This window comes from Megalopta genalis, chromosome 12, assembly GCF_051020955.1.
Source record: "Megalopta genalis isolate 19385.01 chromosome 12, iyMegGena1_principal, whole genome shotgun sequence".
NCBI classification, from domain to species: Eukaryota; Metazoa; Arthropoda; class Insecta; order Hymenoptera; family Halictidae; genus Megalopta; species Megalopta genalis.
This window is the reverse complement of record NC_135024.1, coordinates 6,602,770-6,674,858: the sequence shown is the minus strand read 5'-3', so window position 1 is coordinate 6,674,858 and position 72,089 is coordinate 6,602,770. Positions and strand designations below refer to the sequence as shown.

Sequence of the window (72,089 nt, the reverse complement as noted above, 5' to 3'; positions counted from 1 at the left end):
CTACGTGATCGCCGATCGCAATCGCATGGTTACGGCGTACGGGACATGATTATTGCCCGATCGGAATAATAATTGTAATCATCGCCGGGGGATAATGACGAGGTGACGACGACCAGCGAAGCTTCGACGCCGTAGGTGACACACGGTCATCCACACCTTCCCGTTTGAAATCGATCGTCGTCCGCGGCACTGCGAAGGAGAACGAGATAATTTGGTTCAGGGATGATCTTTAATCTTCGCGGCTGAGCAATCGAACCACGCAGACTAATCATTCGGCTCGGATGTCTATGCAATTTCAAAATTTTATAAGGACTTACAGAAACCTTAATTAATACGTTGAAATGCCTCGTCGGTCGCACATTGCTGGCACTAATTTTTTACTACTATTCAAGATTCATTTTTATTTTAACATATTCGAACAAACTGAATTTTCCTAGGATGTTTAGAATGCGAGATAAAATTCCATCCACTATTACTGTGATTTTGTCGGTATCTTAGGGACTGATTTTCGGCACTGATTTCCCTCGCCAATTGTCGCGTCGCAAATAGAAGGAGTAGTAGATCGAACGTAGCTAATATTTTCGTTTCGAGCTTCTCATTTGTGTGTCAGCCCTCTGCAACCAATTTTCACCACGCAGACTAATCATTCGGCTCGGATGTCTGCAATTTCAAAATTTTATAAGAACTTACAGAAACCTTAATTAATACGTTGAAATGCCTCGTCGGTCGCACATTGCTGGTACTAATTTTTTACTACTATTCAAGATTCATTTTTATTTTAACATATTCGAACAAACTGAATTTTCCTAGGATATTTAGAATGCGAGATAAAATTCCATCCACTATTACTTTGATTCTGTCGGTATCTTAGGGACTGATTTTCGGCACTGATTTCCCTCGCCAATTGTCGCGTCGCAAATAGAAGAAAGAGTACAGCAATGTCTCTCTAATTGACGCTCGGATTGTCCACAAAAATAGACAATTTTCGAAGAGGAGATACGATTGTTCGAGCCTTGTGGCTCGTTTCTTATGATTATCGATTGCCAACAACTATAAAAACGAGCTGCAAGGCTCGAATAATCGTATCTCCTCTTCCCAAATTGTCCATCTTTGCTCACAATCTGAGCGTCAATTAGGGAGACATTACTGTAGATCGAACGTAGTCAATATTTTCGTTTCCATGCGAACATCCAGCAACTGCTCGTTACAGCACTTATCGAATAACACTGGTGAATAGAACGGGCGAGTGCAAAAGTCGTTATTTGATTCACAGCGAGCATACGTTAACTATTATTTCATATGTATAACCGTTGCGCAATTGGTCGCCGGTAAAAAAAATCGGCTTGACAAACGAAAGCACACGGTAATCCAAGTTCAAGGCTCGATCGTTTAACACGCGGACGATTAATCATGCCTGAACGAGTGGCCGGAGAGAGAGAAAAAAAGAAGTAGCAATATGCAACAGGAACGAGGTGACTTAATAAACCGATTTTACAAGAGACACGGGATCTTCTACACGGAGGAGGGTCGTATTGTAGGAATTGAATTGTCAGTGACAAACAGCCATCCGAGAGCCATCGATTAAACTTGCAAATGCGCGGACATTTATTGCTCACGTCGATCAAAACACTGATCATTATTCATTAACACGACGGCGTCGATTTCGCGCGCGGACCGTCGATTTTCTCGAAATTCCGGCATCGATTCCGTACAAACAGGATGACGGAGATGACGTCCGCGCGGTCTCGCGCCTTTATGGATCAGTTTAAAGGTTACACTCGTTAGAGCCTCGCCTTGATCCTTCGATCATTTTTTCCCCCCCGGCAGCGGTCCGGTATCCTTGAATTTTTGCTCGCGACTTTTTAGAATCATCCGCCAGTTACTTTGCATTTTAAAGGATGCCCAAGGACGACGCCGATCCGGACGCCGCGCTCGGATCGACCGCTTTTCCCGATCTTTATCTCGCCGCCTTTTTCATCCAGCTCCGTGGATCGCGATGATCTTTCCCGCGGTCGTCGCCGATGATTTTCCACTCCCTTCGACCGCTTCGGATCCGATCGCTCGAGCGTCGTTATTACAAAGTAGAAACGCTGATAAAAAGTGTGGGAGCGTTCGAGAAGTTTATGTCGCCTCGAATACTGTTAGCATAATTTTGGCCCGTGAATATACGGTCGGCAAAAAGTGGGGAACTACGGTGATAATTACGTGTACGTTCCTATAACTCGTAATACATATAAAGTTCGCGCGAAAACGTGAACGGGTTAAATGTCGGTGATTGCGAGGGTTCGAGCCAAATATGATTTCCTACCTGGAAATTCATCGTTCGCCGTATTAAATGCTCTCGAGTACCCACGCGCGTCTTTATTAAGCGATCAAGGAGTAATGGAAAAATGATCGAGAAAATGATCGGGTACGAGAACCAGCAGCGAAGTTCGATAGATTCCCAGAAGGAGAGGGGAAACGAAAAAATCGAAACGGAAATGGAACAAAGCGTCTTTGTTCCGGCAAGTTCGTGGAAGGAGTTGCAAAATGGATGGAATTAGCAGCGCTGACCCGAAATTATGCAAATAGCAACCGGTAGCCGATCGCAACAGGGACCTTGATTCCCTGGATCAGTTTTTTTTATGCCGAGCCGAATCGGACCGAGTCAAGGTTCCCTAATTGCGAGGTAGTAACGATTCGAGAGATCGAAACGGCGGCCCTCGACAATTAAAGAAGGAAAAGAGAGGAGCGCGAGCGATTCAGGAACGATCCTTGGACGATCGTGGTCGTCGTCGTCGTTGTCGATCGACGAAGGGGAAAAAGCTCGGACGCGTCATAGAGCGAGCGGCGCGCGATTCCCGCTGTGCCGATTCTTAATCGATTAGTTCATAGGGAAAAGTGTTTATTACTCATTAACGGCGTTCAATATAACGCGGCGATCGCGATCGGTCGTCTGGGAAAACGATTAACGCCGGGATGACGGATCGGGACGACCAATGTACGATAGTTTCAATGCCGTTGCCGTTATCAGCGATCAATTCTACTTCGACTACGAAAGAAACATTGACGTCTCTGTTATTCCTAGATTCCGATTTTTATTCGTCGGACTGCAAGGATATAAATACCGTCGCCGTAGTTGCGTACCATGCTAATTCTAGATCCTGAAGTTGCATTTCGATAACGTGGATTCCCTTTTATCGGTTGAAATTGCGAACCAGCGATATTTCTTAAATTCTCGCGTTGAGAGGAAGAATGATTACTAAAATGATACAAGATATTGTGAACAGAGTTCCGGAAATCTAATATTGTATAAAGGGAACTTGAAAAATAAGCAACGGAACATCGACCGTCGAAATTGTTTAGAACCAATGACGAGCGTCGTAACAGACAAAATCAGACGTATGAAGAAGATTCGATGTCTTCGTCTTATGATAGGCTATTTTGTAATTGGACTCTGAGAGATTTCAAAATCAGTCGGCTGATAGAAATATTCAGAGAACAGCGCTGCGCAGTTACGTTCCCGCGGCTCAGAAAAATAGATCACAGACGGAACGATAATTAATCTTCGGAAGTTCATAAATCAACGGACCGGCTACGCGCCGGTTCGAGCCAATTAGAAAAGGGACTGTTACGTGGCGACAATTGGCAATACTTTTCACCGTTAGCCCGGACCGAACAATATCTCGGTTGACATGCAACGCCGCGATTTATTAGCATAACGGGAAAGTCAAAGTGACCCGCCGGAAAGCGCGATAAATCGTGCGGGCTCATCCCGTTTCAGTCCTCGTAGCGATTAACGATCAATTAGGACGGCCGGTTTGCATATTCACTCGGAGCGACGGTTACAAACAAAAACAAAAAAACCGTCCGCATACGTCGTTTAAATCCATTAGCTACCGATAAATCACCTACATTGTACGAAGCGTGCAATTTCGCTCGCCGCCAGGCAAACGTTACGTTTCACGTTTAGAAAAACGGCCGCGCCTTTTTTTCCCGATGTTTATAGATTACTCTCGTTTGATGTCATGGTTTCTTTTTTTTTCTTTGCTGGTTCTCTCCGTGTTCCGAGCAGCCGTCGTCGTCGTCGTCGCCGCCGTCGGAGCACACACCGACGGCGACGCTCGAAACCGGTGATTTAAAAGTCACAACCGGGCTGGCAACCTTTCCAGCGCGGAGAGCACAGAAAGACGTCCGAGTTAATGACAGCTACGCGTCTCTCGATCGAATCGTTTAATCATGGGAAGTGGTTCGGTTCTAATTCGAGGGACTTTCACACGTCACCGAGGGCCGGCCCCGTAGCCGGCGCGCCGCGGAACGCCTCGGTGTAACGCGGAGCATTAATAAACGTTACGGACAGTTTGACCCATTAAACGTAAAGGTTACCCGCGGATAAAAACTCGCATCGAAACTCCTTTGACCGAGCAATCTTCTTAACGCGCTTTTTCAGACCACGCGGATACGTACCGCCGCTAAAGCCGCTCATAAATCCTCTTGTCACCTCGCGACGCGACCGTGTAAAACACTCGATCTAGAATGTTTGAATAATTAGCGGGTTACCGGCAGATGTCGCTCCGACCAGCCGCAGACTCGTTTATAATTCTTTGCTGCGATGCCGCAACAGCGAAAACACCCCAGTCCCGATCAAACTTGATACGATCCTCAGCTATGTGTAAAATTGCATGCGTTCCATGCAGCGTTACGGCTAATTTTATCTTACGCTCTCATTTAATCGATTGTGCGTTTCAGTCAATTGATCGAGCAATTGTAACATTATTAGATCGTGGATTTTATGCATTTATGACGGAAATGAGTAGGTGCAATATTATTATAATGGTTTATTATTCATCAGACGATCGATGAATATCGACCTAGAGTTTTCGACTTGTTAAACTTATTGAAGAGATAATTAAATGTCTAACATTTAAAGTGACAGTATCAGCAAGCAGATCTTTATGCAATATAAAAATCGTCTCTATTAATTTTAAGGAGCAAACGCCACTTACAAATTTCGCTCTTTCTAGTGATTTTAATCAAATGAATGTACACAGTAAACTCTCATGAGTGCGCGGTAGTCTAATAAAATTTATCGTAATAGAAAAACATTAATCCCAGTATGAGTCAGAAAATATAGAGTTTTTATAGAATTTTACACCCTTTGGTAAAAGGAGTGTACGTAATATCGCCTAGGCGATTTTCAGGGCATATCTAGTAGGCGGTATTAAGTGCATAGTGTTCAAAATACTAAATAATTAGTTTTGTTAATTACAAAATTGTTAATCAAGTATCTCTGATAAGTATTCATGCTTCAATACAATTGTTAACTTAACTTATATCTACAAATACATAACTACAATTATTAACGAACGATGCGTTTTCATACTTGTTTAACTACAACTTCACTGCCTTATCGACGTTCGTTGATGTTTAATTTGTAATATATGGCATGAAGGCGATATTAGGCACTGTACAATATTTTATTGGACGCGCCAATATTTTCGTATTTCGGTTTCGATAAGGGTAATAGAAAAAAGCCGGTATTTTCGGTGTAGGTCCCTGGTTTAAATTACACCCATCCAATTTGTCATAAATTCATAAAATCCGCAGTTCGGTCAGCACACCTACAAATCGATTTATTTCGAAACGTGCTCGCTTTAGTTTCGGATGGTATTCGAGCGTCGACAGAAGCGCCCGCTGTCCGAGGGTTAAGGCTAAGGTAAATTTGCGCACTGCGTCCGATAATGAAGAAGAAGAAGAAGAAGAAGAAAAAGAAGAAGAAGAAGAGAAGGGGAACGGATTCCGAAACGGGAGGAACGGGCTGGATGTCGAAACGAGGGAAGAGGAAGCGCCGGGGAGCGCGGAGCGAAGCGGGGGAGCGGTTCGGAGGCGACTCGCGAGCGTCGCGTAATTACTTAAACGCGGCCGTAATCACATTGTTTGCCGGTAATTGCGCATTAATAGATGAGAACTGGGTCTGCGGCGGCTGCAGGGCTACGTCGCGTCGGTCCGCTGACCCGGCGTCACCTTGCGCAATACCATCGCCGGTCGTGCCGGGTCGAAATAAACGTCGGACGTATACCGTGGCGGCTCGTAATTCGCGAATTCCACGCTGGGTAACCGCTCCGGGCCGCCACGCCGGATTTCTCGGGTTTATCCTCTAAGAGCCGTGTATTACACATTTTTCAGGCGATGTTCACGCGAGGCCCGAGACGGCCCGAGCCGCCTGTGTACCGTTCGCCCTTAATCCAATGTCGGCGCGGCAAGGAGCAGAGCGGAGCGGAGCGGAGCAACGCGGCCCGGCGCGCGATCCGGACCGCAGGAAACATTTATTATTCCAGGGAACGCGCGCCGGGGCACTGTGTCTTCGGCGAAACTGTTATTTCGGAACCAGATCGTTGCAATTAGGTTTTATCGTGTCCGGCCGGTTCGCTCGCCTGGTTTCAATTTGGTAGCACCGTTTCCCGCGCGGATCCCCTGGACCCGGCACCTTCGTTAAAGCGCCGAACACGGTGCCCGTTATAACCGCTTCATTCAATTTTATACACAATTAAAACCGAGTGACATACGGACCCCATCCTTACCTGCCTGCGATCATCTCTTATACGTACGTATCGTTAAGCGGGTGGTGAAACGGAATTCGTGGAACTTGACTCGATTCTTGTGCGCCGATAGCTCGAATATACGAGTCTCTTGCGCGTATTATAGTATTTCAAAGTGTACGATTACTGCGTCAAGATGGAGAAAGACATCTGAAAAAATGTTGTTGCAATCGAACGTTCGTGTCATTTTTATATTCGTTTTATGCGTTCGCGTTGCTGGAAAATAAAAATACTAATTCATTCTCTCGCATTTTTAAAGAATAGGTACGTTCGTTAAAAATTTCTCAGGTGTTGGTTCATCTATTTTTTCGCTTTATGCTAGATTTACGGAACACTAAAAACAACTGTCTTATATTAGTTTATGAAAGTAACAGCAAGACGTTTATTCTGATTTTTAACGTAAATATATCTGCCACGAGTGACACGTATATTGAATAAATAACTCGTAAATGTATCTCTTTAAATTTTATCATTAATCTTAATTCAGCAAACAATGTTTTACTCATAATTGTACATATTAAATACATACATTAACCTGTAATACAGTCAAAGAGGTCTCAAACATTTCATTAACGTATTAAACTTAATAAAAAATCAATGAATTCTCAGCGGAGGAACATATAACGTTGCATAACTGAAAAAAGAACGAAAATAGTGGCTAATTAATCTTCCGAGATTTTGATTAATCTTGAAGTCATCCATTCCTCAAATCTTCTTTCGTCCTATCACTAAAAAATCAGCGTAACATTTTATTATCCTACTATTTCTTTATAATCTAAGATTTCTTGCACTAGAATATTGCAATGTCACATTACATATTTCTCAAATTATTTCGTCAAGAAAACATTTCCAACCCCTGACTGACGGAGGAGGCAAAGGCATACCACTGATTTATTTACATTTTGAGCGCGTTGCGTGGCAGCGATTGCGACACGAAAATTAGAGTTTACGGTTAAGAGAGCTATTAAAATAGAGTAACGATTCTAACAGCAGTTGCCAATAACGCCGGGTACATGACGAAACGTTCGACTTGTTGCCACTCTCCGGCAGGCAACCTATCCAAAGATCACCCACATAATTCAGTGAGCGCTGACTGACTGACTCATCGATACCGGAACTTCGCGAAACCAGCGCCGGCGGAACGCATTCAGTCACGTCCTTGAACCTTGCCTTCGCTCGCGTAGAATGCACGCCGGAGTAATTGAACGAGCGCACCGATCGATCGTCGTCACCCAGAAGACGGATCGCTGGATCGGCGGATCGGCGGATCGTTGCGCAAGAAACGACGCTCGGCCCTCGTTCATCCTATCGACGCACTTGTCGCCGCTGTTTTGCGTCCGTCAGAAAATTTCATCTCCGAGCTTCGCCCCATTTGTCTGAATCTTTCGTCGCTGTCTCTCGTATAACGGAGTCAAACTGCAGTAATGTCTCCCTTACTGACGCTCAGATTGTCCACAAAAATGGACAATTTGGGAAGAGGAGATACGATTATCCGAGCCTTGCGGCTCGATTTTATGATTGTTGACAATTTATAACTATAAAAACGAGCCAGAAAGGCTCGAGCAATCGTATCTCCTCTTCCCAAATTGTCCAGTTTCGTTGACAATCTGGGCGTCAATTAGAGAGACATTACTGTATAAGACTTTTCATCCGGGGAAGAATAAATCTCGAGAAGCAACTTATATGTCCGCGTGTACGCATCGCCGCTTGAATTTTTATTCATTCCAGAATTAGTCTCCGGTAATAAGCTAATAAAAGCAAATTTATTCGTCCGTGGGACCGAACGGTCAGAATCTAATGTCTACGAGCACGTATATTGCTATCGAGATTCGAAAGATGAATTACGTCGGAACGATTACTGAAAGTGATTCGCGTAAAACTGATCGGCAGCGATAAATCGATGTACCGCGGTTCGAACGTAATGGTCTTTTCTTTGACCCACGACCGACGGTAGCGGGAAACCATTTAGACGTTCGTTACAACGGAGTCACCCAGTGTGCAACTATTCGTGACTCATACAGGGATGTTAATCCAATACCCACGATCTCCGAAGGAATTCGCCGGGGAACATTTTATGCCTGTAAGAATTTCATTCTTGGAAAACGTTTAGTACCGAAGAATCTCTTGTAAAAGTAAAAGCAACGTTTACGGGACACGAAACACACGGTGCCGGGAGCACCTCCGAGTTTCTATGGACTCGATAATAGGCTGTTAAGCGTTTTCAGAAATGGCGCCGAGCGCATGTTCGGACAAGGAACAGGACCAGGAAGCAGCATTTCATTGGGAACAACATTTCCCAGGAAATCGGGGTTTCGATTATACGCGAGGGGTCTCGTAATCGGCTGATCGATCTTTTGTCGCGGACGCGGACGCGTTCGATCGTCGTCCGATGCTTCCAGGGAATCTCTGGGATCATTAGATCGCTGGAATCGGAACGACGGCGACGGCGGCGGTGGCGCGCGGTTTATTTGCGCCGTTCCCCCGTGGGCCGCTCGACAATCGGAGGGGAAAAAAAACGTCTTACGAATGGCTCACAAATTACTGCGCTCGCTCAACATCATTAATTAGAGAGCATGACTCACGCGTTATCGAACGGACGACGGCGCCTCTCATTGCTGATACGTCGCTCGGCTGAGAATAACTCGAAACGCCCGAGTTCCCGCTATGATTACGTAATCGCCACCCTTTTCCCGACTGTCCGGAGGAAGGACACGCGTTGGATGATCTTTATGGCCGGCGTAGTTCGTATCTCTTTGCGAGGGAGAGGCTCGGCGGTTTCTGGGTAGTGGGAAGTGGCGAAACGAGCGGCGATCTACGGGACCGATCGAGAGAACTCGCTTCTATGGGGAACAGAATCGACCGGCAAGTATTTTGTAATTAATACGCGAGTCAACGCTTTAAGATCGACGCATGCAACGCTATTAGAACAGTACGGTAGCGAAAGTTAATTATCATTTTGTAACGCAGACCTTTGCCCCCGAATGTCTTCTGCAAGTAGTCATCGCTGGACTGTTGAAAATGATGGCACCTTGAAGATTGAAAATCTATTCCGCTTCGATTCTATCTCGTGCGAAATGCTATTTAAATAAAATGGTTATTGGATCGCGGATTTTATGCGTTTATGGGAAAAATGAACAGCTGAAACTTGAAATACAATAAAGATTAATCGAATTAGAATACGTTGATACGTTACTTACAAGTCGCTAAAATTATTCAACGGAGAAAGAATTTTCAGAGTGGCTCCGATTGCTTGCAACAAATGTATTACTTATTATTTCGCGGAGAAAAGGGAAGAAAGGGGAAAATTGTTGGGGCAGATAATGGAAACTGGCTTCAAATATTTTACAATTTATATGTATGCATTTCGTGTAAATTTGTCTCGGCTTTTCTCTTCGCGAACATACAGCCAATCGGAATAAATGCATGCTAAACGGGCCGAAGAAAGCGTACTTGAATAATAAATTAATCAAACGCACGTGAATTTAATTAAAAACCAGGTCCCCCAACACCTTTCGCAGCGCATAAAAAATCGCAAAATAACCGCGTCCTCTAAATAAGGAGCGACTTTCTCGGAACGTAGATTCTGGTTCAATCAGATTTCGGGGTTAAAAAAGCCGTCAATCTTTTCACAATCTCCCACATTATACGAGGTATAATTTCACCAAAACGAAGAAAGGGACTTGGTGCCGATACCGAATCTGGTCTGGTCGAAATCTCCGTTGAACCGCTTTCACCGTCCAAGTGTTCTCGTCGTTCGAATAATTATTATTCCTTATTGAATGGTTCAACTTGCCTCAATTTAATGGAGTCATTAGTCGCTACACTGCGTTACGATAAAATTATGATTGCACGAAGTTGATAGGCGAATAATAATAGTAGCGATTAAACAGGAAGACACGAAATAATATTAACATCAAATTTTATTTAACGATATTCAATTTTTCTTCGTTTAAAGCCTTCTGTATCAATTTCATTTTACATAATTTTTAATGCAATTCGCCGCAATCGATTATAATCCTCTTATTAAATTAAACGAGACGTTTAAGAGCCTGAATAGCGTGATTAGGTTTGTCTCAATGTACCTTGTACATATTTTCGAGATTATCGCGTGTTCTCACTTATCTATTATTAGCTTCCATTTGTCATTTAATTTACGAACGTACTTTATATATACACACGTCTAATTAACTAAGTTGTACATTTCTAATAATTTCTAAGAAAAAAAAGACAACTTATATTTATTGTGTGTCAACGTTTACTTAAATGTTTAAAATACTGATGACAAGAAGTCAGAATTTTATTCATACTATAAAGAACAGAATAGCGTTCATACTTAACAGGTTATTACTCGTCAAAATATGGCAAGGGGTTAAGAACTTATAAAAATAGATCCACCAGTTCTACTTGCAACGTTAGAAAAAAAGAACTCGTACTTGATTTATTGTACTTGCCAATTCTGTTTCTTTTTTTTCAATCTATATTTCGCATCCAATTTTGAATAGCAAAGACATGATTGGAGAAAAAAGACCTGGCTCCCGTTGTCGCTCCAGCGAAAATCGGTCCCACAGCTTAATTGGGGAGGGGCATGATAGGTCCCGGACCGGGACGCTGGATGCGGCGCGACATGCCGCGTAATGAGAAAATCTTAATCACGCGCGTGACACGCGTGCCTACGTGCCTGCACGTTTTTCGCACGTGTGATAATCCCCTCGCGATTCCACGCGTTCGAACGCATCACACGGGGACGCCTCTCGGCATCGACGCGTAGAACGAATCGCCGTCGACGACGACTTTCCCGTTCGGGCCTGTGAGAAAGGCCGCGCCGGAATACGAGATTAGGCTTCTCCGGGACGAGAACGACCGGCTCTGGGAATCTGGGAAAATTCGAGGCCGCCGGCCGAGAGCTGTACCAACTGATGCTTGTTGTCTTTCGGCTGCTATTTAGCAGATCGAACCGTGAAATCGCTGGGAGAATCGTGTAACAAGCATCCTCAGGGTGAGAATTGCATCTGCGAACACCTTGACCGAGAGTTGCATGAAAGAGTGCAAAATTATGCAACTGCTTCTGAGCCGTATAACAATTTTTCCAACACGTTTTCCAATTCGTTATCACGAGGATGTGAAAATGGCCGTTTTCTGATTAGCATTTGAAGTGATTTTATTTTCGGGAACTTCAGATTTTATTAGATGCTTAATTTTCTTTATGATTTATGCATTGCAAGCTTGTTAACCCCTGGTTAATAAATCCGTCAAGTTAATTTAACCAATCTAACTTTCTTGGAAAAAAGCGTTCGATTCGGCAGAACGTTAATCAAACTTGCCAGCGAATCTAGCTAACAAAATTTGCACGTGTTCGATGCATTTTTCCTGCAATCTGTTGACAACCAGGTTTAACACCAATCTTATCATGTCGATCAAAGTGACCAATTTCACATTTTCGATTTTGAAATTGTCGAAACTTCAAAGACTCTTTCTCAAGAAACGATTGAGCAAATCGCTTTGTTCAAGCTTACGTTTGCAATAAAAATGACGATGAATCTAAATTAATTCTTCCGACTTTTGCAAAGCAACGAACGTTAACGACTACCAAGATTAAAAGAAGCAATTAAGAATTTTCGGAAATAATACCCGACGTAAGCTGCAACTTTCCAGTTTCAATTGCAGCGATAAAGTCGCCGTGATCCTACGAGATAGTTAAACCAAATTACTCGTCGTGAAACTGAAGTAAATAGCCTCGGAGTGATTATAGGTCGTTGAGAAAAAAAAAGAAGAGGATTCAGGATCAGGAGGCGTTGATAAGAGCAGTTTATCTAGCGGGGTAATATACGACGGCGGTGCTCTGGTTAAACCAGCGGCGTTGCTCGCGCTTAAACACGCACCGGGAGCCTCTAATTACGCAGCGACACCACCGTGCAGAAAAACCGATCGCATTACGCACGATAATCTCGGGCTGGACGCGTAAACGAGCCGGCTCTCCGGCGCACACGGGCGTGACGTGGTGAAAAATAACCGGCGCAAATTGACCGCGTCGATCGTGCTAATCGCGGCAAAACGCGCGCGGTCGCTTCCCCGCTTCCGGCGGATAAATTAATTAGCGTAATTAGTATATAAATCGACAAGGATAGCCGGCCGTCACGGTTAATCGCGGCTAACGAGTAAAATCGGTCTGCCGGTATCGGCGCGCGTGTCATTTTCTTGCCGGAGCGAGCGGGAGACGCGTGGGATCGCGACACGCTTGATTTCTCCTTACTCGCGCACGCTTTTTCTCCTTTTTTTTTTCCTTACCGGCGATCGTGACCGCCGATAAACCTAACAGCTCCGATAGCAAACGAATCAATATCCACCGGGGTCCCCTCCCCCCGATCTTGATTAATACTTCAAAAGCAGCCGGCGACGAAACCGTTCAGGTGTAATATTAGATCGAACGAGCCCGGGTACTTTTTTGTAGACTGGCCTGTGAAAGAATCGATTTCATGTAAGTCGCGGGAAATTAAGTTCGTCCCGTATCACTTACAGTGGACGTTATATCGAACTGTCGAAGAAATTAATGAAATCGTAGAAGAAGTTTGCGCGCGCTCGCTGAATTCATTCTGATATCGACAGTTACCGGTGATTCGATCTCTTAATCGTCGTTGGCTCCGCCTAATACGGCACGTGAAATTTATGCAAGGCTCCGAGCAGTTCCCAGGGAATATTATCATTAATTAATACCGACGATTTTTCGACCGGATAATTAATTACCGCGGTGTCGGACGATAAATCTGCCACGATCCTATAGGTTACAGCCGGTGCACCAGATTTTTACAGCATCGTAGAATAATTATGATCCGCGCCGTTTTTTTCGCCTGTCACGGCGTCCGTCAACGCTCGTCGAATTAATCAATATTTGTGGTTTCGAAACCGAGCGATCCGGCCGACGTTGTGTTTTACCGTGAAAGATTGTTTAGTACGTATTAAACTTTTTTTACCACGGTTCCCTGACGCGGTTTCCTGACGCGATCTCGAAGACGTTAAAATTTCGATGTAAAAATTTCATTTAAGTGGCAGTTTCGACGACAGAGACAACGTAACGGAACATCTTGCCGAAAGTATTATAAAAAGGCTGCCGCGAGCCGAGAGAGGCGAGAGAACAATGTTGTTCAACACGATTCCGAGCAGGCGTTAATTTTTTGTCCGTGTACAAAGCTGAGGGCATGTAATGTAGAACACGATCCGACCCTTTAACCGGTGCATGACGTGACCCCAGGGCAAGGAATTTATTGGAGCCTTGCACCTGAAAGTCGCTCACCTGCCAGCTGGCCCGGTCCGATGGAATTTTGTGTGGAACGGACCGGTGCGCCCATGAAGCCCATACATTCCGGGAACGTACATCGCGCTAAATGGGGTGGAACGCCATCTTGATTGTCAGAAATATTCGAGGGCAATTGCTCCGACGGTTCCCGGTTATCCGATCGACGATCGACATTCGATACTCTGAGCGATATTAAAATTTCCTTCCCCGATAATCTCGTTCGGGATGCTCTCTTGGCCCACGAAGATGCTTCTCAGAATTCTTTCCTTATTGGTTATTGCACATGATTCCCAATTAAAGATCTCGCAATAACGAAAGTGAATTCTTAACCAAACTTCTACTCTGATATTCTAAAAGATAGATTTCACAGGAATAAAAGGTAGCACATGCGAATAATTTCTTTCGTCTACTGGAACATGTCTTCGGATCGAAATTAGAAAAAAAATTAAATCAAATTAAATTGCACGTGATTCCCAATTAAAGATCGCGCAATAACGAAACTGAATTCTTAACCAAACTTCTACTCTGATATTCTAAACGATAGATTTCACAAGGAATAAAAGGTAGCGCATGCGAATAATTTCTTTCGTCTACTGGAACATGTCTTCGGATCGAAATTAGAAAAAAAATTAAATTAAATTAAATTGCACGTGATTCCCAATTAAAGATCGCGCAATAACGAAACTGAATTTTTTACCAAACTTCTACTTTGATATTCTAAAAGATAGATTTCGCAGGAATAAAAGATAGCATGTGAATAATTTTTTTCGTCTACTGGAACATGTCTTCGGATCGAAATTAGATAAAAATATGATTAATTTTGGTCAGTGAACAAAATGAAAATTTGTTAGAAATGGATAAAAGATATTAAGATGAAAAATGACAAGAAATTGTCGAGTGGAAAAAATACTCAAATTAATGCCCTTATCAAATATAATAAAGCATTCTGTGTTACAACTTCGTGAAAATTCTTAATTTCGTGAAATCTAAAAATAGTTAAAACTTTGTTTTCAATGACTATAATATTCCTTATAATGAAACGAAGATAAAAGTACTCGACGACTTTCTACATTTCATAAATTCGCGTTCACCGTGAAGCCACGCAGGTCCACAATCGAGTTACGAGAGCTATTACTAAAATAGAAACGAGGATCGTAAGCAGTCTGACAGACGGGCTCAAGGGTCCCCAAATTATGTACGAAGTTATTAACGAAATCAAACGGACACCGTCCGAGCCGTAGCTGCGGATCATCCATAAAAGTCAGGTTTCGAATTCTTCGGCGTCGTCGCGATCGACTGAAACTCGGCAAGACAAGTCGTCGACGCGATCGCGCGACGAAGATCGTCTGCCCGGGTACTTCTCAATGCCCGGTCGAGTCAGCTGGCGTCGCGGTCGCTTCGATTTCTGACCCGATTTCGAGCGAGGCGCTCCGCTCGGCTTGGCATTTATCACTGTCAAGAATATGTAGCTGATAAATCGCCGTTTAATCGCGACAGGGGCCGACCGTCCGGTGACATGCCGCGCGAGAGAGCAAGACCCCGAGAAAACGATAGAAAAAGAGAGAGAAAAATATCACTCTCGCCGTCGGTCGGTCGCGGCGGGTACGTAAAAGGCGTCCGCGGGACTTTCCTCCGGCCTGGCAAAAAGCTGCTCCAGTTTACCATCCGCGATCGCGGCCGCGGGGCGGACAAACGATCGCGCGGAGAAGCCGACGCGGCGAGGACGCAGCCGGGTACGAATCACCGGCGGAAAAAAGAGGCGCGGCGGTTTAGCAGGACGCGCGGAAATAAATCAGCGCGGCGCTTCAGCGAGTACTTTCCCGTTGTGAGGTCGACAGTCCAGGGCTGCGCCGCGCGGCCGAGGGGAGCAACAAAACGAGCCGGCGCGGCGTCCACCGCCAAACAAGGTTTAATTGCCGGAGCATTGACATGCGTGCGGCAAAGCCCTCGGCTGTACGCAACCGCGCCTTTTGTCTTCGGCTTCGTGGAAGCTCCGCTTCGCGCCGCGCCGCGCGGCCGCCTGAAAAATCCACGGCCGTGTTTCGCAAGCCCCGCGAAAACGGGCGCTCTTAGAAACCGCTCGTTGGAAAATGCCGCTCGAACGACGCCCGTAACTTCGCCGACGTCATGGCTGAAGTCGATGAAGGTTCTTTATCCTTGCGCAAGCCGAACGTATTTCAGAGGCGCGCACCTGACCGGTATTACGCGAATAACTGGAAAATTCATCGAGCCGATTGTACTCTACTGCTCGAACGAATGCTGTGTAACAAACGTGTAGATTGGGAGTTACAGTGACGTAAGTGATGTTTTCGAGAATTTTGACCACCTTGAAACGTAATCTGCACGCGCCATAATGTTAAAAAGACGAGTGAAATAATTTATAAATTATAACTATAAGTGAACGTAACTCTGAATTGCCTTGGTAATAAATTTGGTCAGTGAATATTTATTTATAATATAAGTATTTTTGTAAACAATAACACTTCTTGTGTCTCACTCTGCGGAAAATGTGATTTACGTCATTATGATTCTAATTTACTCGATTGCGTCGTTCTATGGAACTTTAACAAGTTAGTTATGGCGCCTCCATTTCAGAACGCACACCTATACGGGGTGTCCCGAAAATGTCTCGTAATCCAGAAATGGGAAGTTCCTGAGGTCATTTGAAGCAACTTTTTCCTTTGCGAAAATTTTCTCCGAGGCTTCGTTTACGAGTTATTAACGAAAAACACTGACCAATAAGAGACGAGCTCGGCCGTCTCGCGCCAAATGATCTCGCCTCTTATTGGTCAGTGTTTTTCGTTAATAACTCGTAAACGAAGCCGCGGATTGCATTTTCGCTAAGGAAAAAGTTGCTTCAAATGACCTCAGGAATCCCCTACTTTCGGATTGCGAGACATTTTTGGGACAGCCTGTATGTGTCGCGAGAATCAGGCGATGACAGGTATACTTGTCAAACACAATGTAAGTGTCGCTGTTAAAATATTGGATCAAAAAGACGGTTTTATTTGATAAAATTAACAATTTTATTATTAATATTTACTCATTCACTTGACGTTAACATATACCATATACATAATGAACGAAAATTCCAGGGATAATCAAATACTTATAAAAGCTAAAAATTCAAATTGCTGCTGTAGAGAGAGAGAGAGAGAGAGAGAGAGAGAGAGAGAGAGAGAGAGAGAGAGAGAGAGTGATATTTAACAAAGCAAGGAACAATATATAATGGCACTTTGCACGTCGAACACCAATACCGTGATTCTTTTCTAATTTTATTTTTATAACAATGTGAACAACTTGGTGCAGGATTGGCCTCAAAATATTCTGAACATCTTAAAATTTGAGAATATGTTTTTGTTTCCCTTAAAATTACAATTTAAATAGTCAATGGTCACTACTTCTTCCGCACGACGAGTATACTCGTCGTGTCACAAAATATTGCCATTTCTCCATGACGAGTATACTCGTCAAACACAGCTAACTGGTTAAAATTCTATTTTAAAGTCTCAAGATTACCGTACAATGACTTAGGAAAGCCTTGGGAAAGCCACAGATAAAATTTGTTGAATTTTCCATTGCTCTTTAAATTCTTGAAAATTACATAAAATTAAATACATACTCGTTTGCATTGTCGTACGGCGTTATACAGTAATGTCTCCCTAACTGACGCTCAAACTATGTACAAAAATGGACAATCTGGGAAATGGAGATACGATTGTTCGAGCCCTGCAGCTCGTTCTTATAGTTGTTACAAGAATTCGTAATTATAAAAACGAACCGCAAGGCTCGAATAATCGTATCTCCTCTTCCCAAATTATCCATTTTTGTAGCCAATCAGAGCGTCAATTAGAGAGACATTACTGTAGCTTGTAAACACACGGTGGAGTGTAACATCGAGGATGGCAAAGCGGTTCCGAAGCGCGATATCCTTTCCGACACGACGGTTCGCATGGTTTCGCGATGTATAAACGCATTTGTTTCGGCTGGTCGGGGTTTCCTTGGCTGGCCTGAGAGCGAAGAGCAACACCACCCCCGGCCTTTCGCCGGCAAAGATGCCGCGGATTACGGGATTCCTAACTTCTTTCGGTCGCCGCGTAGCGTTATTCTTGCCTTCGAGCAAGGTCTATCGCGGGATCGTGAGAAAAACTAGCGAGCGCCGATTCAGCCGCTCTTCTAATTCATAAGGAGGCTGTTGCGAAGCCTGCCCGTAACGTTTACGATAAAATGACATAATTGTGATGAATTTACCTCTATCTTGGCTCGTTTGAGGTCTATATCGTGCAGCAGACACAAATTACACCATCCGATGCTCGTCAAGGATAAAGTGTGAATGTTAGAAAAATCGGAGTCGACTGTTTCAGGTAATTCTAGAGAGATCTATATTGTACTCGTACCCGTGATTATAGCCCCACAACACGTACACCATGGAAACGCTCATTCTTTTTTCACGGCAGCCGGTCATTACTCGCGAACGCGGAGCATAATGCGATTTTTCACGGGGTCTCGTCGCTTTTATTAAAGACCACCTTCCCCGGTGTCCGAAAACAACTTCTTCGAATGCTGTTCGAACGAAAATTATGATTGCTAGGTACTAATCTATTTGAGACTCGATAAACAGACCGTTGATTTTGTATGCTCACATTTAGGCTGCGGAGCTTACCGTAAAATACAAACATTCTACTTCAATTGCAGAATGAAAATAAGTACATCGATACCACCACTTTCGGTCGCTTCAATTTGTTCGATATTCTAAATTGCAACCGTTCGTTTATGCCACGAATGCGTATAAAAACCAGAATCTATCCGACAACAATATCCGAAACACGAAACAGAAGGAACATCGGAAGAATTCAATACTGCCGGTACATTATTTGCAATCTTTAAACATCATTTAAATAGGAAGTCAGTTTCTGCCTAACTCCCGTTTCACGAAATGAATGCAAACAATTCTCTGCTCGTAAGTATTTCGCGTGTTCGCAAATCGTAAGCTGACCCTGTACGATCTGTTAGCTCACCGCAATCGCATTGTAAGTGGATATTATTTATAATTGGATACATTCATTTGAGATACGAGAAGCGCGACGGTGGAACGAAATAGTTGAAACAACGATGAATGAACATTACGCGAATATCGTTTGGTCGAGGAAAAGATTAGCATAATCGCGCAGAAGATTCGAGATGAAATAACGAACGGCGAAGGAGATTCTTCCGTTCCGATGAAATTTGAATCGAGGCGACCGGGCTCTCGGCGAACGGGCAGGATCGCGGAATTGATTGCCGATCGTGGCGGATCGACACGATCGAACATACGAGTACAAAGTTGGTACACACGTTATCGAACCGCGCGGATCTCTATTACCGGTAAAACATTGCCAACTTCCTCGGAATGAAGCGATACGGTGCGCGCAACAGAGGAGCCGGTGGAATCGTATCGTGGACGACAATCGATTCCCCGATCCCGAAAGGACTCCGGTTAGTTTCTCATGATGCACACCATTCTCGGGCCTAGGCTGTCAAGGAACTTTCACGGCCCTGAGAGAACGTTCGTTCGGTCCTTGACCGTTTCCCGTGATCCCTTTAATAAGCGCGATATGGAAAGCAATCGGAACGCGGCTAGTCTTCGCGCGCGTGTTAATCGCCACCGCGATCGAACCGACGTCGGGATGAAAAATCGCGTAATTGTTCGCTGCCCATTAGGACTTAATTGTGAGACCGGGTAATCGCTTGCGAAACCGTTCGTTCGTGGATCGGATGAAAAAGTGCCGGGTTTTAAAATCCCAGCGCGGTTCGCGGAGCTTCTTGTAATCTTGAACACGCGGTGAAATTGTTCCTCGGTGGCCGGTATTGTTGATACGATAAATATAACGCACGTGTAGGTTGTTACGTAAGCCGAATGTCACATTTTCTACGGACTCGGCGGGAGTCTTAATACTACCCGGAAGCCTATTAACAGAATGTTCGTGCCGCATAGAAAAAAAAGAAAGATGATTCTTCGCGAAAGAATAATCCCCGGAGAAATTGTGAGATTATATCGCTCGGGATGACTTGCTGATTCACGATCATAATTGCCGCCGACATTGACAAATTTATTAAGAAATCTTTAGCTGTTAATCATCGCGTCTTAAAGGACTATTAAGAAACACCTCGGGTAGGTGTCAAAATTCGTGAATCGTCGTGTACTTATTTCTATCCTATCGCTTATTTAATATCCTCCGCTTTCTTTGTCGTTTCGCCAGTTCATCCACTGACGCGCTTCGCAAATTACGATACACTCGCAAGGAAAGTTTGATCTTCGCCGATTTCAGTGAAATTTAATAATAGACCTGCATCCGCATTAAGTGTAACTGTAACATTATCCGCAGACGATCAGCCAATTTAGAGAAACATTAGCTTGAAAATATAGCTTGCAAAACCGTTGTCCCGCGTTCAAAGTCGCAGAAATTACTCCGCTACTTTTACCTTCCTTTTTCAAAGAAGTTTTACAATCATCGCTTATAATATCACAGTTACGCTCATTTTATATATAAATCCAACGGTTCATAAAAAATTTCTCAGCTACTTCCCAGGCTTCCACGTCGAGCCAAGAAAACAAAATTCCCAATGAACTGTAAATCAGCTAAACGCCGCATTAACGCCGGCATAACGATCTTCCCTCGCTGTTTCGCAATCTTTCGACGCCTCAGAAATCACGTTCAACTCGCGCCACGGTAGAAAGAAAAAGGCGAAGAAAGGATCACGGCGTCCGCGTCCATGTTCGATCTAACGAGACCGAGAGGCGTTAAAGAACGACCGCCGGATCCCGGGGCTGCCGACCGACTTATTATCTGCGAAACAATAAAATTGCGCGATAAGGATCGGGCCCGGAGCCCGGGCTCTGAAATATTTCCTCGGTCGGAGGCGCGGACGTAGCCGCGATGTCCGATTGAAATCGATTTATGGTCCAGCGACAGACGAGAGATATCGCCCGGGGCGGGGTCGAATCGAGACGGGGCGAGACGAGACGCGACGAGACGCGACGGGACGAGACGCGAGTTTCGGGACGTGGGAAGCACTCGATTTTTTCGCTTCCTCGGGCTCCGTGCACCTCCGCTCGCCCCCGGAGCCTCGTCAACGGGAGGAGATACCGTCGCTGATTGCCAGGTGAGTGGTGAGTGAGTCAGTGAGTCACCTTGTAGGAGTGGTGACTCGAGGAGCGCGAGTACGCGATCGGCGTGATCGGCGCGGCGCGGCGCGGCGGCTCGCCGATCGTGTTTCGTGTTTCGTGTTCCGTGGCAGCGGGCCGGCGCGGGCCGGCGCGGGCCAGCTCGGCCCGAACCCGCGCAGCCTTGTACAGCGTCAAAACGAATGACGGCCCGACGTTTTACACGACGTGCACGAGTTCGTCTCTTCCGCGGACGGGCCCGTGTGCGAGCCGATCGGCAGAAGGAACCGCGCCGTGATCGCACGACCTTAGGCTAGGTGTCCATTCGAGAGGAAAACTCTTCGCGGCTTCAGAAACCGCTTCTTTCCGCCTGGACACTGTCCTAGGGATGACCGGACTCAACGAATCTTTCGGCGGAACGTCGATTTTGCGCGTCGGTTGCAAAATAGCGTCGTGGAGACGGTTACCGCGGTGCAGAGTTGTGCCGAATTAAAATTGATTGCGATTTGTAATTCAGAATAATTGTTTCATTTTATCGTATTATGGTGCCAAGGACAGTTCTCGAAACTGTTCTCAGATAGACACGGAATTGGAGTACTTCTTCGAATGTAATTTTTTAGGGAGGCTGTCAAATCGATGCACAATTGTGGAATACGTTTCAGGCAACTTCCAAATGGATGCACAATTTGGAAATGCTTTTGGGAGCACACATCGAGGAAATCGCACAAACGGATACACAGTTTCGAAATATTTCGAAAGCAGAAACTGAGAGAAAGACTCGAATGGATAAAAAATTTGAAATTGGTCTTGAAATCATCCGTCAAGAAAATCGTTCGGATGGATGCACAATTCGGAATGCTCTGAAACGCAGCCATGGAACGGTTGCCTTCAAATAAGTGCACAATTTTTGGGGAACTTTTGAGAGCAATTCTGAAATGGATGCGCAATTTGAAAGTAATCTTGGGAACAGCTATGGAGAAAATCGCGGAAAATCGCGACAAAAGCGAAAATTAAGAGAAGCTCTCGATTGGACGAACTTTGGAATCCTCTGTGGAGCAGCCGTCGGGAGAAATTCTCAAATGGACACTCGGCTTTAGTAATTGTAACGGAAGACGCGGGGGAGGCGGAATTCGTCAGAGGCACGACGGTGCAATTAAAATCGCCGGCCGCGGCAAAGCAAATACTTTGTAGCAGAGGCTGGCAGCGCCGTTAAATGGCGTTTCTCATTAAACGTTGATTGCGATTTGACGGCCTTCGCGGAGGAGTTTCCGTGGCGGTTTAACGGAGGCTTGGCCGGTACGGTGTTTCAGTGCACTTTTCTATAGAACTTGTTTGTCGGTATAGCTCCCTGGCACCTGGTCCCGAGCATCAAACTCGGCCGCGAGACGATCGCGTGACGATAATCACGACGTAGACCAGTTAACCGGCCATGAAAACGAAATGGAAACGAAACCTGGATGAGTCGTGTGAACCGACTGGCGCGATTAAGTAAACGTCATAGTGGCATTTAGCCGTGATCTGTCTCTGGACACCGGGTCGCTTACACGAAGAGTACGCCAGCGATACGTCGTTTCTATCTTGAACTCAAACAGGGAATCGTTCGAATGTCACGAGAGCTGCCCTTGCGCCTGTCGATTTCAAATAACGAGCGGGTAATGACAGACTTGAGTGACGCGGCTGCGAGAAGTTGCTGTGGGAATTAGTATCGTCGATCGGACGCTGTCTACGATAACTTTGATCTGCGCGGAGTAGAAATAAAACTAGCATTAAGAGAAGTGTCGGAGACACTTTTTCGACGATATTCCGAGGAACCATTTGTGCGAACAATGAAATTAGAAGTCGTTAGAATAACTTCGTCGGTACTGTTTAAGCAACTGCCATGTACAATTTGTGCTTCTGTTTTCTCAAAATTAATTAACTAGCTTCGATAGCGTGAAAACGTAGATCAGTTGGAAAATATTACACTGTAATATTGAAAGCGTTACTGAAGTGACAGACAGTAATGTCTCTCTAATTGACGCTCAGATTGTCCACAAAACTGGACGATTTGGGAAGAGGAGATGCGATTATTCGAGCCTTGCTGTTCGTTTTCATAGTTACGAATTGTCAAGAAATATAAGAACGAGCTGCAAGGCTCGAATAATCGTATCTCCTCTTCCCAAACTGTTCATTTTTGTGCGCAATCTGAGCGTCAGTTAGGGAGACATTACTGTACCGTGTAAATCCATTATAATTGCCTCGAGGAGAACAGTTCTGATTCTTTGATGATTTTCCGAGGGCATGGCGCTTCAACGATAAAACAATACTCTGCCGAAATCCAACAGATATGTCAGCTTGCACAGTCTCCGAATTCGTTTTGAAGATCGCCGCTGGAAAGAATCGACAGGGGGCAGTTTCACAGGGGCCCGCGCCGATTTCTCACGATTCCGTGGACCGATGACGGTCCAGGCTGGAGAGACGAGCAATTTCCCGACGAGACGATGGTAAATCGCGGCGATGCTCGCGGCCGATCTCGAGCCGATACCTTTGAGCGTGAACCGGTAGTGGGTGCAGATGGGTGGACACGGCACGGCGCGATTAGCCGGCCCCGATACGGCTATCTCCGTACAAGGGGCTCGCACGGCTGCACGGGGTTTCGCGGCAGGAACGCGCGCCTCGAATTCTTCCTCCTCCAGAGAGAGAGGGAGAGAGAGAGAGAAAGCGAGAAAAGGAGAGAGAGAGAAAGAGAAAGAAAGCGAGAGAGAGAGAGGGAGAGAGATCGAGGCCCGTTGTCCGAGCGAGCGAGAGGCGCTTCCGATTCCGAGCGGCAGATAGGGGCCCGGGTGTCGGTGTCGGCCGGTCTCGGGTCTGTCCCGAAAAAAATCGCGAGGGCCTGGCGAGCGGGTAAAAATCGGTTGCAGCATCGCCTCGCCGAATGCAACGAGCGCCGCTTAGCCGGCTAGGTGCCGCCGCGCGAGCTCTAGCGGTGGCGTCGCTTAATTAACGCCGCTCCGCGCCGGTAGCGTCCGAGCTTGCGCTCCTAGCACCTCTCTCCTCTGTGTAACACCGGCCGAACTGAGATCGCGAGATCCCGATAGCGGCTGCCGACCGGCCGCGAGATCCTCTACCCCTCTCAGCTTTTTCTCCCCCTTTTATGCACCTTCTCGTACGGCGTCCTCGTTTTTTCTTCCCCGAGCAGCCCGATCTCGCCGATCGATGCACCCAGATGCACCGAGATGCGCCGCACCGGCAGCCTCAGCATCCACCGTGTGCGCCGATAAATTTCGGAATTGGCGCCTCCGCCGACCCGGGCCCACCTAATTAAGCGGTTCGCCCCGTAATTACAGCCAATTAACGTCAAACTCGGCCGGCACCGGCCGCAGACCGCTATCGCGCTCGGTGATTGCGCGCCCTTACCTCTGCGTGCGTCGAGCTGCATCCTCGGGATGCACCACGACCGGCCTCTCGCGAAAGCACGCGACGCTTTATCATTTTTGCCACGGGAACCGACCAGGGACCCTCGATAAACTCGTGGAAAGACCAGATTGGGGTTTGGGATTCTCTCCGAATCACGATTTTAAACTTCGGTCGAGGCGGCAGAATGCTACTACGATCGTTATTGCACCGTAGATTTTTCTGCAACATAAAAATTGTCCAAGTCGATTGGAAGAGATGTAGGTTAGACGAACACGTCTTTCCTCTCTTAATAATTTAAATAAGTTGTGTATACAATATTAAAATATTCTCAAGTTCTTCTCGTGTCTTCACAATTTTCTTTCTGACCTGGTAATTCATGTCAGGGATGCATGAAGTCTGCAGTGTCTAGACATTATTGACATGTCGACTGTAACGCCAATTGTGTAAGTTTCGTATAAGGTTTGTCTATTCACGTTCGTAGAATCGATCAGCCTTATTTAGTTACTTGCTAATGCGGTTCTTTCTTTACACTATTACACGTCACCGTGTCATTCGATGTCGATTTCGGCATCAATTACGTGACGCTTGAGGACGATTGTAGTACTCATCAATTAGATGAGACTAAATGTAGTCTTGGTAAGCGAGATATTTTAGAGCGTGAGAATATTTTATGCCAATAGTTTTTATAACAATTTTATAATAAGGTACACAGCATGAGGTGAAAGCCCTGGAACGGGGAAAAAAATGATATAAAGAATTCCTAGCTAGCAACATAATTGAGTGCTTGGAACCTCGTATCTGAAATCTCGTTATTAAATATCTTGTCAACGTATTGCACGATCATAATTTTAGACGCGCCCTAAGGAGGTGTAATTAAATACATCCCTCATAACAAATTGCATAAACGAGATTTGATCACGAGATCTGCGAGACAGTCCACCGTTATTCTCAAGCCACTAATTAGCGGACTGCAGGTGTTTATGCAAATGAATGTTCCTTTTTCGTCGATTTAATTTGTACAACCTGTTATCAGACATAAATTTACTTACCCCGTAATCAACGTTCCATCAGATTATAAACGGAGTAAAAACTTCATCAAACGTGATTAAATCATGCTGATTGCGAGTTTCAGAGTTGCCGTGCGTGCGCGCGTGCGCGCGTGCGCGCGTGTGCGTTAAACTCTTCATTTGCTCGGCGTTGTCTGAGCATTGATGTATGGTGACGTGAATGAAACGTGCAATGTTCAGGAAGACGTTACCTTAAATGCCGATCGAATCGTATTAAACGAGATCAAGCCTGGACTGTACAATTTTACATACATTTTGCAGGTTTATGCAAGGATAATTGAAACTAGGAGAGACTTTCTCTCCTTCGTAAATACTGCTATTTAATTGAGATATAAAAAAAAATGCTTCGAGCAAAAGACTGCAAGTCAGAATGATTAGTTGCTCTGGAAAGAGTACATTTCGTACGGCAAGTAATTGCATATGTTTCCTCTCGCTAGACATGTAAAATATACACCAGGCGTTGGCAAACGTCGGCTTTTTTTCGACGTTTCAGGTCAGTGGTATTTTCATGATAAGATAACTTTTATCGAGAAAATAATTACGATATACTTTTAAACTTTAGACATCGAAATTCAAAATTCTGCTTCCAATTATTACAATCCTTCCACGCGTGACAATACACGAAAAGCATGACGCGATACCGATCTGTTTCTAACGGATTTGAAAGAATAAAAACTAGTAGGCTCGCATTGTTCGAATGCCGCGTGATTTCACGTGACGTTACATTCCTACGTTTCTACCTCTGTCATCGCTGAAATCTATTTTCCACCGATCTGCCAGCAGAAAATGATACATCGTTTCTTCGTACAATCGCAACAAATCACCCGCAATCTTGCCGATTAATCTCGAAACACCCGCATTAAGCTGGGTCGCGTGAAAAATCACGCCGAACGGACGGTTCACGTTCGAGCCCCGTTGTTCGGTGCATCGTCGGACTTCTGGAGGTAGGTTAGAAATCCGTTCGATGGGAAAAGGTTAAAATCCATCAGTGGGACTGTGGGTCACCCGAAGGCCTCAATTAAACGACTCGGAATCGCCTGGCCGCAAACGCGACGCAAGAAATTCATCCACCGTGACGAGCGTCCAGGCGAGAGAGCGCACCGGTACCGAGCGCACGGCTCGCTCATTTATTCAGACACCCTAATGAACCGGGGGACGATTTCGACGGGCGTTCTCAGCCGTGGCCTTAATATCAGCCGGACGACCAGCGTTACATAAGCCGCGTGCACACAGAGGTAACCGGGGCCCGTGTATGCGCGGAGACGTGACCACGATGCACGGAACGGAGACCGTGCTCGTGAGCCGTGGGCCGGACCGGCCCGACAAAAATCCCATTAATTGCTTCTATGGTGATAAATTTCCCCCTGGCTCTGCACGATTCCACCTCTCTCGCTCTCTCTCTCGCTCTTTTTCTTTCTCGGTTTCGCATCTTCTCTCTCTCTCTCTCTCTTTCTCTCTCTGTCTGTCTCTCTGTCTCTCTGTCTATTCCTCTCTTTTTCTCCCCTTTATCCGCGATCCCCTCCTGCCGCGCCGCATCCAGACCGAACCTCTCTCGCCGAGAGAGCTTCTTTAGCGACCATATCAGCCGCCTATGTTAATTTTCAGTTTAATAAGGTGCACCAGGAAGTGACACGGAGAGGCCGTGGCTGCTCGAGCGCGGCACTCAGCGCGCGGCTACGGGGCCGAATGCCAGGTGAAAATGTCGCGGCGGGAGTGACATTTCAATTAATGTTTACCGTGTTTGCGTGGGAAGGGACACGCTGGCAAGCCTCGGCCGAGACCGGTGCAGCAGGTGCAAAAAAGAGGACGACCGATCGGCGGATCCTCGCAACGCGCCGCAGCCGCGAGCTGATCCGATCGGCCGTAACGGGATTCGGATCGAACCCGAAGATTCTGTAACATTGTTTCAGTCCCGAGAGCAGCTCTACCTACCTGGTAGAAGCGGAATTTATATAATCGATCGGTGAAAGACCTGCTGAACGCGGAGATCCGCTACACTTTATAGCCGTTACACGAATTATTTTTTACCACCCGCGAACCGGGTGGGACTGCTATATCAATTTAGATTCTTTCAGCTTTGCTAGAATTTATTTAATGACGGTGCACTTGAATGGCGCACTTAGTTAGGACTTCCTCGGGCATCCTTTTCACGTTCAAACAGCATTCAGTGGAAAAATTTTGGATCACGAGATTGCGAGTGTTGGTCTTTTGTGTGTGAGTATGAATTTAGCGAGTATGCGACCTATATTTAAAGCATCGTTACGTAATTTATGGCGTTAGTTGAATATTATGTGTTCTATCTATTATACTAAATGATGTGCATATCATGTATACAGGTGTCGAAAAATTATGGTACTTCCGGGAAATGAGAGGTTCCTGAGATCATTTGAAGTAACTTTTTCCTTAGCGAAAATGCAATTCGTAGCTTCGTTCACGAGTTATTAACGAAAAACAGTGACCAATGAGAGGCGAGATCAACTGGTGCGAGGCGGCCGAGCCAATGAACGGAACTGGGCTTCGTCCGCATTGCGCCAGCAGAGCTCGTCTCTCATTGGTCCGTTTTTCGTTAATAACTCGTAAACGAAGCGGCGGATTGCATTTTCGCTAAGGAAAAAGTTACTTCAAATAACTCCAGGAACCCCTCATTTCCCGGAAATACCATAATTTCGGGACACGCTGTATTATGAAGTGTGTTCCGAGTTGTCAGTTGTTGAGAGCAATCGTATAAGAATCAGTCAGCCTTGCGAAATATCAAAATAACTTATTTCTATTATTTATTATTAGTCTGCGGTTCTTTATGCAAAGTAAATATTATCTGCAAGAATTACATAAAACAAGAGTTAGATAAAGATGTATTCTTTCCTTTAATAGCTCGAATAAATTGAAAATAATGTAGCAATGTTATTAAATTCTTAAAATGTCTTTACTGTTCTAAATTTCTGTCGTCAATTTTTTGCCATAAATACATAAAATCCGCAATTTATTTATCTTCATATTTATACTAAAATGAACTTATTCCATGTTTTAATACATTTTGTATGTATTAGCGTGTATTGTTTATTGTTTATTGTCCTATTCCATCCGCAAAGATAAATTCGAAATATCAATGATTTCATACGACATTTCTTTTTCACGAAATTATTTTCAGACAGTTTTCGTACAGGTAGAAAACCGATCCGACCTTCCGCCGGCCCTGTCATCCAAATAAAAGGCTTGAAGAATTACTGGCAACCAGAATGATTGCGATCAAAGCAGCAATTCCCGCGGACCCGTGTTCCCCCTCGATTCAATTATTCGACACGAGCGGCTTAACGCCGGCTTTAGAGCGTGTTAATGAGCCGGGCTTAAAGAAAAGAAGACGCTTTTACTACAGAAACGAGAATTCCGCTCACGAAACGGTGCCTGACTCAACGTAATAATATCTGTGTCGCGTGTAATAAATGGCGCCGTCGCGGCACGCTCAGGCCGGTATAGTGAAATGATTATCACGCCGCCGTTGGAAGGAGGCAGGAACGACTGAAAAAGAAGGAAGGAAAATCCGGGGCTGAATCATCATCGCGCGGATGGAATGCTCTCCTCTTCGCGGTCGCGCGATCCTTTTCGCGCTTCGCGCCGCGCGATGCAAACGCGCGAACACGGCAGCGCGCTGTAATGAGCAGCGACGGCAATAACGCAGGCGATAACTATTAACCAGATTGTTCGGTTAACGACGAAGGTGATGAGAAGCGTACGCGAATCACGTCGCTGGAAGCGAGGCGCTTTCGTTTATCAAGGACGATGGAAAACCGACGCGCCACGCAACCTGCAATTCTAATTGGCGAGCGGGGATCGCGGCCGAATAAAAGACCGGCCGGGATGGAATTACGTGGAATCGAGACTTTCGGCGATCCACGGTCTTCGGCGTGATCGCGCGTTCCGTGCCGAAGGCAACACCGATTTCGCAAAACCAGCAGATTCGAGTTGTTCGTCCGCTACATTTATCGGGACCCACGATCTTGTAACACTTCGTTTACCGGAAACCTGCTGATACTAAGCCTACCGAGCACTAAAACTGACTGACGCGTGTTGATCTATAAGAATAACAAGAGTTAAATTCATTTAGACTTTTCGCCATAGTGTTGTGTTTCGCATGAATTTGAAGCTAAATCGTGAGTTTCGTATGGATTTGAAGCTAAAGCGTGTATTTCGCATGGATTTGAAGCTATATCGTGTATTTCGCATGGATTTGATGTTAAATGCTTTATTTCGCATGAATTAGAAACTAAATCGTGTGATTCACATGGATTTGAAGCTAAATCTTGTGTTTCACATGAATTTGAAGCTAAATCGTGAGATTCGCATGGATTCGAAAATAAATCTAGTATTTCGCATGGATTTTAAGATAAACCTTGTATTTCGCATGGATTTGAAGCTAAAGCATGTATTTAGCATGAATTTGAAGCTATAACGAGTATTTCGCATGGACTTGATGCTAAATGCTTTATTTCGCATAGATTTGAAGCTACATCTTGTGTTTCGCATGGATTTGAAGATAAATCTTGTATTTTGCATGGATTTCAAGCTTTATCTTGTATTGCACATGATAATAGGTTTATCCATGTCTAAACTGTGTCCAAAAGAAGCTCGATAATTTTCTTTCACGTAATAACTCCGAAAGAACTTGTTACATTGTGCTAAACTAAATATTTTGATGGATTATGGATGAAGTTATTGCAGATTATAGAAAATTCTTTGAAGCATTCTCAACTGTTGATTGTCGATATTAGAAGAACACACACACTATAAGAACACTGAATATAGATCAACTAATAATACTAACCTAATTAAAGACTGAAAAGAGAGTCTCGTGTGTGTGTGTGTGTGGGAAATGATTGAATAAATTCATTCATTCGAGTGAAGATCACAACGGAAACAACGAAAAGTCTAAATAAATTCAGTCTTGTCGTTCTTATAAAGCAACGCGAATTTTAGACCTCTTAGGAGATCGGGAGACACTTTAAGGAAAGAACAATGTGTGTGTGTTGCCAGGTGACGATTTTAAAATAAATTCAGTCGAGAATCTAACGTGAAATTTGTTCGATGCAAAACTACATATAAGAAACGATACACTACAAGTATTTGTTTAAATAGCCACACGTTTCAAAGAAGTCCACTGAGCTGTCTGTCCATGATTGGCCACTTCTACTTACTCTCGATATTTTCCAAAAAAATCGGCTTCGGATCTTCGCGCAGAATAGAAATTGTCTAAGCGAGTCTGCAATCGGGCTAGAAATTGTATAAATAATGAGGCGGTCGCGTTCAACACAGTTACAATGTTACGCGCGAAAGTGAAAAAGAATTTCAGTGCTCGCACTTAATTGCGGAGACAGTCGGGCCGCTGATATTGCGGGAGCGATTTTACGAATCAATTTTCCGGAGGCAATTTAACGAACCGAAGGACGATTGCGCCACGCTAAGAATTTGAGTAATTTGCTGCTCCCGCTGGAACACTAATTACGATCCCCGGCATTCCTAAAACGTTCGCCGAACTTTCTCCCCGGCCGGGCAAGAAACCGGGTATCGCCGGCAGAAAAATTTCAGGGAACGATCGACGAGGACGAGGACGAGGACGAGGACGAATCCGCGCGGGATCGTGATACGCGCGGCACGGAATTTAAACGATATCTTAATTACCGAGCCGCGCCGGGAAATGAGCGTACGGCGATTCTTTACGGGCGAACCTGTCCTCGTAGACGCGGCAAAGGTGGGCCCAATTTCGGTGAACAGCAATTACAGGCGTCGAGAGAGCGTCACGGTGTACGCGTTCCTCGCCCCGCTTTCGGTTTTTTCGTTTCTTCTGGCATCTTATCGCGATTATCCTGATTGTCGACACACGACCGGTACCGGGCCCGATACTTTTGGCCCCAAGTGACGTAAGGCGGGCCCTGGTCAGCTTTCCTCGGAATGAAGCCGAGGCTTCTTCCACCCGGGGCGATCTAGCGTTCGTCACGGTTCTCACGATCCCGATCCGCGCCAGTTTCGTCCGAAAATGGCGAACCGAGGCGAGAGCGTGGCCCCCCTCGCGCCGGTGAGAGCACCGAGCGGGCCCGTTGAAAAAATCAATTAATCTCAATCGAGGCGACCGCGCCGCGGAAGGGTAATTTCCAATTTGTCGCGGCCCCGAAACAGCCGTGCACCTCGGCCCGCCGGCGGGAGGGGAGGGGGGCGTTGGAACCCCGAAATGCCCCTCCGGGGCCCACGAGCGAAAGCGTTCTCGGTTAAGGGCATCGCGGACTGCTGCCGTCGCGTCGCCGCAGGTGACGATCGTTGATACCTTTCTGGGCAGGCCACTTTGATGAACAATTTCAGTCGCCGAACATCCTTCGCTGCAGTTCATTTTGAAACTGCGTACAGTCAAAAAAGAGTGCAAGTCGGAATGGCTGGTTAGCCACGAAAACACATTTCGAGCGTTCATTCGTTCACGTAGTAGTCGGTGAAAAATATAAAATGATACGACTAGGAAAATAATGACTATATTTGAATAGAATTTGACATCTTTTAATAATACAGATTTTATGAAACTTACCTTTAAGATCTTGTAACTAGTCTAACGATCATCTTTTCATGATCCCTCAAGCGGGACATTCAAGGTACAGCTTTGCGGATTTTTATGCAAATTCTCATTTTCATACGTCATTTCACAAAACATGGACTTAAGGAAAAGTTCCCTTCGTCAATTAAAAAAGATTACTCATCATAAAAGGGAAATGAAAATGCTTTTACGCTTTATTAATTTAAGCGTTATCTTGCATTTTAAAAATCTGCGCAAGTCATAGATGCATAAAGGTCCGCAGTCTATTTATAATATCCTCCGAAGAGGATAATCAAGTGCAACGATATAAAGTGCAATATAAGATCAGATGTCAAGCATGAATCTTGATAGCATCTGTTTCATCCCACTAAACTTTCACGATATACACCATACTCCGTTTATTATTTTCTCTCTAGAGACGATGATTAACACTATCTTAAGCGAAATCTGCTTTCGACTGTTTACACAAATTTTTTTACTTCTGCAGAAGATTCCTTGTGGACAAATCAAAATCAAAGTCTTATTAAATCTTTGGTTAATATTTTATAAGCGAACTAAAAGGTGCCAAAGACCGAAAACATTGCAAATGAAATCTTCGCCCGTCTCGCTGAATGTTTATTGCATCGAACTGCGGACTTTTATGCAAAATACAAATTGTGTGTATAAGTTGTAAGAAACATGCGCTATGTCGACATTTGTTTCGTGCCTTAATAATTTCAATTAGCCGAAAATAATTGCGACAGTGCTCGCAAATTCTTCAAATGATTATGCTATCGTGCATTTGGTTTACTCGTTTCCGTCATAAACGCATAAAATCCGCAGCCTACACACGATACAGAAAACTGTGTAAAGTGTCCACCGCTTGACTGAAGTGTCCTCAAGTGGTAAATATGAGATCGCAATGAAAAGGTAAAGCGGATATTAGCGTCTCGCATTGTAAAAGACCGGTGGCACTCCTGGCCCGAAATGAATGAAATCAAATTCCGTCGGAGATGGTTGCGCGCATATCTCGGACACCTTCGGCTGGTTCGACAACGAATTCTTTATGCAAATCCGTATCGACGACATCGAGCGATTATGCAAATTTTTTTTACTGCTGCATTGACAGCAACGATTCCGTATCGTTCGTTTGTTCGCGCGTTCTTTTGTTCACCTTCTTCGGTACCTCGATCCTCCGACGTGCCTGGTATACTAGTAGAATGTGTCTGACAGCCCGACGTACGAATATTTTCCCGATACGGATCTACGATATCCGAGACACCTAAGAATTATCGGAGAGCTGGTTTTTCGGGCAGAAACAGAGGACGTCGTGCTGTTGCTTCTTTCAATTATGTACAGGTATTTATTTGCCGAATATGTTATTTACCGCGCGTTCGCAAGAAAAGGTCGCTCGGGAATGAATTTAATGTATAGAGCAAGTTCTTTTTTTAACGTAGAATCGCTTAACCGTTATTTCGAATTATATACTTCGAATTTGTTTATCTGGCGATAAAATCTGCAGAAAATAAAACAGTCCATTTTATGAATCGATCGGTTATCTGGAACGTTAAAAGATTAAAAGTCTTCGACGTTCGCAAAAACCAGGCTCGAAATCGAAGTATGTATAATCGATAACCATGCATCTTCCTCGCGAAAAAGGTCAGCGAAATGTAGAATTTTAAGAAGCCGGTGTCAAACGACCGCGTGATCGATGCCGCTGTCACGGCAAAGTATCCAACATAATATCCGATATAACCAGATTTTACGCAAATAAATTACGATCGAACTGTAGAATCCATGATCTGTAAAATATACGTATACGATTGAGCCTGCGTTTCCACGCTCCGGGGCAGTCAGAAGTAGAAACTTGACAAAATTCTACCGCTTTAATCATGCAATCGTGATGATCGTTTCCGCGTTAGCAAGGCCGCGCCATGGATAATAAATTTCTATAAAACATAATATCTGGCCGCGGCTTAATAAAATGGCCTCCTCGGATGCGTGTTTTCTCGCTTAAAATGAACGACGGTAGAATGTAAAACAGATTGCCGACAGAGAAATGCGACAGCATCGCGAGAATGTTAACAATTTTTAAGTGGAACGAGAAATTCAACTTTTAAATCTCCGGATTACTTCGGAACAAACCAGACCGACTGGAATAAATTGCGTTCTTTTCTTTTTCAACTTTCCCCAGAGATTTTGAACGTGATAACTCGCTCGAAAGAATAACCAGATCAATTTTGACGAGAGAGAATATATTCGATTATATCGTACTTTAGTACTTTTGGAAAATTCTGCTTACTAATCCTTAATACTCGATTGATGTCTCGCAGGGCACTACTAAGAATTGTATCACGTTCTTAAACAATTCTTAATTGAAATAATTTCTTAACTGTCGCGTGAGTTGCAAGACTCAATTGCATATGCATAAATTACATTAAATTATGTAAAATGGAAATATTCTACATCGGAAGAACCATTTTGAATTTAGAGTTAAAACGACTTCGAGTGCAAAGGGTTAAGTTTCACGATTTATTTATTTATTTATTCAGTCTATACTGATCCTTTTAATAGCATTCTCACTTTGGCCAACTTCTACATTGATAAATAACTGTATAATATTATCAGAAGCCAGGATGTTTAGTTTGTATATACTTTGTTTTTTTTAAATTGTAACGATATTACATTCATTTTCATTTTTATTATTATTTTATTATTAAGTAGAATTAAAAGGGCATTTGACGCGTTCATGCTAGATAAATAAATAAATCGTGACACTTCGTGATACGGCACAAAGAAACTCCGCGAGTTCCCAGAAAATTTCTCAGAGTTCGCCTAAATCGCTCGCGAGAATCGGCAAAATTCCGCCGGCAGCGTTCGCAGGAAGTAAAAGGCGCGTTTTAAATCGCCATAATCCATAAAAGCGACCGCTGAGATATAGGAAACGATTAATAAGCTGTCAGTGGGAAAGACCGGTGCACGGAGACTTCAATGCCGCGCGATAGACTTCAATGCCTCGGCGGAGACTTCAATGCCGCGCGGCGGATTCTTCGACGATCGATCGGCGCTCGCGATCGCGATCGAATCTGGATCTCTCGCGCTCCCGCGGCCCATCAAAGGAGAGCATCGGGGCGACACGATCGCGATAGGGACGATTACCAGGTACCAGTTCCCGGGCCGGGAATAAGCCTCGATCGCACGCGTCCCCGCGCGATCGACGCGATCGGCGCGATCTGCTCGCGGAGTCGGAACATGATCTACTTACCGCGGTAGCCGTGCGCGCGCGCGCGCGCGCGAGATCGGCAAACCGGCAAATGTATCGATCTACCCACGGTCGTCTCGAACGTATCCACTGTCCAATCACCGCCGGTACGTACAAAAGGTGCGGAGAGAACCGAGCTGCGAACATGTTCGTGTTGCGAACGACCCTAGGCTGTGTGCGCCGTAGAAGTGCACCGCGAGTGCAGTATGCCGCAATATGCGATGCACAACCTTCGTTAATGAGTCATCAGCCGAACTCACCGGCAGATGCACCGGTCACCTTTAAATGCTCGTTTCGCGCGATATTTGCACCCTGGTGACACCGAATGCCAACCAAAGCGAGGGTGAGCGGAACGTCGATTTTTTAAATTAGCGACCTCTGTTCTGCTTTAGCGAATAGCGCAACAAGACGTGGTGAAATATGAATTGGTTACGTTTTCGTCTTTTTGTAATGGCGCTTCGTTTTATTTTGGAACTTCACGCTGTCGAAACTGTTCCAGTTTCATGAAAACTGCAGCGACTTCAAGAGCCGACGATTTTTATTTAATTCTTGTCCCTGTTGAATTATGAAAGTTAACAGCTGTTCCTCTTGGGATCGCTGGAAATAGTAAAATGTCTATTAGGAGTGTATTTAAAAAGTGTATTTGAGAAGATTGCCGATCAAAGGTGCGAATGTCAGCATCGCCAACTGCGAAGAAAATCGTAGAGCGTTAATATTATCGAAACATTATTTTGCTAATACTAAAACGGTACTTGTACCGCTTACTTATAACCAGGTACGTATAAATTCTCCTGTACGAGCATTAATAACGAAGTTGCATAAATCCCGTGCGAACGAAGACGCGCGCATAGTCGGTTCGTCCTGAATGTTTCAGAACGCGGCGGAACGAGACTACGTTCCAGTAACCGGCTCAAAGGAGAGAATCTGGAAGGAGACGAACGAAAGAACCGGGAAGTGCGCCTCCTATGGAGATGTTCTCAAAGTAATCTTCTTCTCGAATAACTTTCCCCGGTAATTATTATGCATACGTGTCCGCACTTTATAAGATCCTCGCTCCATAAGCATCCGCCGCTTTCCTCCCAAGTTTCGTCTTTCCTGTTCCCTCCCCGTGCTGGCAGCGGCGCTGCGATCTTAAGAAATAGTCGTACGCCAGCGTATTATTATATAGCGCTTTAAATGGTAGCGATAAATTACGGTGGCCGGCGATCCCCGCGTAAACCGCAATTCGCCTTTTAAAACCGAAAGGCAGATTGTGTCCCTACCGGAGGGCACCTTCGACGCCGCTCTGTTGCCTTTCATTTCGCAGCGAACCTATTTACTACATTCCTGTTGAGTTCGCCGATGCACGGGTCGCTAAACTGTTTCGACCGCCGGTTGCCGGCTGCGCGCCGATTCGTTTCTGGATCTCGTAACACGATCCTCTTTCTTGCGGAGAAAACGCGATTTACTCTGTGCCCGCGATCGTGTTTCTTCCGCGTGATGTCATCGAAAAAAGAAGGAAAAGACGAATCGGGGCGGAGAGTCGCCCAGAGAGAAGTCGTAAAAACTCCACTTGCTGGCATTCTTATCTTTACGATCTATCGGGTACACCCGACGGAAAAAAAAATATTGGTCAACAATGTTCACTCTCACGAGGGCACCGGAGAAATATGTCAGCGGCATTGTCAGCATCTTTATTAGCCCGATATTACGCTTCCTTATGGGGTGAGGGACAATTTATGGTGTACGCCCGAGAAGAAATTTCTTCCAGGTCGGAGCCGTTAAACCGCGCGCCAACGTGTATTACCGAACGCGACGTTAAATACTCTAAATGCGTGTAAATATTAGGTTGGCGGCGAAGTGCTGTTGCAATTTTTTAGATTGGCTCGGATGCGAACGGATCGGAATGCGGGGAAGTTGATTTCTGTTATTGACAAGGATAAGCAATCTCTATCGTGAAACATTTTCCAAACATTCCGCGGCCACGCTTTTTGTCGCATCGTCGCTAGATCGATGCATTTACGACGAAAATTAAATAGGCGCGACACAAAACTATAAACTGTGCCACTAACGAGTAAGACTGTTATTACACGAAGGAATACATTTTCAATTAATTAACATCGAAAGTTTCGCAGCTCGATCACCGTCACAGAAATACTTCGCGATGTTTCGAATCAAAGTAGACGCTAAAAAGATCAACGAAACGCGACAAACATTTTCTAAACTACATGCTCGCACCTTTCGTTTTGAAAACATCTTAACCACAGAAAATCCAGCCAACCCGATACTTACATTCATTATCATTCATTACATGGGTCCATTATCGGGGGACCGATTTGACTATTTTAACCGCAAAAAAAGGGAGAATAGACGAAAGCGTGTCCACACGGTGTTCCTAAAAGACCGTAATTACGAAGCGTGTCCGATCGCCGTCGAATCCGCGGCGTTTTAAAAACCGACAGTAACCTATATTTATTCCGTGCACGAATTAGCCGGGCTCCGTTTATTATTTTCTCTCTAGAGACGACGATTAACACTATTTTAAGCAAAATCTGCTTTCGACCGTTTACACGAATTTTGTTTACTTCTGTAGAAGATTCCTTGTGGACAAATCAAAATCAAAGTCTTATTAAATCTTTGGTTAATATTTTATAAGCGAACTAAAAGGTGCCAAAGACCGAAAACATTGCAAATGAAATCTTCGCCCGTCTCGCTGAATGTTTATTGCATCGAACTGCGGACTTTTATGCAAAATACAAATTGTGTGTATAAGTTGTAAGAAACATGCGCTATGTCGACATTTGTTTCGTGCCTTAATAATTTCAACTAGCCGAAAATAATTGCGACAGTGCTCGCAAATTCTTCAAATGATTATGCTATCTTGCATTTGGTCTACTCGTTTCCGTCATAAACGCATAAAATCCGCAACCTACACACGATACAGAAAACTGTCCATTACCGGGGGATCGATTTGCCTATTTTACCCGCAAAAAGAGGGAAAAAAGACGAGAGGGTGTCCACACGGTGTTCCTAAAAGACCGTAATTACGAAGCGTGTCCGATCGCCGTCGATTCCGCGGCGTTTTAAAAACCGGCAGTAACCTATATTTATTCCGTGCACGACTTAGCCGGGCTCCGTTTATTATTTTCTCTCTAGAGACGACGATTAACACTATCTTAAGCAAAATCTGCTTTCGACCGTTTACACGAATTTTGTTTACTTCTGTAGAAGATTCCTTGTGGACAAATCAAAATCAAAGTCTTATTAAATCTTTGGTTAATATTTTATAAGCGAACTAAAAGGTGCCAATGACCGAAAACATTGCAAATGAAATCTTCGCCCGTCTCGCTGAATGTTTATTGCATCGAACTGCGGACTTTTATGCAAAATACAAATTGTGTGCATAAGTTGTAAGAAACATGCGCTATGTCGACATTTGTTTCGTGCCTTAATAATTTCAATTAGCCGAAAATAATTGCGACAGTGCTCGCAAATTCTTCAAATGATTATGCTATCTTGCATTTGGTCTACTCGTTTCCGTCATAAACGCATAAAATCCGCAACCTACACACGATACAGAAAACTGTCCATTATCGGGGGATCGATTTGCCTATTTTACCCGCAAGAAGAGGGAAAAAAGACGAGAGGGTGTCCACACGGTGTTCCTAAAAGACCGTAATTACGAAGCGTGTCCGATCGCCGTCGATTCCGCGGCGTTTTAAAAACCGGCAGTAACCTATATTTATTCCGTGCACGAATTAGCCGGGCTCCGGGCAAATAAATCTTAATACGATCCCCGGCGCTATACGATCTCTGCTGCCCTAAATACCCGAGCGGCCCGTGCACACGTGTCCCGATCGAGAGACGAGCAACTATAAAGAGCGATTCGACGGTTTATCAAAAGGCCCCATCGCGGTGTGCCCGGGGTCCGGACGAAAAGCTTTGTCCTTACCCGGCAGCGAAAGAGAAAGCAGATGAGCCTCGGGTCCGCCCGTGGCGGATCGTTACACGAAATCGGTCCCCGGCGATATTATGTGGTCGCGGGGGTGGGGAACGTTATAAAGTATATTTCGATGTATGGTGACCGGCGTGCAGGGATCGGCGGAACGGTAGCCGCGAACGGTAGCGGCTCGCGTCGGCCATATACGGCGGACGGGGGCACGGTCGTGCCGAGTCGCCGGTGAAAAATGCGTATGCAAATTAATAAGCCACGACCGAAACGGTCCGCGACACCTCCGAGAGGATTTTCTCGTCGGCGAACCGATCCAGAGCCGCAGGTAGATGTACCCCGATTCATCTGCGGCGATGTTGCCGCGACTTCCTGCTAGTCCGGCAGACGTTCGCCACCCACGATCGCTCGTGAATATACAATTTTGAAGTTGGAAGTCATGTACGCGGAGAAGATCGTTAATCGACCCGGCCGGCGCACTTAGATGAATCGCGAGATCTCCGAGCACGGCGTGCCTAACGCCTCGATGCATTATTACCGAGGCCGATAAACGTTCCTTTTGAGAACGCTCGCGGAAACCTAACTGCTTTTATGCGCGAATTTCCGTGCCCGCATCTTTTAATTCCGCGATATTAGTTATATATTATATTATTTATTATTATTTATTGTATATCTATTAATATTAAATATTATAATATATTATATTATTTAATGACGCGACGATTGTGCTGGAGTACGACGCGCCTATTTGTGATTTACTTCGGCGCGAATAAAACTTAATTGCGCAAATTATGGTGTAGAATGAAAACGAAAATTACGAACAGATATACTGCATTCTTGTCTTCTATTCTGTTTCCCAGCTACAACGATTAGAATTTCTCTGTCATTAAAAATATCTTGCAGTTAAAACACAACAAATTTGCACACTTCATGTGGTTACATATATTCCAATGATTAAGGTTTCATAACGAAAGATTAAAATGTTACTTGCGCTCAAATGAAATTAATAACATCGATATGTAATAGCAGCTCTTGCATTCGATATTTTAATCACGATTAAAAAACACGATATGAAATAATCGAAAGACACGATCGGATAATTTACTGCGATAACTTCGAAATCAAAGTAAAACGTTGCATAATTTGTGTCGATTAAAAAATAATTCTGCACTCCGGAAAGCATTTGCCTCCGCATTGAAACTATTAAACATTAATAATAAAGTCACAATTCGATCTACGAACAACAGACTAAAACGATCGACCGAATCTCGAGAATCAGCATAAAAACTCTATTATTCTTTAGGATCGCGGTTAAATTACAGTGAGTAAATGCACGGCCGAGATGTAGTTAGCAACAACATTTTCCGGGAACGACGGAGCGGAAAAGATTTCCGCCGGTACAATTCCGCCGGTATCTGATTTGAATAAATTTGAATAGTACAATGCGGAGGAATGCTACGAAATCAATTGTAATTGTTAATAATCGTAATACGGGCGCCGTGTCGCGGATGCGTTCCAGCTTCCCCCTTGTGTCTCTTTATAACCCCCGGTTCCCTTCTTGTTCACCCGGCGCAGTACTCGCCGGTCGTGATCTGGTTACATTGCTACCCGTTATGTTGAGAGTTCGGAGTACATTCTTACCCACTCCCCTCGTTCTGTGCATGCTCTCACCCACCGCGGTTCTACGTGCTCCTTTCCTCTCCTTTGTCACGGAATTTCTCTCTTTCTCCGGCTACCTTGCTGTTACAGCCGGTACAGGTACTCGGAATACGTACATCACCCCGGTCAGGCTCCCCCCTCTCTCTCTCTTTCTCTCTCTTGATTCGTCCATCTGAAACAATCCTTTGTATTAGCATCGAAGTCCTCACAGTTTATTCCAGTAGACAATTACAGGTTTTCAAGAAATACCTTGTCTTATGCGCAGGGGTGAACTTGGAAACAATATTATTTTCAAGCTAGAAGTGCATCATTCTTCATTCGTTAGCTTCTTTCTGAAAGTTACGGGAATATATCGCGATAATTTTTTATACGATTTTTCGTGCAGAAACAGCTTGAACGTAAAAATTCATTATTATTACCATGTGCATAACTCTTTGTAAAGTTGCATGTATTTCTAATTTTACGTTTCTTTTAATTTATCTTATCCAATCGTCACGATCGAATTGCAAAGATTTCAATTTGACAGTACAACGAATTAATGCACTTATTAATCTGCATCGATGCTTTTAAAGTTTCGTGAAACTTTAAATCTCGTAAATGAACATTGTTGCACTATTTCCGATCAATTAAAATTATTGAAAAAGGAAATACATTTTTATCTCATTTGTGTTTCTTAAAATTGACTTACGACATTTTTATTTTGCGGAAAGATCCGCGGTCTAGTCGTGAAATTTATAAACCGTAAATTAAGACGCCTGCCACACTCTCAGCAGCAAAAAATATTTGCGAACATCGAACAATATTATCGCGAGATTTCGAACAATCGAAAAGGGATCTTGTTTAAGCAATTCGTGCTTCCAATGCGCGGGGAATAAGCACGATGCTGCGGCTCTCGATTCCGAGTAAACCTCGGAGCCCGCCATTAGTGACAGGCGGAAGTTTCTTGCCGATTTTTTGCGGGCCGCGCGCGTCACAGAACGAGAAGGCCGGCGAACCGGGATCAAAGCGTGCACACCGATCAAGGGCACCGATCTTCTGCGTGCCCTTTTCCAGACAATTCGTTCCGCGGGATTATCCGGTCGGTATACGTCTGCCTCGAATCGTAATCAGAGAGATCGTTGTGCTCGTTTAGCGCGTGCTGCTGGCGAAACAACGTTTCTTTATTTGATAACCGACGCGAAACCTTCGCGCGAAGAAACAAATCAGTGGGCTGAGAACGATCTGCAATCTTCACGTCGTAAATATCTCGTCTTGCCGCCGAACCATTTAGAAGTTGCTCGACATCAAATGTGCATCTTCCGAATATTTGCTTCGCATTTCTCAATTTTTATTGGACATCAAATGTGCAACTTTTCTATTTTTTTACGTTTCGCTTCTCCAGTTTTACCGTTCACTGTTTACCGGACATCTAACGTGCAATTTTTCAATTTTTATCAGATATCAAATGTACAAGGTTTCGGTTTTTGTAAAACATCAAGTGTGCAATTTTGTAAATTTTACTAGACATTAAATGTTTCGCTTTTGAATCTTTCACTTCGATGAAACTTATTTATACAATAATGCAAATATCATCTATAGCATAACAGAGTTTCTCTATGGAGTTTCTTAAAGCATTGAAGCTTATAGCTGATAGCTTACATCATTTACAAGACATCAAATGTTTGCACACTCGAAAACTGTATGCAATTGTGCAAAGTCCAAATAATCACATAATCCTGTACGCTATCTAGTAAAATCGATTTTGTCGATTCAGAGGATATTGACTGGTTTAAAAGGCGACGTTTTACCGCATCGTGGAATTATGTTCTGTTTTTTGAAAGAGGAGTAAACAATAGCTGTCCACCTCACATCCTGTCACTGAGCTGTCATAAACCTGGTTGTGAACAGCTACTATGATCATACATACATATATACCAAGGATACGAGCTATGTATATTTAATTTTATCGAAGTCAGTAAATTCTCTCTAGAAGGCCCGGAGCTCGGAATTGAAAACGGTGATCGCCAGACACTCAGACACGATTATTCGAGCCTCGCGACTCGATTTCATAAAAACCGGGCAAGAAGGCAGCGGATGGTATGCCGGTGTACATTAATACGAATACATTTTTTATTTCCAATTTTTGCCACAGTTCGAAGGCAATTTGGAGTCCATATGTCACGATTCGGAGACAATTCAGAGGCCACGTGACACGATTCGAAGGCAATTCGGAGACCCAAACAGACCATTTTCTATTGTCTTCTGGGAAATGTCTTCTACGTCGCGTGCCGCATCACACGCTTCACCGACTCCGTCGAACCTTAGCATCGACGTAGCAATAAATTACATAGGCGTCGGACTAGCACTAGGAAAATCACAGCACCCGAAGTTTGGCATTCTACGGAGAATTTACTACACAATATAGCATTAGTCATACAATGTCGAGCCACACGATTAAAACGAACACGATTCCAATTATTTACGTCCGTCGACATGGTGCAAGAATAAAACGAAGTTCGCAGACAGTCCAACAACGTTGCACAAAAATTACAGTCAGCAGGTGCTGCCACTCCTAATGATGCAAACGCAGGCAGACGGGCGCGTTTTCGCCGACAAAATCGTCGGAACTGGTTCTCTCCGAGAAGAAGAGAACTGCTTCCACGAGAAGGATCTCGTAAAGTCCCGGACGAAGAATCGCAGGTCGCCACGAAAATTAAATCTCGATCCGCGGAACGATATTTATGGATCCGCGAGAGGGGCGAGGATCTCGGCGGGGGGATGCGCGAAGGGCGTAAAGCCGGTGGGGAGTCGTTCGGCGCGGGATGATTTTAAACGGCCGCCACCGACATCATTGTAAATATCAACGGCTATATGGCCTCATAAACAACCCCCTTACTAGGTCGAGAGCCGTGTCGTCTCAATCGGGGCCCTTTCAGCCGGTCGCGTCGCGGCGAGGCCTCGTTCCCGCAGCTCGCGTGCACCCCACTGTTCGCGCGGCGATACGCGCCCGGTGCCGGAGCGGATCGGGCTTTTTTAATAGCGCTCGTAAACGCGAAAGCCAGCCCCTTATCGGGCGCACTTAAACCGGGCGCGGATTCGAGCGTCATTAAAGGCGCGTACCGAATTTTTCGATCGACCCCGGGGCCTCGGCGGATTTCGACGAAGCCGTTCGGCGAGGCGGCGAGGCGACGGCTGCGCGCCTATCTTCCGATATCCTCGCGCGAACTCGCCGCGGGAACCTCTAGGAGACCGCGCGTATTCGGCCCGGGAAGAGTATAAAGTCCGCGGGCGAACGTTCCACGCCTCTTAATGAGCCCGCAGCGTATCTAACGATAGTCTCGTTCCATCAGCCCGTGGCCACGACCTCGTAAACCAAGTTATGGCTCGGTCCCGCGGGTTCAATCCGCGCCGGCTATTTCGGAGGGTGGAACGAGGCATATCCGAGCTCGCGGCCATAACTCCTCGCCGTGGCTCGCTCGTTTCCTCGCGGAGTTTAAACGCGGACCCCCTTATCGGTGCCGGAAACGAGACGCGCCGCGTCGATGGTGCCGCGCTAACCAGAGTTAAGACCGGCCACGGGCGCCGTTAACGAGCCACTGACGTATCTCGTTCTCGCGCAAACCATAAGGCGATTAAACGGCAGTTTGTTATAATTGGTATGGGGCATACCGTGCACGCGATTCCCCGTCTTTTCCACCCTTGCTGCCAGTCTTTCGCTGACTTTTGCTTCTTCCTGGTTCGTCTGCCTCGGTGTCCGTTCCTCGACGAACTCGATTTTCGGTCTTCTGTTCGAAATCAATCATAATTGTGCCGAATTACAATCGAATACAATACAATAGTCAGGGAATTGTAATTACGAAGTAATTCGATTACATTGAAATTTGATTATATTGTAATTCGTAATTCGGAACTGCAGTCAATTAAATTACAATGCAATTCGTAATTGCAACCGGAGTGTAATTACAAGATAGTAAGTGTTATAAATAGATCACATTAATTAAGAATTGAGAGATAATAATTTAATAGGTAATGTAATGACAGATGAAAATACGCAGAAGAGACAAAAATGTATCTTATTTCTTCAAAGTTTTTGGTTTTAAATTGAAGAACTTTGTTTTAATTACATAGTATTTCAATTGCATTATATTTCAATTACGTTGTATTCTAATCGTATTGTATTTTAATTACATTGTATTTTAATTGCACTGTATTTTGATTATACTCGCGATTAAAATAATTATCAACCGAATTCACTGAAAGGTTTGTAATTGATTGTATTGTAATTGAATTACGCGCGCGCGCGACGTGGTTGAATTACTATATAATTGAAACACAATACAATTAAATTGGGAAATTGAATTAGTACAATTGTGCATTGTACATGCATCTGTATCACAACGAAATTGAGAGCATTCTTGCTGCAACGTGTCTAAACTAAACAAAAAGAAAGAAACTCGCCTCCCAATTCAGATTTCGAGCTGTGAAAATAGAGTGTTGCATAAAGATCGTGCAGTTTAGAATGATCACAAACTGTTCCTATTTCAATCTCACACTTGAGCGTGTTTTAAACGTGTCTCTGAGATGCGTCGTAAACCACAAATAGTTTCTGAGCATTCTAAAAACGAAAGAAATAATGTGCTCACCTGGCATGCTGCGGTATCGCGAAGAATATTACTTTTGAAAAGAAAAAAAACAGGCTTATGGCTAGCAATTGGATGATAGACCTGCATAATACCGTGTGGGAATATTTGCGAAACACGCGAGCGAAGTATACGTGTAAATTATGCGCGGCTTTTCCGTATAGTTCCCATTTGTCGGACAACCGGTGCCGCGTGTTCCTGCCAGGGAAATTATCATGAATATTTGTCTTAATTACCAAAAAATGGATCGTAACGTAGTTCACGGACCGAGGGGCTTACGGATTCCTGGCCGGTTATTCTTCGAATTGAATATCCCAGGGCAGAGAATGAGCCGGCTGGCAATCAGGAACATCATAAAACCGCAGTTACAAGTTAGAATCCCATTCGGACGGACATGTGTCCCGATACAATCGTATATTCGAGCGTAATCGTCGAATCTTGCGTTCGCGGGACGCGATTAACGAACCTGGACCCACGTAGGAACGACGCTCGCTCGATTTAAAGGTGTAATAAACGAGCCACGGAGCAGCCATTCGGTTAGACCGCTTTGACATTCCGCGAGGTGTACGAGGACTCGTGATTGGATATTAAGAAACGGACCGGCGGATCAACGTTTTCGTTGGCGGGTTCGGTGACCGGGGACGCGTTCGCGAAACATCCCTTCCGATGAATGATCGTCGATTCTAACACTGTGGTTACCATGCGGAATCAAAATGTTTTCGTGTCGTTTCTCTTGAAATTTTCGACATCATAAGGGAGATATATACATCGGAAATAATTGAATAAATTTCGCAATTCCAGCATACATTGTGATAAATCCGAGGAGTAGTCTGAATAACTTCGGCGTTGACAATGCTTGTTAGGTTTAGTGTTGAGAAACGGTTTACCAAAATACACAATTTATCAGATAATATGTGCTTCGTGATATATAAAAGAACGAAAAAGTAATATAGAATGATTATAGTTACAAATAATGGTTACATTGTTTGTAGATTCCGCATTTTATACACTTGTGACGGAAATGAGTGCACGAAGCTTAAAAACGTAGACAGGTCTAAAGATTTGAAAAATGTCGATTTATCACTCTGCCTATGAAACTTGATGCACAACATTTTTATTTTGAACAAAGATACGGTCTTGCGAATTTTCGCACGAGGGTCTGGTCATATAAAATAATACTGCTCTATCACTTACGGTAAGTAGAAACGGTCAATCATGAATGGACGAATTTTCAGACAACGCGGTGTAACACGTGGTTACACTTTTAACGTTACATTAACAATATTTCCCAACGCAGGTTACGTAAAAATTGCTGCAAAAACAACGACCTAACGAATTCTTTGTATAAATAATTTTTCTAGCGAACCTCACAATTTATATTATTCTTGAACACATTTCCGCAACGTTCCAAAATGCACACAACTCAAAATGACATAATTTCATATCTCCGTTTCACCGAAGCGATTAATGAAGAACATAAAATTTCACGCGGCGTTTCTTCCTCCGCGAATTCGCGCAGAGCCTAATTACGTCACCGTAATCGGTACGGCTTGGTTAGGTAATAAGTAGTCCGCGGATTTTTACACAGAGTAAACATGTTTTGTAACTGTTGTAAAAAAACGCGAGAGCCATTTAGGAACATCTTCCTTTCTTTAACAATTTTATCAGAACGAAAGTAACATATCGATCCTCTCGCTCATTCCTGTAATCATTTCATTTTTTCAAGCATAAACACATCAAATCCGCGGTCTAGCAACAAATGATCTCCGACTAGCAAAATCTTGGTCGGACAATCGATATATTAAAGCGAGTTTGGTCATTAAACCATCCGCGAAACGGGTCGGGCCGATCCAGAATCGCGTCGAGCCTCGCCGAAAGTCGCGCCGTCCGAGGCGCCGATAAGTGAAAAGAACAGCGTGATTTTTTAACGGTGATCGGCTCCGGGGAAAAAACAAATTCCTTTCTCGGCGGCTGCAGGATAATAAACTCGGGTTTTTGTGGCGCGGTCGCGCGGCTCAGCCCGCTGGGAAAACGCACTCGGCAATAATTCCTAAGGAGTCGAGGCGTCGTCTCTCCGTCTCCGTTCCTCTGGCCGCGTTCGTAACGTCCGCCGCGTCAATTAAACCGTCCCGGGAGAAAACCGAGGACCTGATTTCGCCCACCCACGCGTAGGACGCGTAGAAAGTTCGTTCCATCCTCTGCACCGGCGGAGAAGCCGCTCCTCCGGCGCCGATCAAAAATACGGCCGGCGCGTCGCGCCGCTCCGCGGCGTTTCCTCTCGACGAATGCGAATCAGCCCTCGCCGGCTGTCGCAACGCTGGCCGTATTCATAATTTTTAATTAGCTGGACTTATGACCGGCTCCGTCCAGTACCATGCACGAGCCACTGCATCATCCGGCGGCCCGCCACGGGGGACATCTGTTTCCTTTTTCCCTACCTGTCGCGTCAACGGACGTCTCCGAGGACGGTCGCGTTCCATCGTCGACGGTCGCGTGGAAGACCCACCGAATCTGAAATTCCACCGTGCCACCGGCGATAAATCAACCACGCGAATAGAAACGTCCCCGGCGTTCCCTCGTTCGGACTTCTTGCCCGCAACGGAGCACTCTCTCTCTCTCCCATCATTTCACCCGGCGGAATTTATCGGCGACCGCGGCCACGAATTCAACCGATTATGCAACTGCTCGTGATCCGTTTTTCTTCCCCTCGTGTAGCTTCATTTTTTAGAAGGCCGCTCTCCGATTCCATCTATGCAGGTATGCACAGTCTTCGCCGTTTGTTTGAATACTCTTTAACCTTTCGCAAACCGGGCGAACGAAGCGACGCCCTGAACGTTATCCGTCTGGAGGTGTTTCGTCGTGTTTGTAACGAGGACACGGCTCGATAAGACAAACACTGATGTTCTAAAAATAAACGATTTATTATTAATGACGACAGTTTTAAAACCGCCGCGGTTAAGTCGAGCCCGCGTGGTTCGCGGAAAGTGAAGAGAGGATCATTCTCTTAGATTCTGAACGAGCGAGGCTATTTTCTATGAATAACACAAATGTACAAAACGTGTCGTAGATTGGATATAATTCTGTGATAAATAACAACGTAGATATATATTTTAGAAATACAGAGATATTTCCAATACGACATATTTCCATAAACGAGAGAAATAGAATCACGAATATATTCAAAATCTCAAATCGCAAAATGTCGCCCGTATCGTTGAACTCTACAAAATGTATTATTTAAATTTTTCATGTAAGTTCAGATAAGTCAGTACGATACCAGATTGACTTAGAACCTGTTCATTTAGCATACAGACTTGCACACAGTGAAAATGTAATCAATCACTTTCGATATAAAAGTGAATATTCTGAAGAACGTTCAACGAATTCTTTAAACGAAAGTATCTTTTCTTAGGAAAATCTGTACTCTCGCCGAAATTGTCACAGTTCCTCCGCGAAATCGGTTCGTAAAAATCCGAATACGAAGTCGGAGATGTTGCGCGAGGCGACGCGGAAATTCCCACGATGATAACCGGTCGCTGCGAAAAGCGGGAATTATGGAGGAATGCGACGGCGATCTTCCCGATCCCGGTCGGCTCGGTATTGAAAAATGCGTCCCTTGGGGACCAGGTCGATGGAGGACTTTTACCGTGGCCAGATTCACGGGAGAGGTACGGCTCGGCTGGCCGCGTGCTTTGCATTTCCTGCGTGCACGGCGAGCCCTCGCGCGCGTGCACTTTCATCGGCTTGCTGGATCGGCCCGGTATCGGAGTCGGCCGCGGAAGTCGGAATGGGAATAGGTGGTACTCGTATGAAATATTCGATCGAATGGGATCCCGCGGCGGACTGTGAGAACCGTGGCAACGATCGATCGCTGCGAGGCGGCGTGCTACGCGCGATACACGGATAAGCGGAGTCGGTATGACTTCATTGAAGCGTGTCAGTGGCCGATTATGAGAAATTCGAGAACGAAAAAAGGAAACCGGGCTGCGCCGATCGGGAGCGTGGTATCTGCCTCTCCTTAAATATTAAATTGCTTTTATCGGGCCACGATCGATCGAACGTCTCGCGCGGAGACCGAGACTGACGGCTTACACAGGGAAAAGTGAACCGTTTGATGGATAATTGTACCGTTACGGGCGGCAACCAAAGAATACGTGACATCTTTTGGAAAGCCAGTTGTAATGGCCCGTTCGTTTATCTGGAGCAGTCATCTTCTGTCTAATTTGTCAATCGGTTCGATGGTTCTCGAGTTTGACGGTTTCAAGTTGAAGTCTCGTTGTTTCAAACCTTTCATTTCGCATTCGTTTAAAATATACTAACTTTTTAATAATCAATTCTTAAATTTTCAATTTATCGTATTCTCAAGTATTCAAATTTTTAACTATTCAAATTTTCAAATTATCAACTTTTCAAATATTCAAATATTTGAATTTTTTTATTTAAGTATTTAAGAATTTTTCAATATTCAAATTAAAAAGTTTTCAAATTTTCAAGCTTTGAAATTTCAAACGTTCAAATTAGCAGACAATGTTCGCTCATGTGCTCAGAAATACTGGTTATGGAAAACGTATCCTTTTTTAACTTCCGAAGCGTAGCTACCGCGTTATGCAGGATCACAAATGAACCATCCGAATTGCAAGTTATTAAGTTGTCAGTTCAAATAATTAGCTGTCTATAAACTGTGAATTTTATGTGCTGTTTTATGTTGCGACAAAAATGCGTAGACACAAATCGAAGCTGTAGTAAGATCGCAAAAGGTCAAGGAGCGTCAACATATTACTACGAACTTACCCAAATTAACAACAAATGTAAAACAAATTCTTATCCTTCATCTATTTATTCCTAGTCTTCCACCTTTCGCAACGGCTGCAGAAAATATTCGCATTACACGAAAACCAGTAACCCTGCTACCTCTACATCGGATTCAATATAAATCCAATATCGGTCTCAATCCATCCGCGATTACCGCAATATCGCGAAACTCACCCGTCCCGCAAGGATTTAACAATTCGCATTTCCAATCGTCCATAGTTCGAGCTCATTTTACGCAAGTCTCTTATCCCTGCGTGTAATTCCGCAGCTGGCTTGACGCACCGCGTTCACAACCAATTAATGAAAACACTGTGTTTAAGTGCGCCCCACAAATTAAGACTCAATAACATTCTGAAAAAAAAACCTCGCGATCGTAATGGACTTGGCTCGCGTGGCGACCACACGGGAGAAACCAGTCTAGTAATCAATTTTAACGACCAACCTGAGTAACCCTAAGCCGGAGAAGCTCGGAAACGCGTGTCACGACGTCTACGGCTCGCGCAGCCTACCCGTGAAAATCTCCGGCTGGAATCTGGATCACGATGGATCCTCGTGACACCCATAGCCTAGACCCGTAACTCTTCCATGCATGATTAACGTTACAGTTTTACGAGGCGGCTTTATGCATCGCGGGGCCGGTGCTTTCGTAATTTGTTTCCACGTCCATTAGTGCCGCTGGAGCGGCGCGGAGGGAAGAGAAAAAGAATGAGAGAGAGAGAGAGAGAGAGAGAGAGAAAGAGAGAAAGAGAAAAAGAGAAAGGGGGAGAGAGAGGAAAAGAGAGAGAGAGAGAGAGAGAAAGAGAAAGAGAAAAAGAGAAAGAGGGAGAGAGAGGAAAAGAGATAGAGAGAGAAAGAGAAAAAGAAAAAGAGGGAGAGAGAGGAAAAGAGAGAGAGAGAGAAAAAGAGGGAGAGAGAGAGGGCGAAAGGAGGGCTGCTTTCACGCGTGCGTTCCCGCCCGCGTATTTCATCACCGGTGTCCACCTGCGCGTCACGTTCTTTCCCGTCATAATATCGATCTTATCAACGGCGCGTCATTATCCCGGTGTCCCGTTAGATTCGAATCTCTCGAACGGGACCTTCCCTGGCTCGCCGGAATATTCACGAAAGACGGGGCCGAATGTCGCGGCGCGGCCGCGTCGCGCAATTACGCCTTCGTAATTGGCGGAGCGCCGATTGCCTGGTGTAATTAGCGATCTCGGGTGCTCGGCGGTGGCCGGGGTGGGGCGCGTTATCGATAATTGCTCGGCGCGAAACGGAATTTCGCGAATATTGCCGCGCGACCATCCCCGACGAATACTGATTTCTCTGTCGAAATTCTTCGATGCCCGCAGATACACCGGCCGCGTACGCTTCTCCGTTTTTCTCTTTGCCGCGGATCGGTCTGGAAATGTTGGCCCGTAATTAGCGAGAGAGCTTCGGAGATAACGACCGATTAAATCGACGTATTTCGCCGAATCCGCCGCGATGACTGGCCGATCGATGCTCGTCGATCTCTCTCTCTCTCTCTCTCCCTCTCTTTTTCTCCCTCTCTCCCCCGTCCGCAGAAGTTCTTCTGTTTACGTCCGCGCAGGGAACTACGGGATTTTATTTGCGGCGCGAGTGTATCGTTATGAAAATGTCAAGCTGTAATTGGCGACGGAACTGTTAATACCGCGGTGATTAAAGCCGCGATTAAATTCGATCAGCAGCGGTGACCGTATTGCGTCGCGTTATTGCAACATAACACACCGGCGAGACCGTGGTCGTCGCGTTGGGAAAGGGACGACGGATTTTCGAGTGGATCCTCATTACGTTACGAAACGGACGGGATGACTCTCGGAACAACCGATGCTCGTCGCCGTAAGTTGATCGGTGATCCTCCGACATTTCTGAAATTCTTTGACCTCGCCGGTGTTACGATCGCGCGATTGCGTGCCCGGCGATTCGCCGATCTCCATGAGATTTAGTGCCGAGATTACTAGTTTATACGGGCGCGGGTGCGCGGTTTTATAAACCTTAGGAGACATCGTATTTTCCTAGCACATAACCGTTGCCCCGGTATCGCACGGTGCTGCGATAGTTTTCAGTCGAATTTATTACTCGACTTGGAAAATGTAAAGGTACTTTGTAACAGTTACAGCCGTCCGCTTCTCAGATTTTTCGATTATCGCCGATAGTAGAACCGTTACTACTCTTAGCTATCAGACAATGCTCCAAATCTGCAATACTAAAGTATCGAACGCGCTATTTTAGACTATCATTGAAGCGGGAACTTCGAAATAGAAATGTTAACAGCCAAATAAAATGTCATCGCTCGAAGAAACTGTCTCTTAACCAGTTAACTGTGGCGCCTTCTTTTCAAAGTGCGCATCTATATAGGGTGTCCCAAAAATGTCTCGCAATCCGAAAGTGGCGGGTTCCTCAGGTCATTTGAAGCAACTTTTTCCTTTACAAAAATTTTCTCCGAGGCACGGTTAACGAGTTATTAACGAGAAACAGTGACCAATGAGAGGCGAGCTCAGCTGGCGCGAGGCAACCGAGCCAATGAGCGGAACTGGGCTTCGCGCGCTGGTTGGCTGGGCCGCCTCGTGTCAGCCGTACTCGACTCCTATTGGTCACTGTTTTTCGTTAATAACTCGTTAACGGTGTCCCGGAGAAAATTTTTGTAAAGGAAGAAGCTGCTTCAAATGATCTGAGGAACCCGCCATTTTCGGACTGCGAGACATTTTTGGGACACCCTGTCAAACACAGAGTAAGTATCGCTGTTAAAATGTTGGATCAAAAAGACGGTTTTATGTTATAAAATTAACAATTTTATTACTAATATTTACTTATTCACTTAACACTAACATATACTTCATACTTTTTTCATATTATTTTTATAACAATGTAAACACCTTCATGTAGGATTGGTCTCAAAATATTTTAATCTTGAAATTTGAGAATATGTTTTTGTTTTCACTAAAATTACAATTTAAATAGCCAATGGTCACTACTTTTTACATACGACGAGTATACTCGTCATGACACAAAATACTGTCACTTCTCTATGACAAGTATACTCGTCAAACACAGCTAACTGGTTAAGAACTTGGCACGCAATTAATGTGCAACGAACAACAAGATAATGTTTACAGCTACGAATCTGCCTAATTAAAAGGATCCTCGGTCCAATGGTTTAGATACAAAGTCCGTTCCAGATACCAGAATGCGAAGGAGGATTTCGAAAAACTGTTTACTGGAACATGAAAACACATAGCGTGCTATATCTGGGGAACCTGAGATTTTCTGTTATTAACACTTGACCTGTCAATCCCTAAATACAACTAACCTACATTGTTTTATAGCAATTGCAGGATCGGATTTAATTAAACCACGCATATTATCAATGATAATATACGCTTCGGTAAAGAAGCTTGTCACGGAGTGTCTCACAAAATCGCATCTACAACTTCAATATCGGTGAAACAGAGACTGGTTTCGATATTTCTAATTTCAAGCGTTTCTCTTGATTTCAACAGAGCGTATAAATTAAGTTATCGTAACTAGAAAGCTGTCGCGGAAACGATGTGCGCAAATGAAAATGTCATCCTCACTTTCATAAAAAATCAAATTCCTTCCTCGCATTTTTATCATTGGAAGCCACGCTGCAGTGCTGGCGAAGTTCTTGCCATAAACACCTCACCCGGATTCCCAGCATTTAAATTGCAGGCAATAATAACGCCATTACGAAAACTGTAAGACCGATAAAACCGCAACACCTCGCTCCGTTTCTCGATCGTGTTACAATTTCCTTAGCGGCGCACTGCATCCTTGAAACCTCAACGGGCAGAAGTTCATTACTGACGGCGATCCGCATCGATTACGTGAACGTATCGCGCGTCAACGCGTCGGTTTCGATCGCGGCGGCTAATTATCCGGGATCGGTGGTTGCACCTGAGAGGACGGTCTCGCGCGGCGATGGAGGTCACCGAGGTCGTTCGACGGAGAAAGGTGGCGGCGGTGGCGGCGGCGACGGCGGCGGCGGCGGTTCACCTGGTTGACCGGGATCGAGAAAAAAGTGAAAAAAGGAAAGGAGGAAGAGGAGGCAGCTGAGAAAAAGGCGACGACGATCCGCGCGCCTGTGGAGGAACGTCTCTCGGCCCGTTCTAATTACCGGCTCGGGCCCGAGCGAACCGTAACGAGGCATTTATGCGAGGCTCATGGCGACACGACGCACTATGCTCCGCATTCGGACGAACCTGACCAGAATTCAATATTCTGACCTCGCATTCCTAATTTCACTAATTATACGGACTGTCCCGTTTAAACGAGACACCTAATTATTTTCTTTAGACATTTTCGCCGGTTAAATCTCTTCGCTTGAAAGTCATCGACGGACATTGTCAACGAACAACGTTAACGCCACATCCTCAACGAACAACTTGAACGAAAATCGTCAACGAACATCGTCGACGAACATCGCCATCGTTAAGAAACATCCCTGATGAACATCGAGATCTAACATTGTTAACACACATCGTCGGAAAACATCGTCGACAAACGCTATCGACAAACGCCAACAACAAATATCGTCAACGAATATTGTCTACGAATATCGATATCGAACATTGTCAAAGAATATCGTCAACGAACATAGTTAATAAACATCTTCAACATACATCGTCGGCAAACGTGGTTGACAAAGGTCATTAGAAAGCACTTAGAGGGTTCTTCGTTGGCCAAGCATCGAAATTCCGGCCCGGATTTTCCAAATGTGGAGCAGTATGCGGTCAGGATGAGGCCCGCCGGGGAAAACGAAAACGAGCAGGGTCGGGGCCCTCGGCGTACACGTGTTCACTGATCCGTGGCCCGGGCCCTGCGTTGTGCAATCACGCGGCGGATGACCTGAAAAGAGGAGCAACCGTCGGATGAGACGGACCGCTGATCGTTTTTATGCGGAGAGCATGCGTGCGTCTTCTGTTCGGCGCATCCACGCCGATGTTGGGCCCCATTCGGGCCCGTTACCGAGCTCGCACAATTAGCCGGCTCCCGTTTGCTTAATTAATGACCCAGCCCCGCTTAACGATGACGATTTTTTCGATAGTGAAATCGAAATTGCGAAACTCACTTTCCGCCGCCTTTCATTTTTCAGCGGCGTCCTCTCCGCCCCTCCCCGAGCACCGCCGCGGAACCTTGCCCGCATTTTTGCCCGTTTCCAGAGCGGACGATCCGCTTCTCTGTTCGAGTGCTCAGGTTTTCATTCTGCGAACGTGTATCTCGTTTCTTTATCTCTAAGGGTGTATTTTACGTTAAAAGGAGATTTTGTTTCTTTAGTTGCTGCGTCAGTTTGTTGCGCTTATAGTTTGCTTTGATGAATTAGAAGAATTTAAAAAGGTTACCATATTCTTTGGAACTCGTTAAATTTAATTTTCATTTTGAATAAAGAGATCCGCAGTCAAATAACGACCTTCTGAAAATAAAAAGTTTTGTTTCGACAAAAAAGAAATGTTTGTGGATTTATTTACACTTAAAAATAAGATTATACGAACACAGGATTATATTTTTCGGAATTTTGAGATTTCTCTGGACATAACGTGGTCCTCCGAATTCTCGTAGAACGTTTCCGGAATCACGAATTACTCGGTTCTCCTCGACACAACAATAATAATTACCGTAGTTCGAACGAGGATCCCCGGCGAAGCACGGAAAGTCCAATAAGAAAACGATATGTCACGTTGCGTAAGAAAATGCCCGCTTGCCTCTGACAGTGCAATCATTTATCAACTCGTAAAAGAAAACGAGTATGTCGGCGGACAATCGACGAAACAGGATTTAATCTCTTAAGATTTTCTGTCAAGCATACATTAACGAGTCATTTTTCTGCTGGCAGCCGTCTTCGTAAAAAGAAAAAAAGAAGATTGCTCGCAAATTGATATCGGAATAAAGGAGCTAGTTATTCAACTTTCTCAGAAGCGTTCTACGAGAAGAATAGCGTCGCGACTCGTCGATCGTTGGAAATATTATTGCGGAACAGAGGCGGCGAACGTTCCAGGAAATAAATAATTAGGTAACAAGAGTTGCTCGGTCGCGGATCAGGCATTTCCGAGGCTGGAAGGTACATGCTCCGATCCCCCGTGTCGTGTCACGGACGTATAGATCTTCGTTTCGGGCGAGCAGTAAAAAGATACGGGCCACTAAAGTCCGATGTCAACGAGCTACAGCCACTTTTCGTACCATTACCGGGTTCTTTCGATACCGAGGGGACGGGAAACGAGCGGTCCCCCGTAATATGCCGTTAACGCGGATACGTTCGGAACCTCTAAAACCGACTATAAACCGAAATCGATTTTGAATATCCGTTTTTAATTCACGCTTACGACCTCGAAGATAAGCCCCGCGCCTTCATGGCTCGCCGGCCGCGAACTAATGCGCCGGCGACTGCGAACGAAATCGTGCTATCCGCCGTTCCACTATTTATGGTTCATCGGAGTGAATTAATGCCGAACCATTTCTAGTTTCCTGAAGTATTAAGGCAACTGTTCATTCGCCGAGCCGTCGGTCCTCCGAGCAGGAAATTTCACGCTGGAAAAACAGAGTCTAGAATTAAGTGAAATAAACCTCGCGGGTCAGACTTTCTGGAATGCCGTAATGAACGTTCTGCCCGCGGAGCAATTAAAATGAACCTTTATTGTGATTTACCCGCTAATCGGTTCCAATAAAAGCGGATAGAGAAACATTCGTTGCTGGAAAGGTGATTGGAAATTACTGCTCAGGCGCAATAATTCATTAGCGGGCGCAATTTAAAACAGAAATTAAAATAATTGGAGACCGTTCGTATATTATTTTCAACGTGTCTAAATCGTTCAAGAAAGTACAAAGTGTTTACGCGGCTATTGCAACTCGTGCAGACAATCGTGCGAAACATATTTTTCAATCGAACTGACGTAAAACTATTCCGCGATTGCTTTTAGAAATGAATTTCTACGATAATACTATATCGTACAATAATGATCATTTCTCGATTTCTAGACACTCTCGGCGATCAAATCGTAAACAGATTCCGCGTGATTTTTTTTTAAGATCGCGATGGCCGCCGTCGCAGACCTGAAAGCGCCTAATCACGAACAAATCTTCGGAGTAAAGGACTCCGCGGAGTAGACATTCCCGACAGCTTGTTTTCCCTAATGTCCAGGATACGGTGGTGGCAATGCGATCGATCGTAAAAGCTGGATCGTATACAGAGGATTCTCTCGGGTCACGAGCATCACGAGCTGGCGTCGGTAGCGAACGTGGTAGTCGGCCGGGCTGAATCATGCCTGCATCGTGGTATACGGGAGTCAATTGGACGGTTACGCCGTCCTGGGACGAAGGGAGCAGCCACGAATGGAAGCGCCCTCATCTTTACGACAACGCGACCTCGTAACTCCCGACAACCTCCCCCTTGTCCTGCCCTCTTCCTCCTCGCCCCTTCGGAACCGGAGGATCCTTTACGGTTACCTCGACTTTACTGTTCTCCGTGTCGTGTATGAATGTGCGGTATCGCTGTTTGATCTCTCCATCCGCGGGAAAAGAGGCGGATTGCCTGGATAGACAGCTCGGAGGGGTCCACGGTTCGCGTTGGTGCTCTGGAATTCGCGTATCAGCGCGAAAATTTAATTTTCTGCATTGAGAAGTGAGGATAAAAAAGGTGGCAAGCCTCTGAAGTACGTCGCAGTAAAGAAAATAGTTGGAAATCTTTTATACATCTTAGCTATAGCAGTTCATGCTGCGCACAGTTTGATCGTTGCTTGCGATGTTGATGTCTAAAAGAGAATTGTCCTCTTTCTATTGAACTATCCCCGAAGTTTAAACATATTCTACTGCGAGAAATTCTTTGGTTTCGAAAAGGCGATTGAAAAATGCAAAAATTTGTACGGCAATCATTGTACAGTAGACAGTTACATGCTTTGGTATATATGTATATACTTCCAAATACAACATAGACACCGAGAAAATATTCATAAAAAAGTGATCAAATACGTTCAATAACTAGACTGTGCATTTTATGCAGGTACAAGAAAAATCAGTAGATCAAATAAAAACTATCAGAGACATTTAAACAATGTGAAAATATTATTATATTACAGTAATGTCTCTCGAACTGACGCTCAGATCGTGTACAAAAATGGACAATTTGGGAAGAGGAGGTACAATTATTCGAGCCTTGCAGCTCATTTCTATAGTTGTTGACAATTCGTAACTATAAAAATGAACCGCAAGGATCGAATAACCGTATCTCCTCTTCCTAAATTGTCCATTTGCGTGCACAATCTTAGCGTCAGTTAGGGAAACATTACTGTACTGCGAACTCGATGAAATGATTACAGAAAGAAATCAATGTCTACGTAGATCTTGCATCTTGTAATTAACGAAGGCAATTTTTATCTGACACAAAGATCTGCGGTGTAGCCGTAATAGCCCAATTATCTCGAAAACAAAGCTTCTCGCAGCCAGGTTACTCGAAGTCCCGGAGAATCGAAAATGGCACGGCGCGGCGCGCCGGTTCCATCGATCGTTAAGGGAACGGTCTTGGAATAACGAATCGCAGTCGGACGAGGTCATAGCGCGCTAATTATTCTTAATAGAAACAATATACGATGGCAAGCGTTTCCTAACGCTCGGCCGGTCGCACGACAAACAAACGAGCACCGCCGCCATTAATCAGCCCACGGAACCTCCGCGAGCAATAAAGTACCCGGGACCTAAAAGTGGCGGCCGTTCGAGCGCCGCGGCTCAAAGTGCTCTCGGGATATTCAATATCGAGGCAAGCGAGCGTAACGGCGAGATACTATGCAGACTATACTATACGGATACAGACACGCCGTGGTTCGAAGTTGCACCGGCAACGGAGTGTCGAAGCCGCGTAATGAGTACCGGTACCGCGAGAGGTCGAAGCCAGCGAGCCGCGGCAGCGCTCGTGATCGTGCCGTGCCGTGCGAAAACAAGTGCCGATCGCTCCAATTACACTGGGTCCCGATACCGGGCCCCGAGTGGAAGGGTCTTCGCGGGTACCCGGAGGCGTCCGCGCAACATAAGGCTCCTCGACTGCCAACAAGAGCTACGCGAGCCCGTGGTTACACGCTACTCGTGAGCGTTGCGTCGATCCTCGACACTGGTCCAGGGCCCCAGGATCAGGCTACTTGCGGATCAGACGCGTGTGTGAGTAGAATTGCTGGGAACTTCCGGAGGGTGCAAGGAAAGACGATATACCGATGCCAACGGTGTCTTACAGAGTAGCTTCGCTATTTTTAATTCCACGCTCGTTTTCGATCTACGCTCAAATTAACCCCTCGCGCCGCCATTTCTTCGACAGCTACCTTGTTGAGCACATATACGCTCTTTGCAGTAAAGCTATCATGACCGGCCTGCAGATTTTATGCACTTGTGACCGGGAACGCTATATCGAATTGCAACCAGTTACTTAACAGTGAAGATTTAAAGAATTTAAAGATACGCATCAATCATTTTTAGTGCTCGTTAGTTTAATCATTTTTCTAATAGGGCGAGATAATTTCTGTTTATCGTATCTTTCCATTTATTTTCATTCCTAAATTTTGATAACAGAAGATTGTATTTGAAACAATCTGAAACCTTACTTTTAGAATAAGGTTTCAGTCTTATATGAGTACACAGGGTGTCCCGAAAATGTCTCACAATCTGGAAATGGGAGGTTCCTGAGGTCATTTGAAGCAAGTTTTTCCTTTGCGAAAATTTTTTCCGAGGCTTCGTTTACGAATTATTAACGAAAAACTCTGACCAATAAGAGGCGAGCTCGGCTGGCGCGCGGCGGCCCGGCCAACGAGTGCACGGAGTCCAGTTTCGCTCATTGGCTCGGCCGTCTTGCGCCAAATGATCTCGTCTCTGATTGGTCACGGTTTTTCGTTAATAACTCATAAACGAAGCCGCGGATTGCATTTTCGCTAAGGAAAAAGTTGCTTCAAATGACCTCGGGAATCCCCTACTTTCGGATTGCGAGACATTTTTGGGACACCCTGTATATGTATATTTTATATGCACATAATGTCTTAACACATATTCGTCCGCATGACGAAAATTCGTCATTTCGCAAACAATCACCAATAGCCAAACGACGAAAATTCGTCATTTGTGTATTACAGAAAATAATTGATTCTTGTTCTTTTAATTCTCATTAAAACCAACAAAGCGTACACCAAAATTCCATCCACCTGGCAGACAAAATTATGATTTACGTAAACACAAATGCGTTAAAATAATGACTGCAGGAAAATTACCTGACGAATATGTGTTAAGGCATATATCTTAGAAGCACATAATTGCCAGAAATTCTAGGATAACACTTCAGAAATGACTAACTTCTTCGGAGCACCGGACAGTACCTAGTTCACAACAATTATTAGTTACTATTACTGTTATCATCATTATTATATTAGAAAAATGAAAATTAACTTGCCTATCGTAATAAATTGAAAAGAGAAGTCTCTACGTAGCCGCTGTTTCTCACGGTCGATGCAGATCATTTTCGTTTTATACGAAGACTCTCTACAGTTTGTTGAGACCATCAATTCTTGCGATATTCACGGAAGATTCTAATGGATTTACAGATCGGACTGCGGTCCGCTGGATGATCCCGAGGATCGCGTCGGCGCGCGAGCGTCCACTAAATCACGCGTACCAATTACCTCGAATATCCTCCGCGCGCGATCCGCTCGCGGATTCTCGCCCTCGCGCAGCTGCGCTCTGTGTCAACATCGTCTGCTCGCAGCGGGTGAGTCGACGGGCAGGAATCCCTTCCGATAAGTAGAGGAACGGGTCCGGAATTCTGCGGGCTGGTACTCGCCGCATGTCGTTCGGCGTGCACGTACCCGCGGGTACCCACGCGCGGGTGCGTGAAATGTTTTGCGACGCACCGTGAGGCATCTCGCGCTAGCGTGGAATTCTCGATCTTCCGAAGAAACGCCGCGGGAGAGGATCCAGAGAGAGAGAGAGAGCGTGAGAGAGAGAGAGAGAGCGTGAGAGAGAGAGAGGGAGGGAGGGAGAGAGGGAGCAGAGGCAGGCGGAACAACAAAAGCGCGGAGGAAGGATCCTCCGGCACTCGAGAATTCCAGGTGGAAGGTAGTCCGCTCTATATATATATCAGCCGGACGGGAGACATATTTCGAATGCGTCCTATTTATTTATTTTACCCGTGGAGAAGGAAAGGGGTCGCGCGGACACGCTCGGCCGGAGATTAAATTCTCCCTACGTACCGCGAGCGGAGGGTTAAGTTATGCATCTCGGTCGGTCCCTCCCTCGCCCCGGGGACTTATCTTCGGGGCATCTTCTCTTTATACACTTAGATGGCACCGGTGAGCCGCGGTGAACCCTTCCCGACACGGAATGCCTTCGCCCTGCGGAGCCCGCTCGCTTCGCATCCGTAAATCACGGATTAAATAAAATAGCTTACTCGCCGGAGTCAAATGAGATGTCAGCGCCGGGGCCCACCGCCTTCGCCCGTGCCCTCCACCAAATTACTCTCGCTTCCAGCCCCCGCCGGTACCCCTCGTACATCTTCCCGGGCCCGACGAACGCGAAACACGCACCCTTCCCGCGACAGATGGATCCGACGCTTTCTTTACCGGGAAACCGGTGATCCGACTTAACGAGACTGACCCGTGGTTAATGGCAGCCGGTATTGGGACCTCGGGGCCCCGATCGGATCGAGATATTGCTTACTGTTGTCCCCGGACTCGATCCGACCGAACGGACTCGGCTCGATGCAGCACCATTGGAAATCAACCTTTGTCTAAGCTGATCTTTCTGTGAGATCATGTTTGGTGGCATTAATCCTGCAAAGAGGAAGCAATTTATCTGGGTACCTAATTGTTTTCTTTACGTAAGCTCTTAAGACGGTCTTCCGACGGCGGTCTTTAAGACGTAAGCGGCAATCATCCTGGCTTAATGGTCGCCATTTTTATCGTGCTCCTCTGTAGCTGGGTCGACTTTGATCATACGTTCTAAAATGTCCAGACGTCATCCAGATCTAGCCTGGCCAAGGTGAAATCGAACAACAACGTATGCGTTTTAACGATGAAATTATCGTCAAGTCGAATTGAAATTGGGCTCACTGTGCTCGACGAATTTTTACGTACGTTATCTATAAAATCGAGCGTATTTTCATGAATACAGTAATGTCTCCCTAATTGACGCTCAGATTCTGCACAAAAATGGACAATTTGGGAAGAGGAGATACAATTATTCAAGCCTTGCAGCTCGTTTTTGTAGTTGATGACAGTTCGTAACTATAAAGAACCGCGAGGCTCGAATAATCGTATCTCCTCTTCCCAAATTGTCCACTTTTGTGGACAAACCGAGCGTCAATTAGAGAGCCATTGCTGTACTGTGAATTTGGTATCGAAACTTTCGTAACCTTGAAAACAAAGGATCTTACGCAAGAAGCTCTCGCGAATCCTTCGCGAAGGCTACCAAGACGTCTCCTTTTTTATTCGACATTCGAACGCCGGAATTAATATAAATAACAGTATTGGAGAAGAATCGCTGCCACGTAGACGGAAACGACGAGCAAACGAAGACAGTGGAACGGCATAGCCGAAGAAGCGTCGTCACCTCGGCGACCATCGTCATCGGCGTCTACCTGCCGCGGCAACTATCGAGAGAACAACGTGCGAACAGGTCGCGCCGGCGTCCCGAAGATTACAAATGTAGCGTTGACCCTGGTCGTTCCAGGGTCACGTGAGCGCTCCAAATTATATGGAGCGAGTCGACGGATGGCCAGAGCACGCCGCGGACGTGATGGCCCGATCGTGGCTAGGTCATCAGCCGCTTACCAATCGGTGTGCGGCACACGAGCGATCGACGTCTCCTGGACTCGCGAGGCGATCTACACCAACACATGGACGCGAAAGCCGACTGGTCCCGGTGTATCGATGACTCGCCGATGATAACCATACGAGATACGCTCGGCGATGATGACGATGATGAAAGGTGTCCGGGACGCGTGCTTTCCACATCTAGATCAGACGACCTTTGCTCTCGATTAACCTGACCGCGCGGTTCCGGTGGGCCCCGAACGATACCCTCGTCTGTTCGACGTGCTGTCTCGACGACGACCGGTTGCGGACGTCCTTTGCGCGCTTCGAGGATTTATATAGTTACCGGTGAAACGTCGAGTAACTCGCGATGCTAAAATTTTAATCGAGTGAAAAAATTGGGGAAGAATGATTCTCACGCATCTCGAACGATTCTCAAATTTTATTTTTTCGCGATCTGCTTCCAGAAAGGAAGGCCTAGAGACGAGTTAATTGCGTTGTTTACTGGATTTTTATTAAAAACGGCGTAATTATACTGAAATGTGAACTTGGTTAAACTTTTCCTTGGGAGTTTCTATTTTGTTTTATTTTCCAGTGTAGAATGCAGTGGATTTTGTCCAGAATAGCCCAAAAATCGAAGTCCTGTATCTAGAAATGTAATCAAAATAAGCCCTGAATTCATTTGTTAAAGGATTATGCGCGTCCAAAGATGACGTTCATGTTCCTCGATGACACGTTAATAGAATGACAAATGCCTTCATATTTCGCAGACTGTAATAAATCTGAATAATCGGAATAAAATAAGCAGCTGTCGTTTCATTGCTCTCCAGAGATCAACGAGAACGTTCATCGATGTTGAAAAATGCTATGAACATTTTAACTACTATAAAATAGATACGACGAGACGGTAGAGTCTCTCCTAGAGCTAGGCGTCTCTCGCAGAGTCAGCCTGGAAAGTGACCTTAAAGGTCAAAGGTGACCAACCTGATCAAAGAGGACGGGAAGTGGACCACGAAGATGAACGCAGCGAAATAGGGTGGCTGGCGAGGCCCGAGACTATCCCATCCATCCTCGGCAGCCTCCATCGCGCCCGGGGGCTCGTCAACAACTGACAGCTTTCGACTCCACAACTCTATTTGTACTCGTTTGACAGCGAACCCCTTCCCACCGGCTCATACGCAATCTCCATTATCCGGCCGGCTCGCGTTGTATTTTCGTGCGGCGATCCGAGCCGGCTATAAATTGTTCAGGGAAGCAAACGGAAATGATTCGGCGACGTCAACGTCGGCCGAAGTCCGGGCGCACAAAGCAATTTGTCACAATTCGACGTTCTCATTAACGCGTCTTTAGTCGGAGCGGATCCCCGGTCTCCCCGCGGGTGAAGCGATCATTAATATACGATGCTCTGTCAGCGGACATAATTTCAGCTCTCAACGCTCCGGCCCGTGACAGGCCGGGAACCCGCGAGACTAGCCGGCCGAGGTAACGCGGGCTGATACACTATCAACGGATTAACTATCGCGGGAATGGAATTACGGCGCGCGAGTATCGGGAGTCGACGATGATGCATCGCGCGCTTGCGTTTCTTCCCGGCGGTGCTTTACGAGTGCGACATTAAAAAGATGATTTACGCTGGCGACGAGTGAATTAAAACACGAGTTACCGATCGGCCGCGCGTAGGCGTGCAATCCGATACCGATCTGGCCGATATAACGAGTCGCGCGAGGACCGGGAACCCGCGCGAGAGGAACGCCTCGCGTCGCCGCGCCGCGTTTCACGCTCGCATCCTCTCCGGCCGGCTCGCCGTTCCGCCGCGCGTATAACTATTAAACGTAAACATCTGGTGGCTCGAAATGTTCGGTCATTTGCGTAAATCACGATGATAAATAATAATCTACGCTCTTTAAGTAAGTTCTAGGCAATAATTTAGATCCGCGGCGGGTTCGAAGAAAGAACCTGTACAATGGATGAACCGTTGTAAGGAAGATCAAAGGTTATATAATCCCTCTACGTGTCTTGTGGGAACACGATTCATCTCCGCTGCAATCGTAATGCTCGCCTGCGCCGCGCCGTGCCGCGCAGCGCAGCGCAGTGCAGCGCGGCCGACCGCGCCGGTGCGCGCGATGCGCTTCTGCTTAAAATTCATAATAAACTGCACGCCTATCCGGCATAAAATACTTCAAATTAATTGCGGCTGACTCGGCTATCGGACGAATGCACGAGCGCGCCTCTCTGCACGAGCGCGCCTCTGTGTCTGTGCCCCTATGCTCGCCGGCGACGTTGACACAGAAAACGGTAAAACGCTGCGCGACGCGAAATCGAACTTGCGATCGTGATCAGACCGGCCGGCCCCGAGGAATTCCGTGATTTTTTTTTCCCTCGCGCGCGAACGTATTTCATCGGGACGGCTTAAGCTGGAAAGAGAAATGAAGCGGTCACCGTAGATTTATTTTAAATTACCCCGTGCTCATTTTTTTTAATAACCGGGATAACATGTTCGACATGTAAGGCGTGCTTTCTTCGTGTACGCGCGGCACACAAACTCTCTTTTCGTGTACACCCCGATGTCCGTACTCGGTTACGCTCTGCCGTCCTTCCTTATTCCCCAGGAATTACCTTAAACATTCTTGTATTACGTGTCTGCCGGTTAGTTTGCATATGTAAACATGATACTGAAGCAAAACCTCCGGCACTAACGTCAAAACCGTTTAACGTTACTGCGTTTAGACCTTTGATCCCCGCTGTCGAGCGGTGAATTCCATATGAAAACTCGACGATGTCTCCAGAAGAAAAGAAAAACTATTTTTAGTATGAACGACCTATAAGTAGCTGCGGTAACGATGACCGTTCCGCGGGCTCCGTCGATGTTAAAACGAACGACACCGTAATCGTTCCGACTGAGATTGTCGTAAATAAATGACGGATTCGTAACGATTACACTTTATACTTGCGACGATACAACTTATGGTACATTCAACCGTCCGGAAAGATTCGTAACGGTTAGGCACGGTTTTATGGTTCATAGTGATCGCAATTCTGAAGGTTCTACGCGACCAATTCAGACAGACGGAACGTAAAGTCTTTACTTAGTTTAGTCGATTTTTTTATTACACGTACATCCTGAATTTCGATTCGTATTTTCGTCACGGTCGATCGCACTACCATCACATTTTATTTACTTTGCCATTTATTTTCGACATATTAACGGGACGAACCCTTTGTGAATCTGTCCAATATTCTTAATTCGCAATTCTTACAATTCGCAACTTTCATCTTTTGTTCGCTACGACTCGCCGAAGTAGACTTGCAACCGGCAGCAATCATTGAACTATCATTGAAGTGAATCAAGTTTCTATTTATCCTACAATTCGCTATTAATCCTGATTTGTTAATCTTTCAATCGATCGTTTTCTGCGCCGTGTACCGAGAAAGCGAATAAACCGTTTCGTGCTAACAACTGCTACGCAAATCTGATTTAGTCACGGGAAGCTCTTCTTGGGTCAAAGTCGATAAAATATCAAATTGAATTTAAGATCACGGAACTTAAATGTATTATGGGACATATACAGTTATAAGAATTGGCAATCGGCAAGACTAAGAAAGTTATAGCTTGAAGAGAACGAAAAATTCTTATCTTATTCTTGCAATAAGAGGTGCCTCGATCTGTCAAACCAAGTCGAAGAAGAATCGTCAAATCGCCTACTTTAACCCCTTGCACCACGCCGAAACTCTGAAAAAACCGTGCCAAACTTGTCAAGGTTAAATGCTGCTGTCATCACAATTTTCATCACTGTTTATGACTCTTTCTTCTTACCTTAGAGATCTTATCTGTACCGCGGAAAGTAACACTATCCCCTAGGTAACACTTGGCCCATATGGGGACACAGAATGCCATTCGAGATAATCATACTTGGCCCGAGATTAGGACCACGAGTCAAACTCGTGATATTCATGTTTGGCATGGAATTGTAGCAACGAGTTAAACTCGCGATATTCATGTTTGGCATGAAATTGTAGCAACGAGTCAAACTCGTGATATTCAATTTTGGCACAAAATTTTCATCACGAGTCAGACTCGTGAAAGTAGTGCAATGGGTTAAAGCCTCGCTTTCAAGACAATAGAGTTTGAACACTCGAGTAGAAACGGTCAGCCACGTACAGACACGTTATTCACTATACGCGTACTTCTCGATTGAACCTAAACCCTGAAGAAACATATTTTAATCTCCATTTTCTACATCTACGCGTAGAACCAACCCTGTCGCATCCTCTGTCCTGTCACTGGATTTATACTTACGCTAATTTCATAGCGTCTAATTTCATATATCCATTATACGCGTACTTCTCGATTGAACCTAAACCCTGAAGAAACATATTTTAATCTCCATTTTCGACATCTACGCGTAGAACCAACCCTGTCGCATCCTGTGTCCCGTCACCGGATTTATGCTTACGCTAATTTCATAGCGTCGCTGCATAGATTTACACTGATTTCAGCTGTAAAGAAAAAACTCGATTCGCTCTCGCTGGCCGGATAGTATTTAATTTGCGCGAGGCACGGGCACACGGAGCGCGGAACGGAGATCACGGTACGCAGCGATCATAATTGCGGATGGTGGGTAAAAATCGGGATAAAGGTACAAGAGGAAGAGGGTCCGGGCTCGAGTCGGTGCACGCGAGGCAAGTAAAATACAATGCATTACGATGCGGCTCGGCAAGAGCCACGGCAGGAACACACGGAGTGGCAAGATCGGTGGTCGTCCTTTCTACGTCCCTCATGCATGCACGACGTCCCCGCGCGCGTACTCGCGCGGTGTCGTAACTTACGTGGCAGATGGCAATCCTTGTCCGGGGCACCGCGAACGGAGGTAGGCACCCAACGGAGATTAGATCGATTTTTCACGGTTGCTAGAAAATCGCTCTCGAGCGCTGGCTAACAAGCGCCAGATGCAAATCTCGGAGTCCGCGGCGAGGCGCGCGTTAGTCCGCGCGAGAACGCGTCGCGAACGAGATAATACGCCGGGCAGAGGCCGCTTCGCGGATGAAACGCTGGAACTAGGGGGACCCTCCTCAACTAGATCCGGTGTCCGCGGGCTTAATCAGCCGGGGAACACGCGGAACGTGGCCGGCCACGGCCAGGTTAATACGTAAACGCAATTAATTATCTGAAATTTACGAGCACGCTTAAGAGCCGCGCGGCCGGCCACGGCGGACTACGGCTCAGATAACAGGTCGGTCACGTGTTAATATTTCACCGGCGCGAGCGCAATCGTAAACGCGCTTATCGGCCCGAAGTGCCGGATATTGGACGATTTATGAAACCGAGGCTCGTATGGCTTCCGGTTGCAACAGAGGCGCATCGGAACGCAGCTACGGATGTAGTCTGTAAAAGCTCTGATGGTCTGTACACGGAGGAAAAGAGTACCTCACCTGCGTCATTAACATTGCTCGAATTTATTTCTTATGCTAGGTTGAAGCTTGAACCCCATCGTCTGTCTAGAACTACTATTTGTAATTGGAATATCGATTTGTACTTCATGTTCCTCGATTTTATAATCGATCGATTGTTTGTTATTATATTATTATTATTATATTATTATATTATTATATTATTATATTATTATATTATTATATTATTATATTATTATATTATTATATTATTATATTATTATATTATTGAATCTTAAGAAAATGAGTTGCGCCTAATACACGTCGCAAATATCATTGGAAACTAGACTCTTTACATAATTGACTTCTGAGTCAATTTAGAATATGATGAAACCAATAGAATAGAATATGATGAAACTGCTTTCATTTTTCTCGATATATATTGTAGAGGAGCCGATTACTGTGGTTTCATTCTTATATTCTGTATATTTTTGAATGAAAAAATTCGATAAATATGAAACTAATCATGACTGGAAAGGCACAGCTATTGGTCATCTCACAGTAACCGACTCCGCTAATCCTATTTAATCCTTAACACGTGACACGCGAAGATGACTGTACACATTGGCGTAAACTATTGTTTAACATTATCAGCGAACATTACCGTTTGGTATTCGTACGAAACTACTTTCTCGCTCAAACGATAAACCAAAAAAAGTCCGACGCAGAACTTTACTTAATTCGCACGTCAAAGGGTTAATCGAATGTTTTCTCGCAGCCGACCGTACGTGCAACGAAGATTCGCACAGTCTCCGCCGACAAATACAGACCTCGTCCGAGGAATCGGAGCAGAGTTCATAAATAAAATATTTCGCAGGTCGGTGTCAGTGACGTCTTCTTCGTGAGGAGCGGACCAATCAATCTTCCGCCGTCCGGACGAGAGAGCGCGTCGGACGTCGGTGCTAAATTTACGATTAGCCGAACGGACGATTTCCTGGCCATTATTCCGCGCGGCTGTTCCGTCGCAGCTCCCCGCGGCTTCCCGATACATTTCTGCCGACCTGTCGGCGGCATATGGGGAGCGCCGATGGGCTAAATATTACATCGAGAGGCAGATTCGTATCGTCGGCCGTGAGCCACGACTTACGAGCGCCTCTTTCGGACCCCGAGCCGATCCGAACCGATTCATATAAAGCAGCTCGCGCAAACCTCCGCGTGTGTTGAACCACCACGTACGCCCTCACCGACGAGAACATTTGCCAGCACCGCCGTTGATTTATCGATCAACCGGCGTTCGCTTCCCTGCTTTCGACGAGCAACGAGATGATGACGACCGATACCCCGCGATATATATTACGCGGGCCACGGCAATTTTTCGGGCCCGGTCCTTTTCATGCCGACTCGGCCGGTGTGCCAAGTGCGAATTTAAATTGCCGACGGTTTCGAGTAATTCGCTCGAAATGAGATCGAAGGATGCAGCGAACGCGTGTACGCAACTGCGGCGTCGGTGCTGCGCGCGGTTTTGACATACGTTTTTTCGTCGGCGTAATTCTTGAACGCTTCGACTGCTGTGCCAGATCATTGTAAGTGGTACGATCTTCCGACTGTACTTAAAAATCAATTTTTATGATTTAGAAAATAAAGGACGCTTAATGGAAGGAAGATTAATCAATCTTTTGTACTTTCTGTTTGTACGTTGGTAAATAAATTATTTCACTTATGGACAACTGTTATGGGTCACCGCGTCACCCATACGCGTGCAACGTAATTATTTACTCAGATTTGAATACGTATTTTTCGGCTAATCTATTATATTACAATTTCCTAATTTTATCGACACTCGTAAAACGTTAGAATGTCGAAAAAGTAGTTCGCGTCGTGCAACTTTGCCGTGCAATATTAACACTATGTCGTCCGCAGATCTTAGATATGATTCTTTCGTTTGACGCCGGCATAATAGCTTGGAAATTTTAGATTTTAAAAAGAATTTCGAAGATGGCGGTAATATAAATTCCTAAAATTAAGATAAGCCATCCAAGAATGTTCGTACTTAATTCTTAGTTAAATAAGCCCAATGCTATAGGTTAGTTTGCTGCCTTTCAACACCCAAGAAATATAGTTCAAATGTTATTTCAGTTTTTTAAAATGGCACCAAAATGGTGCCACCGGACGGCATAGTGTTAACTTAATTAAATAAAATACTTTAACGACATGTAAAATCGTGGAGGTCGCTGCCGTGGCACAGGATAAAAAAATATCGGAATAAATGCAATCTTTCGCGACACTGTTTCAATCTCAGAATCAGTTTCTGAATTTCTGTTCTCCGATCATAGTACCGAATCACCGCGTCGCGTTCGGAAAATCGAGGGCCGGAATCAGCGTCTGGGATCCGAGCGATCGATCACACCCCAAGCGACACCTGACTCCGTGTGCGCGGCGCAGGAGGTATCGCGCGCACGTGCGCTCGCGCAATTTATTACGCGATAAACAAGCCCGTGGCCAGCGTACAGGTATGCGTAAGGCGAAGAGAAGAGATCCGTCGCGTCGTATGGTGGCCGGTCTCTCCTGATGCAGCTTCGCGCTTCGGGGCGGAAAGCGGAGGAGAGCCGGTGTCAAGGCGAGATCGCGTCAGATCGAGGCCGCCGCGACGAGAAAAACTAGTAGCGGTCCCATAGATCTGTCGATCCGCGGCGCGGACGCAAGCGAGTACCGTCTTCCCCTTTTTTCCCGAAAGCCTCTGCTACCCTGCTATATACGCTCGCCGAGCCGAGCCGAGCGGAGCCGTCCGCCGTTTGTGTCTCCGGCGCGGCGCGGCGCGGCGCGGCGAAGAGACCGGCTCTTCTCTCTCCGCCGTTCTTTCGTGTCGCCTCTCCCGCGAACTCGCGACGGAACCATCGCCGGCCTCTCCTTCTCTCTGGCTTCGACCGGCTAATAAGCCGCTACCTCCGGACATTAAAGCTCGTATTACACGTCGGTCCCGTCGGTAATTGGACGCGCGTTCGCCCGGCCGACGACGCCGCCGCCACCGCCGCCGCCGATCCACGCAAGTACCCGCGGATCTACCATCTCTTCCGAGTACGGGAGATCGGCCGATGCGTCCTTAATGAAAGGATACAGGAAGGAAGACCTGTCCCGCAACCCGGCGAACGTAAACTCCGCGTCGGTGGCCGGCGAACGGTGAATTTCCGCTCGACGACGCGCCGCCGGGGAACGCTCGATGGTTAGAATATCCACCGACGATTTCTTCGCTCTGATGGGAATCGCCGTTTTCACGGGTAAATGCCACCGGCGATTTTTAAGCAATTACGGTCGAGCCGACTTCGAGTTTAAGCTCAAGTCGGGAACATCGGCTACTATCTGGTATGATGGAGCCTTCGGACTGTCTCATTAGCTCGGTTTGTTTTTGTATAAAAATATCTTGCAGCAGTTTTTAGTTATGAGTTTTATTGGGTTATCAGTGCGGAACTGTAACGAAGTTATTGTTCGGGTGCAAGAATAATTTAGCATTTTCGAAACCGTCTTCAACCATTTGCATCGTAATATCGAATCAGATATATTATGAGGATTTGAGACACGGTCGACTCAGTATGGATATTATTCAAGTTTT

General features: G+C 45.4%; 2 long non-coding RNA genes across 3 annotated transcripts in view; both read right to left on the bottom strand.

Annotated features, from left to right (window-relative positions):
• Positions 1-692, bottom strand: part of LOC143260438 (uncharacterized) — a 1,452-nt gene extending 760 nt beyond the window's left edge. Inside the window, exons 1-2 of the long non-coding RNA XR_013034601.1 lie at positions 318-692; positions 1-189 (exon numbers count right to left, since the gene is read on the bottom strand). The exon at positions 1-189 is cut by the window's left edge and continues 760 nt beyond it. This is a non-coding gene — a long non-coding RNA (uncharacterized LOC143260438). The remainder of the gene's footprint in view (positions 190-317) is intronic.
• A 37,715-nt stretch (positions 693-38,407) lies between these two features.
• On the bottom strand, positions 38,408-64,196 carry LOC143260390 (uncharacterized). Of its 2 annotated transcripts, XR_013034536.1 has the most exons (3): positions 64,079-64,196; positions 41,125-41,207; positions 38,408-41,047 (listed from the first exon to the last, which is right to left on the bottom strand). It is a non-coding gene; the product is annotated as an uncharacterized LOC143260390 (long non-coding RNA). The 2 variants fall into 2 exon arrangements; XR_013034535.1 differs by lacking the exons at positions 38,408-41,047; positions 41,125-41,207 and adding an exon at positions 42,134-48,398 and having other exon boundaries at positions 64,079-64,189.
• Positions 64,197-72,089: the final 7,893 nt, after the last annotated feature.